A 60948-nucleotide genomic window follows, 5' to 3' on the forward strand; every position below is an offset into this window, starting at 1 on the left:
GCCACCATACCTGGCTAATTTTTGTATTTTTGGTGGAGACGGGGTTTTGCCATGTTGCCCAGGATGGTTTGGAACTCTTGGGCTCAAGCGATCCACCTGCCTCAGCCTCCCAAAGTGTTGGGATTACAGGTGTGAGCCACTGCATCTAGCCTGAAATATATATATTTTTAATCCTAAATTTTCCAGCTTTGCTTGCAGCTAGTGATGGCTACGTAACAAAGTTCTGGCCTATGACATATAAGCAGAAGTCATCAGGTGGGAATCTGGCAGAACTCTTTAAAGAGGCCCCTAGCATGCTACTGTGATGGCTGGCGCTACAACCACCATCTTGGTCCATGAGGTGACCTTAAGGATGGCTGCAAGTCCTGAAGAGGGTAGGGGAGGAAAAGAGAAGCCTGAACTCCTAACAACCATGAAATGTTGAATTGCTGCTCTATTTTATGTCAAAGATAAGAAAAAAAAAAGTTCTATCTTGTTTAAGATACTCTTTTTGGGAGTTTTCTATTACATGAAACCAAAATTAAGCCAAAATGATTTTTTTGGCATGTAGCTATCTATGATTTTGGTTTCTGCAGGCCACTGTGCCTGGATGACTGGGAGAGAACCACAGGCCTGTGTGGACCCACATCTGAGTTCTGGTGTCTCGTGGGTCTCTCAGGGGCCTAGATGCTGTGAGTTTCCAGAGTCAGGGAGCTCGGTTTATCTCCCCCTGTTAGTGCCCAGTGTCTCAGCAAGGTTGGGTCACCTTCTCCTACCCTCTCTAGACTAGTGACCCTGTTTGCGCAGGGGTAGGGGAGCAGGGTGGAGTCCTTGACAGGGGCTATACTCACAAGGAGCTGCAACAGCTGAAGTCGGCATCATAGGCGTACGTTCCATCTGTGCGGCAGCTCTCACCTAGGACCAGCAGACAGAGGGAGTGTGAGAGGCAGCAAAGCAGGGATCAGCATCCCCTGCTCCCTGAGGCCCCGCCCTCAGTCTCAGCCTGAAGTCTAGTCCTGCCCCTGACACCAACACACAGCAGACCCTGGGGAACTCCCCTCCCCTCTCCTGATCCTCAACTTCCCCGACATGGGGACAATACCACCCCCTGCCTACCTCACAGGGGGCCTTGGGAACAGCAGATGAGGAAACATGTGAGGGAATATTTTATAAACTGTGTGTTTCAGGCAAGACAAAAAAAAGAAAAAAGAAAAAAAAATTTGTGGCTCACGCCTGTAATCCCAGCACTTTGGGAGGCCAAAGCAGGAGGACTGCTTGAGCCCAAGAATTCAAGACCAGCCTGGACAACATAGAGAGACCCCATTTCTACAACAACAAAAAATTTAGCTGGGTGTGGTAGTGCACGCCTGTGGTCCCAGTTACTTGAGAGGCTGACATAGGATTGCTTGGGCCTGGGAGGTCAAGGCTGCAGAGAGCCATGATTGTACCACTACAGTCCAGGCTGGGTGACAGAGCAAGACCTGGAAAAGGAAGAAAGAAAGGAAGAAAGAGAAAAGAAGGAAAGAAAGGAAAGGAAAGGAGAAGAAAGGAAAGGAAATGAAAGGAAAAGAAGGAGAGAGGGAGAGGGAGAGGGAGGAGAGAGAGAGAGAGAGAGAGAGAGAGAGAGAGAGAAAAGAAAGAAAGAGAGAGAGAGAGAGAGAGAGAGAGAAAAGAAAGAAAGAAAGAAAGAAAGAAAGAAAGAAAGAAAGAAAGAAAGAAAGAAAGAAAGAAAGAAAGAAAGAAAGAAAGAAAGAGAAAGAAAGAGCGAGCGAGAGAGAGAGGGAGGGAGGGAGGGAGGGAGGGAGAGGGCAGGGCAGGGGAGCAGGGAAGGAAGGAAGGAAGGAAGGAAGGAAAAGAAATTTGTGAAGGGGAAGAATCTGAAAACCTTCAGAGCAAAGAAACACCAAGTATGGAGAGCTTGCGCTCTTCCTAGTCCTGTTCTCATTTAGCTGGTTATTAGCCCTACCCTTTCTGATCTCTGATCACTCAGTGTCGCTTCCTTACCCTCCAGGTGGGGTCAGTTCTTCATTATATGTTCTCCCGGCACAGTCTGTGGTTATTTATTTATTTATTTTGAGACAGAGTTCCACTCTTGTCGCCCAGGCTGGAGTGCAGTGGCGCGATCTCTGCTCACGACAACCTCCACCTCCCAGGTTCAGTTGACTCTCCTGCCTCAGCTTCCTGAGTAGCTGGGATTACAGGCACCTGCCACCATGCCCAGCTAATTTTTGTATTTTTAGTAGAGACGGGTTTTCACCATGTTGGCCAGGTTAGTCTCGAACTCCTGACTTCAGGTGATTCACCTGCCTTGGCCTCCCAAAGTGCTGGGATTACAGGCGTGAGCCACCTGCCCGGCCTGTGGTCATATGTTTATTTGTGTACTTATTTAATTACTGTCAGCCTGCCTCCACTAAGTAAACTTCATGAAGACACGGCCACCTCTGGTTTTGCTCACCAGGATAATCTACGGATTAGCACTGGATCTGACCTACTAGGTGTTCAATAAATATTTGCTAAATGAATGAATTTGTTGAAATATTTGTTGAATTATCTAATGTATTTGCCCATCATCCTTGTGAGAGTTGAACTAACCCAGCTTCCCAACAAGCACAGCTCCCACAGGTGCAAGGGTCTTCGGAAGAAAAGAACCAGCACTCTGTTGCTGGTACCATGCTGCGGGAGACAGTGGCTGGGGGAATTCACCCACGGGCCTGAAGGCAGCATGGGGACTGAGGTTGTTGCTGATAGAAGCTTCAGAATCAGACAGACCTGGGTTTGAATCCTCACTCTGCCACTTACCAGCTGTGTGACCTTGAGTAATTTATTAACTAATCTGAGCCTTAATGTCCTCATCTGTAAAACTGGAATCCTGACTGGGCACAGTGGCTCACGCCTGTAATCCCAGAACTTTGGGAGGCTGAGGCAGGCAGATCACGAAGTCAAGAGATCAAGACCATACTGGCCAACTAACATGGTGAAACCCCGTCTCTACTAAAAATACAAAAATTAGCTGGGCATAGTGGCACACGCCTGTAATCCTGGCTACTCAGGAGGCTGTGGCAGGAGAACCGCCTGAACCTGGGAGGTGGAGGTTGCAGTGAGCCAAGATTGCGCAACTGCACTCCAGTCCGGGTAACAGAGTGAGACTCCATCTCAAAACAAACAAACAAACAAACAAACTGTAATCCTAAGGCCTCACAGAGTTCTTTCATGCCTTCAAAAAAATACTTTGTGAGTATCTGATGTACCCAGTCTCAGGACAGGCAAGGTTGCTATGAGGACATGGCACATTGGTATGGTGCTTGGCACACAACTGGTGCTCAACACATGCCTCTGTTGATCTCATTCTCCTTCTAGTCCTTGAGTGTATCAAGGACCCATCTGGAAATCTTTGTTTGGCCTTAGGGTCTTAGTGGGATCAATAGCTCAGTAAACAGATGATACATGTGCTTAGGTTTCTGCAATACAGGGACACAAAAACAAAAGGGGGAGAGAAGAGTTCAACTCTAGGGGGCTTGTTCTGAATTTGGCAATCCAAACATCTTTGAAGAAGCTAAGTTTGAGATCATGATGAAAACTGATGGCTGGGTGCAGTGGCTCACGCCTATAATTCCAGTACTTTGGGAGGCTGAGGCGGGTGGATCATGAGATCAGGGGTTTCAAGACCAACCTGGTCAAGATGGTGAAACCCTGTCTCTAAAAAAAAAAAAAAAAAAGCCAAGCGTGGTGGCACACGCCTGTAATCCCAGCTACTCGGGAGGCTGAGGCAGAGAATTGCTTGAACCGGGGAGGTGGAGGTTGCAGTGAGCTGAGATTGCATTACTATACTCCAGCCTGGGCAACAGAGAGTGACTCCACCTCAAAAAAAAAAAAGAAAAGAAAAGAAAAAAAAATTGACATTTCACCTACAATTACATTTCACCTGTAATTATGGCAGAGATCAGGAACCCTAAAGACCTTCATCAACCCCAAGTCCTGGGACATCTTCCCTCCCCTGGCCTTTTTGGGATGTTTCACAGGAGGGGAGGCCAGGAGTTCTGGTACTCACTGCGGCTGCAGAGCCACGGCCGTTCGGGCGTGGATGTGTAGTGGTAGCCAGCCCGGTCCACACACTCAATACTCTGGTCCCCATAGATGATCTGGAAGACCTGACAGATGAGTGCGCAGGACTCCTCTGCAGCGTCCTGGCCCAGGGAGGAGGATAGAGAGCTCAGGTCCTCACCAACGACCAAGATGTTACCCCTGCTTCCTAAAACACAGTGTGAAGATGTGCACAAAGATACACATCTATAGAGCCCTTTAAATTGGCTTTTGAGACTTTTTCCATCAAAATTCTATGGCTACTCTCTGGATCTTAGAACCCCTTTATAGAATTCAGTGACAACTCTAACTCTTGTGCCATGAAAAATGTACCCCAGATTTCTGGAGGATTCATCAGCCTTCCTGATGCCCTTCTAAGTCCTAATTTAGTTTAATGTATAGGTATGGAAACTGAGGCCCAGTGAGGGGAAGTGATTAGTCAGGATTAGAATCCAGTTCTCCTAATAGCTAGTAGGAGAAGGGATGATTAAATGTATCAAAATTTTAGGCTCAATATAGTTACTAACACTGGAAGCCATATTTAGATATGAGCTTCCTAGCATTCAGTGTGAAAATTGAAGCAGGGTAAATAAAATTCAGTCTCTGATAGAAGGAAAGAGTTTCAGTTATTGGGTAAAACTTTTTTTGAGACTGCAAATTTGAATAGGAATTTACCTCTTTATGCCTTAAGCAAGACACATAGAAAGCCAGTAATTGATGAAGAGACTGTCTTCATGAAGTTTTTCTCTAGGTTGTCTCTCTAAAAAGGCCCAAGCTAATGGATGGTTGGATACAAAAAATAAAAATGAAAAAGTCCAAAGAATAAATTAAAATGTAACTCAGGATAGGCATTTTGGGATAGTGGGTGTGTCCTAATAATTAAACCAGGACTGATCCTTACCATAAACCTACAAAATGGACAGGGCAAAGAGGATCCTTATTTTATAATCAAAGATGCTGAGACTTAGAGTGGTTAAGTGACTTGCCTAGGCTCACACAGCAGGTTCATGGCATTAGTACCAGCACCCAAGTTTTGTTTCACTCTAACTCCTATATCCTCCTTGGAACCAGGATGACTCAGATAAGAAGCCAGATGCTCAGACAACCCTGGAAAGCAACTTTTTTTTTTTTTGAGATAGAGTCACACTCCGGTCACCCAGTGGCACAATGATGGCTCACTGCAGCCTCAACTTCCTGAACTCAGGTGATCCTCCCACCTTAGCCTCCTGAGTAGCTGCGTGACAGGCACACACCATCACACCCAGATAATTTTTTGTATTTTTAGTAGAGATGGGGTTTTGCCATGTTGCCCAGGCTGGTCCGGAACTCCTGGACTCTAGTGATCTGCCTGCCTTGGCCTCCCAAAGTGCTGGGATTACACTTATTTACTCACCTCACAAATTCCAACTTAGTCCTATTGTGTGGCCGGCACTGGGCCAGCTTCAGTACCCAAAAGCCCTCACAGTCCAGTGGGATGAACAGGGCACACTGTTGGCTTTGTCTGGAATCCTATTTCCAGCCACAGAGGAAGTGGGCATGGTGGCTGGAGTACAAATGGCCTTGTAAGCAATTGTAAGGATGTTAGCTTTTACTTGGAGTGAAATGGGAAGCCACTGGAAGATGTGGAGTTAGGGACATGATGTGACTTACATGTTAATGGGACCACTTTGTGTGGGGGAAGAGACTGTCATCGAGGGCTGAACCAGTCAGAGGGTGACCACAAGATTCAGGTGAGAGAAAACAGGGCATGAACCTGGGTGGGTACAGGGGCAGGGTGGGGAGAAGTAAATGGATTTTGATGTTTTTTTTGTTTTGTTTTGTGATGGAGTCTTGCTCTACTGCTCAGGCTGGAGTGCAGTGGTGTGATCTTGGCTCACTGCAACATCTACCTCCCAGGTTCAAGCGATTCTCATGCCTCAGCTTTCTGAGTAGCTGAGATTAAAGGCACCGGCCACTAAGCCTGGCTAATTTTTGTATTTTTAGTAGAGATGGGATTTCGCCATGTTGGCCAGGCTGGCCTTATTAACTCCTGAACTCAGGTGATCCACCCACCTTGGCCTCCCAAAGTGCTGGGATTACAGGCTTGGTCATGTTTGAAAAATAGAGCTAACAGGATTTATCGACAGAGTGGATATCGGGTGTGTGTGAGAAAGATAGAGAGCACTAGAGGCAGCCAAGGCCCACTGCAAGGTTTTGGCCTGACCAATGTAAGGACACAGCTGCTATCAATTGTGACAGGGAAATCAAGGGAGTAGCGGGTTTGGGGGAGGAGTTTGGAGCTCAGCTTTGGATGTGTTGGGTTTGAAACAGTCATTAGATCTTCAGATGCAGATCACCTAGAAATGGGTAGATGACGGATAGATGGAGGAGGGAAGAGGATCAAGAACATAATCTGAGGCACTCCAACTTCTGGAGAAGAGGAGGAACCAGCTAGGTAGGAGAAAAGCCTGGAGAAAGTGGAGAGCTGGAAGCCAAGTGAGGAAGTGTTTCAAGGGGAGAGAGACAGCTGTGGCGTCTGAGTTTACTGGTTATTATCTACCTCACCATCTAGATAGGAACTATGTCTGTTTCATTCACCACTGTTTTTATACAGAGGGATCTGGTGGTCCAAGATCAGAGGAAAAGCTTATAATGCTCAGAAATTGAAGGTGTCTGCTCGACTGTGAGCTCCCTAAGGATGGACACCAGATGTCTTTTTCACGTCTGTATCCATAGCACCTAGCCCATTGCCTCGCCCAGAGCTGGCACTCAATAAACATGTTCGGATGAATAAAAGCAAGGGTGAATGAAGAGGATGGGGGAGGAAGAGGGGAAGATGGAAGGAGAAGGAAGAATGGCAGGAAGGCTTCTGCCTTGGGTGACTGTCTTAGTTACCAAGAGTACTGGCTCTGAATTTCCTGGATTTGAACCTTAAAACCACCACATGCTTCCTGTGTGACCTTGCCACCTACGGATCTCAGTTTCCTTCTCCATAGAATGGGGATACAGTAGTTGTAATATTTGCCTCCAGAGGTTGCTGTGAGAATTAAATGAGTTGATGCAGCCCTGTGTCTGGCAGGAGCTGGCCCTCGATTCAAGCTGGTGATTAGTGTCCTCGTGAATGTTACTGTGGTGAGGCCAACACTGACAACGCTGGAGAACGAACGACTGGAGGTTAGATCTAGTTTGTTTTGGCCATTTTGAGAGTTCGTCCCATTGAAGGAGTCAAGGGGAGATGCCCTGGAGGTGTCCAGGTCCGGAGTTTAGGAGCCATTAGGTGAGGTAGGTGCAGGGAAAAGGCAGGGGCAGACCCCAGGAACCTGGTGGGTGGGGCGGGGGCAAGGTGGGGAGAAAGCAGCGTTCCCGAGCCGGGCATTGGGAGCGGGCTGTCCTCGGGCTCACCCTGTTGGCTACAGCCAGGATGACCAGGTTGCAGTAGGCGTCGGGGCTGGGGTCCTGCGGGTCGAGCGGGTTGGGACCGGGATGGCGCCTCTCCCAGCTGCCACCGCCACTGCCCGCCTGCCTCCGCTCCCAGCTGCCGCCCGGCTTGCCTGCACCGCCGCCGCCGCCGCTTCCGTGCCGCCGCTCCCAGCTGCCGCTGAACGTCTGCCGCCGCTCCCAGCTGCCCGACGCCCGCGCCCCGACGCGCTGGCGCTCCAGGCTGCCGCCACCGCTTCCCCCGGCCCGGGCCTCCGCGGTGCCCCCACCCCACCCCATCCGCCAGTCCAGGCTGCAGATGGTGTGGCGCCGCTCCGCGGTGCCCACCCGCCGCTTCTCGGGCGCCGCGCCCGGCGGGCCGGGGTCGCGTCCTGCGCCGCCTGGGCTGGCGTCCACGCCGGCTGGCACCGGGTCCACGCCCAGACCTAGGAGAGTCCGGGGAACCGTCAGCCGCGGGGATCCGGGCTCAGAGACCCCCACCCCCCCCTCTGAGGCCGGCTGGTAGACCTGACCTCGCAGCTCTGGCGTTCCACCGCCGCCTCGCCCCCGGCTTTAAAGTAGCGCGGCGGTTCCCCGCCCATTCCGCTTCCACACTTTCGGGCCCGCCCCCGGTCTCAGTCTCCACCCCTGGCCTCTGGGTGGTGTGGCCGGGTGGCTTCCACGCTCCCCACGCCGCCCGCGCCCCTGGGCTCAGAGCTGCCCTCTGAGCAGAGGGTGGTGGTCAGGCTGTCCCCTCCAGAGGGGGCCTTAACTGGAGACCCAGTCCTGGGTTTCAGGGACCGCCCCCTTGGATTCTGACTTTCCGCCTCTCCTCAGCCCCGCCCCCGGACTCAGGCCCCGCCCCCAGCCCGAGGGTCCACTCTAGCCTCAGAGCCGGCACTGTCTGCTTGCCTAGAGCCTCTTCGGCCTGCCCCTGGTCTCAGGGTAGAATGGTCAGGCCTTTTCCATCTCCTCCGCCCCCGCCGCAGGTCCCTCTCCTCTACACGCACACTTCCTGTCCCTGCCCCGCCCCCGCCCCCGCCTGCCGCACCAGTCTTGAGCACTAGCAGGTGCAGCGCATCGTCCTGCAGGTAGGAGGCCGCGGCGATCTCGTGCGTAGGAATTCGCAGGATGAGCTCTTCGTTGTCGCGCCAGGTGAGCAGCAGGCAGCGGGCAGACAGGCTCAGGATGCTGTCCTGCTCCGCCGTGGTCTTCAGCGGCAGCTCCTTCAGCTGCTGCAGGGAGGGGCAGATTTCGAGTTCCCGGGGTCCGCAGGTAGAAGAGGGAGAAGGGGACGAGATCCTGCCCTCCTTCCTCCCCAGAGTCTCACCCTGGCGGTGTCTAGCAGCTGCAGGAGCTCGTCCCGACTGGAGGGGTTCAGTGAGGAAGTCACCCAGGTAAGGTGGCCCAGGAACTGTATGGAAATCGTGGTGAGAGAGGGACACAGAGAGGTCACCCTGAAACCTTGAAGAACCCTGGCCTTCTCATTGATGCAGTGCGGATAGATTGAGATAGAAATACATGAATTAATATAACCTGATAATAACTTTTACTGAGCCCATAATAGAAGCCAGGCACAGTTCTGAGCGCTGTCTATATATTCACTCCTTCACCCTTGCTTTAAGGATGACAAAAACCAAGGCAGGGTGTGGCTAACTAAACAACTTGCCCAGGATTAGGTAGCTAGAGAGGATCAAACTGGGATCCACATGCCGGAACCCACACTCTCAACTGCTGGCTTATATTGCCTTAACACATAGTCATCTAGCTATCAGATTCCATAGGGAAGCAAAAGTTGTTATAATAGCTTGAAAGAACTGACCATCTGTAAATTTCCTCTGGCCTGAGTGGCTCTCTCTACCCCAAGCATCACTGTCAAATGAATTATGAATCACTTGCCTTCCTTATGATCTTGTTGCAGAAGTCAAATGGAAAGCAAAGAATGTTGGATCGAATTAGTATATCATTTTGTCAGGAAAAAATAAATCAATAAATTTTTCCTTTACTCTTATATCCTGTTAGCACTTAGATGTTATTCAATATAATAAACTTTTTTTTTTTTTTTTTTTTTTTTTGAGACGGAGTCTGGTTCTGTGGCCCAGGCTGGAGTGCAGTGGCGTGAGCTTACTGCAAGCTCCGCCTCCCGGGTTCACGCCCTTCTCCTGACTCAGCCTCCCCAGTAGCTGGGACTACAGGCGCCCGCCATCACGCCCGGCTAATTTTTCTATTTTTAGTAGAGTCAGGGTTTCACCGTGTTAGCCAGGATGATCTCGATCTCCTGACCTTGTGATCCGCCCACCTCGGCCTCCCAAAGTGCTGGAATTACAGGCATGAGCCACTGCGCCCAGCCAATCATTAACTTTTTTTTTTTTTTTTGAGACAGAGTTTCACTGTCACTCAGCTGGGGTGCAGTGGCAAGATATCAGTTCACTGCAAGCTGCCTCCCGGGTTCAAGCGAGTCTCCTGCCTCAGCCTCCTGAGTAGCTGGGATTACAGGCGCACACCACCATATCCAGATAATTTTTGTATTTTTAGTAGAGACAGGGTTTCACCATGTTAGCCAGGCTGGCCTCAAAACTCCTGACCTCAAGTAATCCGCCTGCCTCGGCCTCCCAAAGTGCTGGGATTACAGGTGTGAGCCACCACGCCCGGCCAACTGTTAAAAAATTATTTTTAGTTGTGTTCGTCTAGGTGAATGCACCAATCAAACCTTTTCTCTTCTTTTTATTCTGTATCAAATTTCAGTCCTCAATTTTTAAGCAGATTTATTTGTTAGCTTTTCCCTCCACATAGGTTTACCAGATAAAATATAGGATGCCAGTTTAAATCTGAACTTGAAATCAACAATTTTTTTTTTTTTTTTTGAGGTGGAGTCTCGCACTGTCACCTGGGCTGGAGTGCAGTGGTGCGATCTCGGCTCACTGCAACCTCTGCCTCCCAGATTCAAGCGATTCTCCTGCCTCAGCCTCCCGAGTAGCTGGGATTACAGGTGCCCACTACCACACCCAGCTAATTTTTTGTATTTTTAGTAGAGACGGGTTTCACCATCTCTACTAAAAGATGGCCAGGCTGGTCTTGAACTTCTGACCTCATGATTCACCCGCCTCGGCCTCCTAAAGTGCTGAGATTACAGGCATGAGCCACCGCACCCAACTGTTGATCAACAATAATTTTTAAGTTGTTTAGTATTTTTAGTCCCTTGCAATATTTGGGACATAATTATGCTAAGAAAGTATTCATTGCTTATCTGAAATTCAGATTTTACTAGGTGGCTTGTTGTTCGCCAGTTCGGACAACCCTACCCCCATATCAATCCTCTTAGGCTAAATGAAGACCCATCATTGCCTCTTCATGGTGTTCATGCCAGGTGCGGTGGCTCACACCCGTAATCCCAGCACTTTGGGAGGCCGGGGGGGGGGGGGGGCGGGCAGATCACCTGAGGTCAGGAGTTTGAGACCAGCCTGACCAACATGGCGAAACCCCAGCTCCATTAAAAATACAAAAAAATTAGCCAGGTGTGGTGGTGAGTGCCTGTAGTCACAGCTACTCGGGAGGCTGAGGCAGGAGAATCGTTTGAGCCCGGGAGGCAGAGGTTACAATGAGCCAAGATCGTGCCACTGCACTCCAGCCTGGGTGACAGAATGAGATTCTGTCTCAAAAAAAAAAAAAAAAAAAAAAAAAGAAGAAGAAGTAGTACAGCTCCTAAGTGGTGGAAGTCCTTTGTGCCTGGCTGTTCATCTGGACACTGTCCGAGTAACAGCAAGGTCATCGCAGTAAAACCTCATGGGAAATGTGAAAGTTGTCAATCAGAATGGAGTCACTTGTGTTAAAAGCCCTGACAAATAGAAGGGAGGATTCTCGTGCATGAACACCTGATAACAAGATCTATGAAAAAGACTGTAAAAACTACCACTTTGCACAAAGACCATCACAACCTTACACACACACACACATATTCCTGCAAGGACAGCAACTGCTTGTCCAACTTGGAAATGGTGCCATCCTTGTTATTGATCCTTGCAGCCAGGGATAATTATCTCAAAACAATTATGTAATCCTCCTCACTTTTCCTTTAAAAACCTTTGCCTTCCTTTACCTTCTGTATACACAGAGTTTACTATGACACGCATATTCCCATTGCAATGCCTATTCCTGAGTAAACATCGTTTTCTTTTAGTGAGTCTCCCTTTCTGTTATGTGGGTTGACAAAAGATAGGACTTTTCCGTGCACAGAACACTCTCCCATCCACTCTACCCTGGGATAGGTTTTGAGTCCTATGTTGAGATGGGAACACTAAGGAGGCTCAGCGGATGGAGGTCACTTGCTGAGGGTAGGGGCAAGGCTGACATGAACCCAAGCCTCTTTCCCATGAGCCACAACTTCCCCTGTGTGAGACAGGGCTGCTTAGAACTCGGTGTCAAGGAGAAGTGAAGGTCTCCTCACCCCAAGGTTTTCCCACCCCTTCTCATCCTGCACGCACCTTGACCTCTTTCTCCAGGTAGTCACACAGCAGAATCTGGGGGTCGATGAGGTAGTCAGGGGGATAAAGGGGCATCGAGTGTAGGGGCCGGCGGCTCACGCTGCTCCTACAGGCTGCACGGCGCCCGGCCTTGGGGAACACCAGCCTTCGGATGGGGGATACAAAGCCCTGGGGAGGAGAGGAGGAATGAGAGTAATAACAGTGGTTGCTTTTATTGAGCACTTACCATGCTCACTTTTACTTACATTACCTAATTTAATTCTCACCAAAACTCTGCAGAAGGGGTACCTCTGTAAGTCCCATTTTACAGATGGAAAAACTAAACCCTAGAGAGAAACTAACTGATAAAGTCACCAGCTAGTAGTGGTGGAACCAATAGTTCACTGTGGGCATTCTGGATCCAACGACCTTCTTTCTAAACACCGAGGTGAGAGTGTAGCTCCTGCCAAACAGGTTTGAGGAATGAGTCTAGGCTGGGGCAAATACAGAAAAATATTAGGATTCAAGACTGGGCATGGTGGCTCACACCAGTAATCCCAGTACTTTGGACGCTGAGGCAGGCGGATCACTTGAGGTCAGGAGTTGGAGACCAGCCTGGCCAACATGGTGAAACCCTGTCTCTACTAAAAATACAAAAATTAGTTGGGCATTGTGCCAGGAGCCTGTAATCCCAGCTACTCAGGAGGCTGAGGCAGGAGAATCACTTGAACCCAGGAGGCAGAGGCAGAGGTTGCAGTGAGTCAAGATCGAGCCACTGCACTCCAGCCTGGGCAACAGAACAAGACTCCATCTCTCTCTATATATATATATGTATAATATATATAAAATATATAAATATATAACATATGTATAATATAGGTATATATATAAATATAATATATGTTAGGATTCAATGTGGTGGAGTGGTGGTGGGTGCATTGCTATTTCTGAGACTATTCTCTGTGCTTTCCTAAAAGTTAGAAATTACTAATAAGTACATTTAAGTAGAATCCAGGGGCACCTGCATAAAAATGGCCTGGATCAAGGTTAAAGGTGCAAATTCTGGGACTCAACCCAGACCAGCCGCCTGAATCTCAAAAGAAAACTTGAGTTCCATCTAGAACAGCATTTCTCAACATGAGATTCCTGGAACAGCAGCACCACCTAGGAATTGAGAGAAATGCAGATTATCGGGCCCCATCCCAGACCCACTAAATTAGAAACTCTGGGAGCAGGGCCCAGCAATTAGGGTTTAACAAGCCCGCCGGGTGATTCTGATGCATGCTCAAGTGTGAGACTGCACTTTAGAGCAGTCGCTCCCAGCCCTGGCTATCCTTTAGAACTACCTGGGGAAGGCCAGGTGCGGTGGCTCACACCTGTAATCCTAGCACTTTGGGAGGCTGAGGCGGGAGGATAGCTGGAGCCCAGGAGTTCGAGACCAGCCTTGGCAACATGGTGAAACTGTTTCTGCAAAAAATATACCAAAAAAATTAGCCGGGTGTGGTGGTATGCACCTGTAATCCCAGCTACTTGGGAGGCTAAGGTGGGAGGATCACCTGAGCCTGGGAGGTCAAGGCTGCTGTGAGCTGCAATTGCAACACCGCACTCCAGCTTGGGTGACAGAGTAAGACCTTGTCAAAAAAAAACAAAACAAATAACCTCCCCCCGCCCCCAACACACACACAAACTACCCGGGGACCTTCTAAAACTTCAGATGTCCAGGTTACACTCCCGACCAACTGAATCAGAAATTCTGGGACTGAGACGCAGGCATAAAATTTTTAATTTTTTAATTTTTTTGAGATAGGGTGTTGCTCTGTTGCCCAGGTTGGAGTGCAGTGGCAGAATCATAGCTCACCGCATCCTTGATCTCTTAGGTTCAAGAGATCCGTCTGCCTCAGCCTTCCAAGTAGTTGGGACTACAGGTGTGTGCTACCATGCCCTGATAATTTTTTAAATTTTTAGTAGAGATGAGGTCTCACTGTGTTGCCTAGGCTGGTCTTGAACTCCTGAGCTCAAACGATTCTTCTGCCTTGGCCTCCCAGAGGCCAAGGGATTACAGGTGTGAGCCATTGGGGTTAATGAGCTCAGTCCATTAAGATTTTTAAAGCTTTCTTAGGTAATTTCAAAATGCAGCTCAGCTGAAAACCACCGAGTGAATGTATGCTGTGATTACTTAACTCTTGTAATGAGGCAAATATGAGTAAGACAACCACCCTGCCCTCAAAGAGCTCACATTCTTTTCAGGTAAACAGAACACAAGTCCACAAATACATCTGTTCATTTACTCATTCATTCAGTAAACATGTATTCACACCTGTATGGCTGGACTCTGTGCTGGGTGCTGAGGATTCAGTGGAGACCTGGTCCCTATCCGTACCTCCAGGGCTTGTGATAAATGACCTAGACTAGTGAGTTTCCAACTTTATGTACCCTGGAGTTTTGATTCAGTAGGGTTGGGTTGGAGCCTGAGACTGCATTTCTACCAAGCTCCCATCTGGTGCTGATACTACTGGTCTGTGCACCACGCTTTGAGTAGCCAGGATCTAAACCAGTGGTTCTCAAAGTGTGGCCCCACAACCGTAAGCATAACCTGTAGGTTATTAGAATTGCAAATTCTTTCTGACTCAGCGATCCTCCCACCTCTGCCTCACAGTAGCTGGGACCACAGACATGCACCACCACCACACCTAGCTAATATATATATATATTTTTAAAGAGATGGGATCTTACTATGTTGCCCAGTCTGGTCTTGAACTCCTAGGCTCATGCAATCCTCCTGCCTCAGCCTCCCAAAGTGTTGCCATTACAGGCATGAGTCACTGTGCCTGGCCAGAAATGCAATTTCTTGAACCCCATCCCAGGCCTATTGGCCCAGAAACTGGGGGTAAGACCAGTGATCTGTGTTTTAATGAGTCCTCAGGTGATTCTTATGGGTACTCAGCTTATGTTAGAACCAATATCATGCAGCCAGGATGGGGTATGTAGAAACTTTGAGGAATGAGAGGAAACTATCTGGGAGAACGCATGCCAAGCAGAGGGCACAGCATGTGCAAAATTCTGGATGCCTCAAAGGCTGGATGAGGGTGAGCCTGGAGAAGCTGTGTACAGTCAGTCTGCCCTGGCTAGATTATGAGATGAACATATCTTGAATGCCAGCTATGGAGCTGGGACTTTGTCTTGCGTGTGTGTGTGTGTGTCAGGGGTGGGGAGGTGGTATTTTTGTTGGTGGCCCTGAATGGTTCAGCTCTGCCCACCTGTCCAGCCCCATCTGCCTCACTCTTGTCCCCTGGCCCCCCACTACACAGTCCTCTTTCAGTCCTTCTGGCTTGCTACATTCCTTCCCACTGTGAGGCTTTTGCACATGCTGTTCCTCTGCCTCAAACGTTCTTCCCTACCCCCTTTCCTTCCACCCGTCAGCTCTCGACTCAAACTGATCATTCTAGGGCTTGGTACCCTAATATTCTGTCCTCCAGCACTGAGCATGGGACCTTCTATGAATTTTTTTTTTTTTTTTTAGACAGAGTCTTACTCTGTCACCGAGGCTGGAGTGCGGTGGCATGATCTTGGCTCACTGCAACCTTTGCCTCCTGGGTTCAAGCCTCAGCTTCCTGAGTAGCTGGGATTACAGGCATGCACCACCACGCCCAGCTAGTTTTTGTATTTTTAGTAGAGACGGGGTTTCGCCATTGGCCTGGCTGGTCTCAAACCCCTGACCTCAGGTGATCTCCCGCCTCGGCCTCCCAAAGTGCTAGAATTACAGGCATGAGCCACTGCACCCGGCCCTTCTATGCAATTTTGCATTAATTTATTCATTGCTTTAACAAAAGAAATGAAATGCCTGGTGCATAATAGGCATTCAATAAATACCTATTAAAAGAACAAACTAAGAGAAAACATGCATGTATGTCTTGGCTCCCTTCTGAGCCCTGTGTGATTCATGTGGGCACCTTTTAGAACAGCCTGGACCCATGTTTCTGGTGGGGGTAGGGTAGAGGGGAGGATGGAAATGGGGGTAAGATGGAAGTTAAAATCAGAGTAGCTCCCTGAACTCCAAAGACAACCAGGTGAGACACCCAGAGAAGCATACCAGAAAACTTCAGAGTCAGAAGCGGTGAGGGTCTGGGGGTGGGGGAATGGCTTCTGGCTGACGCCTTACACATAGGCCCTTGTAGAAAGGTGGGGAGGGGCAGGGGAGCAGGTGGGAGACTCAAGCCTGGGTAGGCAACCTCCTATGAGAATTGTCCTGACTGGGTCCTTCTGTCTGGGGCAGTGGCGAGCGGGAGAATGGATCTGCTGGGTGTCTGTCTGTCCCTCTGTCTGAGAGGCTGCAGGAGAGAGCCACCAGGAACAGCAGGGAAGCAGGTGTGGAGAATCTCCCAAACTAAGTCTGTCTGGCCAGGTTTCCTGGGAAGATCCCTGTCTGTCCGTGTTAGGGATGCCAGAGGCCACTGAGAGTGGAGAAACAGGGAGTTGAGAGCCTGGATGTCTGGCTGCCCAAGAGTGGGAAGGAAGTTACTTCCAAATGAGAAGAAAGACCCCACTTATGCCCCTTGCTACTGACCCCCCACCCTGCCCCAGGTTGCCCCCTTCCCCAGCTTTGGGGACATTCCCTGCCTCCCTCCCAACCTCCTACCTACCTTCTTCCCTTTCTTGACTTCATATTCCATGGTGAAATGTCCCGTCTACTTCTGCCACCCTCCTGGCCATCCCCTCCACCCCCCCAACCCAGTTCCTTTGTTCTTTTTCCTGCCTGGTCGGAAACTCCACCAGCCCTGGAGTTCCTGCCCCTCCCATCTGACGGGGAGGGCAGGGGGTGTGGAGGACACAGCCTTGGGACCCTGCAGCTGAAGGGTGGAAGCCCAGGCAGAGCTGACCTGAGGAGGGAGGCTCAAGGCCTCTAGCCAGAAGACATGTTATTGGGGGAGCTTGGGAACTGGCCAAGGCTGGGGAAGGGCCCCCTACATTTGAAGTCCTAGTTTGGAAAATTCCAAGTTCCAGCCCTACTTCTGCCACTGACCTTGTTGTGTGACCTTGGCAAGGCAAGTCGGTTCCCCCTTTCACAGCCTGTTTCCCCTGCCCTCCATAGTTGGAAGTAAACACTGCCTCCCTCCCTAGGCTGCTGTGGTGAGAAATGAAAGAGTCGGTGGAAAGTGTCTTAGAGAGTATTGTAGCCAAGCGAGTTATGATTTTTAAAAATTAATCGTTACTCTGAAGGGAGGCAGTATGCGTGGGCTTTGAAGATAGGCTGCTTGAGTTTGAATCCTGGCTTTGGCACTTACTAGGGTTATGACCTTTGGGAAGTCTCTTAACCACCAGTGCCTCAGTTTTCCCATCTTTAAAATGAGCATAATACTAGTTTAACCTCATAGTGACCTTGTGGGGATTAAATGCACCTAGAAGAACTTCTGGCACATATTAAGTACTCAGTAAGGCCGGGCGCTGTGGCTCACGCCTGTAATCCCAGCACTTTGGGAGGCTGAGGTGGGCGGATCACCTGAGGTCAGGAGTTCGAGACCAGCCTGGCCAACATGGTGAAACCCCGTCTCTACTAAAAATACAAAAATTAGCCAGGCATGGTGGCACACACCTGTAATCCCAGCTGCTCGGGAGGCTGAGGCAGGAGAATCGCTTGAACCTGGGAGGTGGAGGTTGCAGTGAGCTGAGATCGCGGCACTGTACTCCAGCCTTGGTGACTGGCTGAGACTCCATCTCAAAAAGAGCAAGACTCCATCTCAAAAAAAATTTTTTTTAAAAAAGTGCTCAGTAAATATTAACTGTTTACCTGCCTAGCAGTTGTCAACTTAAAGAACAAACAGAGACTGTCTAAAAGAAATTTCACTTAGGGGCCGGGCGCGGTGGCTCAATCCTGTAATCCCAGCACTTTGGGAGGCCGAGACGGGCGGATCACGAGGTCAGGAGATCGAGACCATCCTGGCTAACACGGTGAAACCCCGTCTCTACTAAAAAAAAATACAAAAAACTAGCCGGGCGAGGTGGCGGGCACCTCTAGTCCCAGCTACTTGGGAGGCTGAGGCAGGAGAATGGCGTAAACCTGGGAGGCGGAGCTTGCAGTGAGCTGAGATCTGGTCACTGCACTCCAGCCTGGGCGACAGAGCGAGATTCTGTCTCAAAAAAAAAAAAAAAAAAGAAATTTCATTTAGGAATTAAGCATTGCAGTGGGAATTACCTATATGCCATAGTAAGTGATGTGCACTTTCAGGGAGGTGGGGGAAGACAAAAATTTTTAAAAGAAAAAAATAAGGATTATGTTATTGTTTTTGAACTAATTATCCTTGACTACCAAGATCAAGAGCAAGCATGACGCCAGTCTAAAGTTGGACAGGCAGTTGCTGGGCAGATGTCCTTGTGGAAGTATTTTTTGTGCAAGGTTTCGATGGCCTTTGTGCAAGGTTGTGATTTTTGTAGTCTTTTGTGTAATCAGTCTTTGTTATTATCTGTTTTGTCATCAGTCTTATTTGTTTTGCAAGCATGAAAATCCTCTATGGCCTTCCCCAGCTCTATTTGTCAAGGTTTTCTTAACATTAGTGACTCCATTTTTATTCTGACCATATTCATAGGGTCTTGAGCTGTTTTACTCTGTTGGAAGTATATTAGAGAGGCAAGGTCCCCTTTGTGGCTCTGTGCTGAACACTTTACATATTTTATCTTACTCCTCGCAGTGTTGAGTACCATGATAGTACCTATTACACAAATTTTTAAAACTGAGGCTGAAGTGCAGAGCCTGGTTCAAGGAGGTCACACGGTGAATGAGAGGAGGAGCTGCGATTTCTGGCTGGTGTAGATCTGAGCCTAGCGTTCCTTACCTCTAGGACCTATGCATTCTGCATGCCCCACCCAGGACAGATGGAAAGGTTCTGAGTGGCCCATTCACACCTTGCAGCGACACCTGGGTTCTGGAGACCTAAGCTCTGGAACTGATTTGCTATATATGACCTGGTCCAGGTTGCTTATTGTAACTTCTCTTGTCCTCAGCTTTCTTATCTTTCCAATGGGAACAATAATTTCCCAAAGCCCTGCTCTGCTCGTCAGAGCTGTGGCCAGAAAGACACAGGCCATGGATGGAAGAGCAGTTGGAAACCGTAAAGTACCAATGCATTGGATTCTACTGAAAGACTTTTTCTGAAAGCCTGGTGTTCAGGGTCAGTGCCTTGGAGGGAGGATCAGAGCTCCCCACTGCTTCTGGGTGTGAGAGCTACAGGAGATCCTAGCCACTAGCCCTTCCTTTTCCTTCCCCTCCCTTGGAGGGGAAATGGCCCAGGCTGCTTAGTGCTGGCTCTCACAGCCACTCCCTCCTGCTCCCCTGCATCCTGCCGGTCACCTCCCAGTACAGGAAGTGAGATCTCCACTCAGCCTGCCAGGCGAACAGGAAGAGGCCAGGGTGTGCTAGCCAATTCCTGACTCTGCTCTGGACATGAAAGCTCCAACTTAACCCCTTGAGCCAGCCCAGAATTCCCACCCTTGGAGCAGCAGCAGGGCATGAGAGATGTGGTCTCTTGCTCTGGCATCTCTATGACTGGCTTTTGTAAGCCTTTTCCTCTCTCTGGGCCTCAATTTCCCTGTCTATAAAATGGAAGCTTGTATTATTCCTGGACTAGCTCCAAACATCGCTGAACTGCTGGGAATCTCAGATAGGGCGATAAGTGTTTTGCATGCTACTAAAATTAGAAAACTATCTCTGTATTCCCTGCAGTGCTCCCTGCAGAGCCATAACAGATGAAGTGCTTAGTAAATGTCAGCGGAAGTGGTTGGAGATGGTGGATGTAGGCTCAAATGTATATGACCTTGAACACATTACCTCATCTCTTAGCACCTCAGAGCCCTCACGTGTCAAAAGCAGGAAAATGGCAGTACCTGCCTTGGAAGGCTGCTGCAGGGATTGAATGAGAACAGAAGTGCACAATGATAAAGTATTATTAAAATTAGCTTGTGAATCAAAGAAGAGATGAGCAAAACAAAGTCCCTGCTCTCAAAGACAACAGTTGTGGCAGATAGGATTCATCTCTTTTGAGCCACCTCCAGTTGATTGGCAGGGGCTGCCTGAGGGCTGCGTAGAGGATTATAAAAACTGGATCTACTCCCAGCAGGAAGAAGGGATTGATTATCAATGCCTGCCACAGGCAGGAGTGGGGAAAGTAGCAGCAGGTGGTCAGTGCACATGTTGACCGGGATCTGGTTAGAGACAAAGACACACAAGCCAAGAACTCTGGTATCAGGCCAGCAACTTGTTTGGGGGAAGGCAGAATCAGGAGCCATTCCCCAGGCCGGTGGCATTTAAGCCAAACCTTGAAAGGTGAATGGAAGGAAGGTTACTCTGGGCAGAGGGAACAGCTTGAGCAAACACAGTGCCAGAGTTCTGCCTGCAAGGAACAGACAACCCTGCCAAAGGTGGCTTAGACAAGAAGGAACATTTATTCTCTCTTAAAACAAGTCCAATAATGAGTGCTTTCAGGTTATTTGAGCAGCTCAACACTAGTATCAAATTCCTTTATATTTTTTACTTTGCTGGTGTTATTGTGTCCCTCCAATTTATTTGTTGAAGCCGTAACCCCCAGGACCTCAGAATGTAACAGTATTTAAAGACAGGGTCTTTAAAGAGGTGATGAAATTAAAATGAGGCAGTTAGGGTGGATGTTACTCCAATCTCCCTGGTGTCCTTATATGAAGAGGAAGTTTGCATCTGTAATCCCAGCACTTTGGGAGACCAAGGCAGGCGGATCACCTGAGGTCGGGAGTTCAAGATCAGCCTGGCGGCCGGGCGCGGTGGCTCAAGCCTGTAATCCCAGCACTTTGGGAGGCCGAGACGGGCGGATCACGAGGTCAGGAGATCGAGACCATCCTGGCTAACACGGTGAAACCCCGTCTCTACTAAAAAATACAAAAAACTAGCCGGGCGAGGTGGCGGGCGCCTGTAGTCCCAGCTACTCGGGAGGCTGAGGCAGGAGAATGGTCTAAACCCGGGAGGCGGAGCTTGCAGTGAGCTGAGATCCGGCCACTGCACCCCAGCCTGGGCGACAGAGCAAGACTCTGTCTCAAAAAAAAAAAAAAAAAAAAAAAAAAAAGATCAGCCTGGCTAACATGGTGAAACCCCATCTCTACTAAATATACAAAATTAGCTGGGTGTGGTGGCACACGCCTGTAATCCCAGCTACTCGGGAGGCTGAGGCAGGAGAATCGCTTGAACCTGGGAGGTGGAGGTTGCAGTGAGCTGCGATCGCGCCACTGCACCCCAGTCTGGGTGACAGAATGAGACTCCATCTCCAATGAAAAAAAAAAAAAGGAAATTTGGACACACCAAGACAGCACGGTCACTTGTGCACAGGGAAAGACCGTGTGAGAACACAGTGGGAAGACAGACAGCTGTCTGCAAGCCATGGAGAGAGGCCTCAGGAGAAATTGTCAGAGGTGTTTGAACCGGAGCAACTCCATCTTGAATAGAAGCTAGGTAGAGTGAGGCTGAGACCTACTGGGCTGCATTTCCAGACAGTTAAGGCATTCTAAGTCGCAGGATGAGATAGGAGGTCAGCTCAAGATACAGGTCGTAAAGACCTTGCTGATAAAACAGTTGCAGTAAACAAGTCGGCTAAATCCCACCAAAACCAAGATGGCCACAAGACTGACCTCTGGTCGTCCTCACTGCTACACTCCCACCAGCAACATGACAGTTTACAAATGCCATGGCAACATCAGGAAGTTACCCTATATGGTCTAAAAAGGGGAGACATGAATAATCCACCCCTTGTTTAGCATATCATCAAGAAATAACCATAAAAATGGGCAACCAGCAGCCTTTGGGCTGTTCTGCATATGGAGTAGCTGTTCTTTTATTCCTCTACTTTCTTAATAAACTTGCTTTCACTGTACTGTATGGACTCACCCTGAATTCCTTCTCGTGTGAGATACAAGAATCATCTCTTGGGGTCTGGATGGGGACCCCTTTCCTGTAACAAAACCAACTCTGCCAATGCCTTGATCTTGGACTTCCAGCCTCCAGAACTGTCAGGAAATAAATTTCTGTTGTTTAAGCTGCCTGGTCTGTGGTATTTTGTTATGGCAGCCCGAGCAGACTCACGCACCTGGCAAGGTGGCTGCAGTGGCCTTGGGAGTGGCACATGATGCCATCCCGAGATAAGGCCAAGGGTTTCCCCTTCTTGTGTGTCTTTTTTTCATGGAGCAAAACCTTTCCCAGGAATCTTCCGAAGACTTCCCTTAAGAACCCAGGGGCCAGATGCATTTGCCAGGACTTTTTTCGGCTGAGTCAAAGACCGAATAACGGACCTAAACAGGAGAGTTTCTCTCTTCTTCAGGCAATAGTCAAGGGTGGGTGTGGCAGCCCCCTGGGTCCCAGACCTTGATGTCTCCTATTTTGTTGCTCCACCAAGCAGTGGTTCTGCTATCAACTGCAAGATGGCTCTCTCCACCCAGCTGCAGTCCAGCCAGTAGGGTCAACAAAGCAGAAAACATGATCTGTCTCTTTAAAGTGATGTAAGTAGCACAAATTTCTCCTTGGCCAGAACTTGGTTCATAGCGGAGCCTAGCTGCAAAGGAGGCTGGGAAATGTAGTCTTTTATTCTGAGTGGCTATGTGCCTAGCTAAAAACTCTTTAGAGAAAAGGAGGAACATGGATACTGGGGGACACTTAGCAGTCCCTACCTCACCAGAATTGGGTCACATGCCCCTGCCCCCATCAATCCCTGGTCAAGGGAATTATCTTAGACCAATGGTCCTCAAATGTAGGCATACATGAGAATCACCCAGAAGGCCTGTCAAATAGATTGCTGTGCCCCGTCCACACGGTGGCTGATTTAGTAGGTCTGAGACCTGAGAAACTGCGTTTATAACAAGTTCCCTGGTGCTACTAGTCTGGAGACCACAGTTTGGAAACCACTGTCTTTGGTCAATCATGATTTGCCTCCTGGGGCCAGGTCAGGGTTACATTCCCTGGGCACTTTGGAGGGGGATCCTGGAAGAACTGGGGCTCCACCTGCATGAAAGCATGGTGAGAAAGCCTGTTGGATGGCAATCAGGAGAGTCTTACGGAAACAGGAAGATGGGTGGTTTGGAGAGGCTATGGGAGCCAGGTGGGGTATGTCAGAGATGAGACTCGAGGTGGTTTTAGGCCCAGTTTCTAAAAAGTCAGAATCTGACAGAAGAGTTTGACCTTTATCCTGAAGGCACTGGGGAGCCATGGGAGGTTCTGAAGCAAGGAAATGCCATGATCAGATTTATGGAGGGTACATTGAAGTAGTGGTCCTTGGCTGGGTGCAGTGGCTCACGTCTGTAATCCCACCACTTTGGGAGGCCAAGGCTGGAGGATTGCTTGAGGCTACGAGTTCGAGACCAGCCTGGACAACATAGGGAGACCCTCATTTCTATAATAATGTTTTAAAAATTAGCTGGGCATGGTAGCATGTGCCTGCAGTCCTAGCTACTCAGGAGGCTAAGGCAAAAGGATTGCTTGAGCCCAGGAGTACAAGGCTGCAGTGAGCTATGATTGCATCACTGCACTCCAGCCTAGGTGACAAGAGTGAGACTCTGTTTCTGGAAAAAAAAAAAAAAAAGATCTGCAAGGTCAGGTCCTCAGATCTGCTTGCACCAGAATGCAGGATTCCCAGCCATGTTCTTTAAACACACCTGAAGAACTTAAAAATGCAGATTTCCAGGCATGTTCTACCTACTCCCTGATTATGGAGGCGGAAATATGCATTTGAAACATATCCCCTCTTCTCCAAGTGATTTTCATGCACTTTGAAGTTTGAGAACCACTGGATTAGGATGGAAGGCCTGGAGACAGAGGCCCTCTAAGAGGCAACACCCCCTAGGATAGGATGTAAGCTCCTTGAGGGCAGGGACCTTGCCTGTTTTATATCTTTCTTGTTCACTATGCCTAGAACTGCCTGGCACCTGGTAGGTTCTCAATAAGTATTGGTTGTAGTGGAGTTAGGAACTTCAGTCTGGGTCCTGATTTTGTCATAGACTCATTCTGTGATCTCTGACAAGTATCCCCACCTTTATCTCCCCCCACCCACTTTATCTGTAAAATGAACTTGGAGATAATCTGTAGAACTTTTGTCCTTAGGATTCTAGTTGATCGATTGAGACGCTGTCAATAAACAGGAGACGTTGTGTAATGTCCCACCCTCTCCCAGCCCCTTTCTCTCTTAAGCCACAGAGATTGTGGCAGGTGGTACCCTACCCATCCCTCTTTCCTCATCTCCTTCCCCTGGCCCAGAACAGCCAAAACAATAGGACACAAGCAGCACGTACTGAAATGACTTTTAATATCTCATGTTGCAGCAAAATTAAAAATATACAAAAAGTTCGTGGTGTACAAAAGAGTCTCAGTAAAGAGGCCCCAGCTTGGGGCCCCCTCCCCCTCCTGGGGGAAGCACGGAGGGTGAATGGGGGTCAAGGGATGGAGGATGGCACAGATGTAGTAAATACCAGGAGGTGGGACCAGGGAAAGGAAACAGAAGAGGACAGGGGTGAGGGCCCGTTAGGGAGGAAGAGACGACAGGTAGGGGAAGAATCACTCAGAATTGTGCTGACAGAGGGAGATTAGCCCCTCAGGCATGGCTAGTGATTCCTACAGTTCCAGGGGCATGGAGGGGAGGATCAGGGCTGGGGGTATTCTGGTGGGACCCTCAAAAGAACTGGGTTCTGGTCTCACCCTGCCACCAACTTACTGTATGACCTTGGGCTGGCCATCTCCCATCACTGGGCTTGCCCCTTCAGTAAAATAGGATGCTGGATGTCTAAACCATTGATTCCTAACATGGGGTCCCAGACCCTCAGGGCCTGTGAAAGCAGGAATGGGTACCCACGAGTGCTTTTAGGAATTTTGTATTAAGCAACTCAATAAAATACAAATATTCCCCCACCTTCAAGCCCTAGAAGTTGACTTGAGGCCTTGGAAGCATTTATCTGCAATCAGAAGCTCAGTTTGAGTTAATTTAATGTGGGAAAATGAATTCTTCTTCAAGAAATGAGGCTGGTTTGGGAGAAAAATCTTCCAAACCACAGGATCCTCAGGGAAGAAAATAATGAGGGAGCTATGGGAACGGTTCAGATCCCTTCCAGCTATTTCATGATGGGTTTGGAAAGCAGGGGGGCTGGGGGCTGTGTTTATATGAGGCCCCTACAAGTTCAGTGGTTTAGCTTAATGGAGACCAGGCAGAAAAGGGTCGGATTCGATCTGGGGGAGTTTGGGTGAGAGAGAGATGGAGGAATCGTCTTTTACCCCCTGGTGCCTCTGTACCCCTTCTTTGTCCTAGGGTACCCTCCATTCTGAGATTATTGCAGGTGCCCTGGGACCCCCACCCCTTCAGCCTGGCCCGGGGGTGCTCTTGCTGTGGTTATGCATAGAATAAAGGCCAGGGTTGCTGAGGAGAGGGCAGCCTCCTCCTCCAGAGAAGGGAAGGGTGGCAGAAGCCCAGCACAAGGGGTAACCTCTCTGTCCCCTGGGGAGTTTTCTGTCTCCAGAAACCAGGCCAGGCTTGAACGGGGCCTTCCTTTTCCACTCCCACATCTCCCGCTCCAGAGTCCTTCCTCCCCATACCTCTATCAGGAGCAGCCAAGGACCCAGAAATGTCCTATCCTCTCCCCAACCAGAACGGCACATTGCAGACCCTTTCCTCCCCAGCCCTGGGTCTCAGAAGCCTCTGTGGTTGGGAAGGGGGACTCAGACCCCAGCCCCACTACTGCCCATGTGGCTTGGCACCCACTCAGTCCCTTCCATTGAGACACTGCAAAGCACTTTAAAACATAAACTGACAGCTCCCCCTACCAACCTCTACTGCAGGCCCCACCACAGCTTGAACTGGGAGGGAGACAGGTGCCAAAGGTGGCAGGGGCCAGCACAGAATGGGACAGTTGGGTCCTGGCTTTCAGTCCATATCCTGCACCTGGACTCCCCTGCAACCCAATGTCAATTCCTCCTAACCAGTGGCCCCCAAGCTGGAAAAGACTCCAGCAGCCCCTAACCTGAGGCACTGGAGGGCCTGTAGCCCTTATCAAATGATGATTCCCAAACCAGGGACCCTGTGGACCCCCAGACTCCCTTTTCAGCTGAGAGGGCAGTGGGCTCAGTTCTCAGATAGCCAGGTGATGGGGATTTAGGGTTGGACTAGCAAAGTCTCAGAGGGAGCCACAGCCTCTGTCCCTGACTTCCCCTGAGGGGTTTCGAGACTCTGCAGGACACTCTAGAACCTTCTCAACATTTTGAACCGTAAGTCTCAAACTGGTGGCACGTGGGCTAAATATGAGCGGCCTGCAGTTTCCCAAACATTTGAATTTTAGTTCCTACAGGCAGGGCACACAGTCACTCTCCTGTTTGCCAGAGTCCCCACCACTCCCTATTGTCTCCATTACTCTTATTTTCATTATGTCGAGGCATTTGAGTTTGCATCGCATGAAGCCCTTGTCCCAGAAAACCTTCTCCCTACTGTCCGAGGCTTCTGTGGACTCCAGGCCCAGATGAATTCCAAGGGAAGAACCTGCAGAACTTGAGTACTTAGGAGGGTGTTGGCTGCAAGCAAGACCTTCCCTGAATATTCCCAGCCCCTCAGCCCTTATCCAGAGACCTGGACTTTCCCCAGGTCTCACCTTTCCTGCCCTCTGCCTGCCCCGACTCTCATGGGTGACATGCCTCTGTGGGACACAGGTGTAGCAGGGAGCTGACTGAGGGTAAGGCAGATTTTGGGGAGACACAAGAATGAGGCAGATGACAGGAGGGGATCAAATAAGGCCCCCTTGTTGGGGAGCCCTCTGGGGGAGTGGGGAGGTCTGTGCTGTTCAGCTGGGGTGACAGTTACAAGACACACGTCACATCAGTGCCAGGAGGTGCCGTGATGGGGGCGTGGTGCCTGCAGAGGTTTGGGGAACACAGTCAACAGCCTGGGGGTCGTTCTAAGAAAACAGGGAGACAGAAGTCTGCCCTGGAAATGGGGACACTGGTCTCCTGGGGTCAGAGGTAACTGAGGGCAGGGTCTGCCATATTTGGTACCCAAAGTATCCTGTTCTCTTCTGTTCCTGGCAAAATCAAGATGCACCCAACTACCTCTCATCCCCAGGGAAATCCTAACTGCCACTGACTTCCTGTGTGGCCTTTGGTGAGTCCTTGGTCCTCTCTGGGTCTCACTTTCTCCTGTCTAATGTATGTGGAGGGCAGGTGGCTTAAGGGACCCTCAGGGACCCTCTGGGCTGCAAGGACCCTGGGAGGGTGGGAAGGACTGAGCATCTAGACTGGGGTGGGGGTCAGGGGACAGGGGGCAGAGGACCAGGGGGGTCAGTTCTGCCAGGGGACAGACCGGCTGAGGTAGATTGTGTCACAGAAAGAAAAACAAAACAACAGCTCTAAGGGGATGGACCCCTCCCTCATCTGACTCCTCTATCCCAATGAAATGAAGGGAAGAGCCAGTGGAGCAGGGGGCCTCAGGCCTGGTCCCGAGCTCCTGGGTGGAGAGTCCTTAAAGGGCTGAGACTCTTCTGAGGGTAAGAAGCAGGAGAAGGTGCCTGTAGCCCTCTCCCCGGGCCCTTTGACTGTGGCCATTTCTGTGCCCAGATGTCCCTGCAGGCAGAGGCCCTGAGGGAAGGGTGTGTGGGGTTGATAAGAGGTGGGGAGTAGGGGTGGAGTAAAATCCAAAAATGTGGCCATGGCTTCCCTGTGAGCCTCAGACCATGCCAAGCCCTGCCAGCACATCCCTGCACCTTGGGAATCTCCTGGAGTGTAAAGGACCCCAGCTAGGACTTTTCCTCTAGAAGGCAGCAGCCAGATGGGCCATTCTGGGATACTGGGGAGGAGAACAACTTGCCAAGGGTGGCCCTCATGCTACCTCTCTGGGCCTCAGTTTCCTCATCTGTAAGATGGGTTGATAATGCCTCTCTTGCAGGGATGTCATGACCAGAGGAGAGTGTGAGTGAAACGACATGGGGTGAAAATTCCTGGCACAAAGTCGGCCCTGGAGAAATAGTCTGTTTCTGGTTCTGGGTCTGCATCCTCAAAGCTCCCATCTCACAAAGGCTTTGTGTGTGAATTCAGTCTCCGAAGATGGATTTGGGCAGAGAACAAGCAGGATGGATGAGTCCAACAGAGCGGGCCTGGGTCAGCCTTGGGCTTCTTCCAGCTCCCATCACCCTTGAGGCCTGGTTCCTGAGGGTGCTTAGCAGCAGAAAGAAGGAAAAGCACTCTTGCTGTGTTGGCAGGAGGGATGATGCACACACCATCTTGGCCTGTGTGCTGGTGGGGAGGGTGACTTGTATCATGGTTGTGATTGTGCTTGTGTGTATGTGGGCAGTCTGGCCCTCTCTGCCTTTGGGGTCACCCTGCATCCCCAGCAATTCATCATTACCCATCACCTTTTGATGGGCAGCCCAGAGTCTGGGACCTTGAGAGAGTAGCTGCCACTCTGGGCCTCAGTTTCCCATCTGTAACCCAAGAAAGGCTGAACCAGGGAGGTCTAAGCACCCTTCTAATTTGCATAGTCTAGGATTCTCATGGCCCACCTCACTCCAGGATCAGGTTTGCATCTGTCCTTAACATCCCCTGCTGTCCTCTCCCACTGATCACACCTAAGTTGCTGTGGGAGTGTGTGTGTGTCTGTGTGTATGTGTGTGTGGAGGGGGGCAGGGTTCCCAGCTCTGCTAGAGGCTCTGTCTCCTCACCCCATGGAACTGCCTACTTCTCCTCTCCCATACACCCCCTCAGTCCAGCACTGGCTGTCCTAGGTGGGAGGAGGGGCCTTGAGTGAGTCCCCTGGGCACACCAGGATGTTCAGGCCATGGGAATAGACCACAGGTCCTGGGGAGTCATCAGATCTAAGGCAAAACAAGTCAGTTTCCCAGATGTCGCCCCAGGGAGCCCCATTTGCAGGGTGGCTGAGAGCCAGGATTCATGTCACGTCCCCAAAGCTATTTTTTTTCCAGCTGGGAACCAGTTGGCAGCTGAAATGTCTCAGGGGTTCTGAGGACAATTTCCTTTTAGAAAGATGGCTATGGACCAAGGTAACAGGGGCCTAGAGCTCCCATAAGCCCCAGAAGTCTAGAATCAGAGCACCCATTCCTAGAAAATTCCATTCACACTGGGCTCTAGAACCCCTTCTCCCCCACCACCATGACAGGTGCTAGAATCCCCCACAGCAGAGCAGCGGGGCTCCAGTGTCCTCCCCCATCACAGTAGAATACACAGATCAGAGTGGCTCCCTGGGACATTTGATCAGCCTAGCACTCTAGAACTCAATCTAGAACTAAGCGTGCTTCTGGATCAGTTCCTCTGATAAATGTGCTAAAACCTCAGCTGCACTTGAGCCCAGAGATCTTTCCAGACATCTTATCTGCTCTGCTGAAGACCTGTATCTAGAAGCCACATTCCAGGTACTCATCTAGAATAAAGAATGGCTCCTTCAAATATTTCACCCGAGGCATGTGGAACTTCATCCTTCACAGAGCCCACAACAAGACATCTCCTGAGGAGTTCATTCTTGTTCGCTATGCTCTGGATTGCAGGTTCCCCTCCCCCAAGTCTTCCACCCCTCCATGCTTCTGCCAGCCTAGACCCCCACAGTTCTTTCTCCTGTCCATCTCCAGCACTGCCAGCTCCCCACCCCAACACCCTGCCCCACCCTAACTCCCTTCTTCAACTCCCTCTTGCCCTGGCTCCAGGCCCCAGATGCTACAGGAGCCATGCCATCCCTGTCCACACGATGCTCCAACCTCACCCCATCCCTTCCACGGCCTCCTCCATCCTTCTCAGAGGTCTTTTGCCACCACAGAGGCAGCCCACTCTCCACAACCCCGGAGGGGCACAGGGTCTAGGTCATGGACCCCAGACAGTGCCCTTTCTCTGGCAAGTCCAGCAGGGGCAACATGTGGGCAACACCAGGCAGGGGAGAGGTGTGGAGGCCCCATGAAAGCAGGGCAGCTCGAAAAGTGTAGCACCAGATGATTCCCCAGGCCCTGGGTCAGGGGAATTTAGGGAATGGGCCACAAGGCTGAAAACGGGGCCCAGGGCTGGGGCCTCTGCAAGGCTGCCCCGTCCCCTGAAAGAACCCAAAAGTGGGGCTGCTCTACTCTTGAACCAACAGATCCACTCCCCCTTAGCCTGGTGGCCCTGAAATTCCGGGCTCAACACTGTGGCCGATGTGGGATCAGCCAAGCCTGTCCCTTTTGTGCGGGGACACTGCAGCCTACACTGTGGTCTCATACTCCAGCAGCTCCTGGGTGGTCCCCACACTCCGGTACTGCAACCGGGGCGTGGCAGGTGAGGAGTACTCCAGTGCCAGGATGGTCTTCCGGAGCCGGCGGTCAATAAAATGAGCATCCCACGCAGGGTACTTCTTGCGAGGCAAGTCAATCCGGATGACAGGCCCCTCTGTCCGCGAGGTGCGGGCCACTGGTGTGGGAGGCAAGCCAGGCCGCACCTGGAAGACAGGTGGGGTGGGGGTTCCTGCACGCTCTCCTGCCGAGGCCCCATCCCGCTCAGCACCTGTAGTCCTTGGCAGGGACCTGGGGGGACTCGTGATGGCGTCAGCGGGTGGGCCACAGGGCTCTGAGGCCTCACGAAAGATGCAACCAGGTGCCTGGGAACCCAGCATGGGCCCGTTGGGGTGCAGGAGACAGTAGTAGACACACATGAAGAATATGCCCAGCGCAAAGCTGGAGGCCACCACACAGACCATGATGAGGGAGTAGAAGTCGGTTGAGAAGTTACGGTTGGAGTACCAGAAGCCGGTGAGTGCAGCGTTCTCCAGCAGGACGATGCAGTGGTAGAGGGTCATGCGGTGTCGGCTACGGCCCTCCTTGACGTTGAACCAGCAGAAGATGTAGATGATACCCACCACCATGTTGTAGATGATCTCCTCCCACTTGGACATGCAGAAGTCCGTCTCCCCTTGGATGACCCAGAAGGTCATGACGCACCAGTGGGCCACGATGAAGATGCCAAAGTAGAGCTTGTAGACGCTGGCGAAGAGCGCGAAGGCCAGGCTGCGGGCGGCAATGGTGAACAGGTGCCACAGCACCTGGGCCACGGCGCCCTTGTAGGACAGCGGCCGCTTGTCGTCCCGCGAGTCCCGCAGCACCTTCTGGTAGGAGGCCAGTGTCCAGGCCAGAGACACGAGGGAGGCAGAGGTGGAGAGGGCTGTGGAGACAGGGCAGGGGCGGGGTGGGCTGGGTTAGGGGCAGGCTCGGGTTGGGGTCTGGGGAGAGGCGGAGGGTTCTGGGACAGGAGCCGGGTTTTGAAAAGGTGTGAGGAAAGGGGCTATGGACCAGCAGGGGTGTGGGGAAGGTCTGGGAGGTGGGGAGCTTCAAGAGCCATGATGAGGCGTGGTGAGGGTGCATGGGACTGGGTACTTCTGCAGGGTGGGAGCATAAAGGGAGACGAAGATGGGGCTTTGGCCTCCATCTAGGACTGTGGTATGGGGCTGTTAGGGTTCAGGGGTCTTGGTGGGAGGGTGGAAAATGAGGGTCCAGGACGCTGGGAGTGGAAGAGGAGGTGAAGAGGAGGTCATGATTAGGGTGTGGAGCAGCCAGGAGGGGACCATTAGAAGTCGCGGGCCACCAGTAGGAGGCCGGGCATGGAGAGGAATATCTAGAGCTGAGCTGAGCAGAGCTGAGGGGCAGGGGCGGGGAGACCCAAGGTGGGAAGCGTTGTGATTGGGATCCAGTATCTGGGCAAGGGATCCCCAGGGCCCTGAGGGGTGGTGATAGTCTTTTGGGACACTGAGGATGGATTGGGCAGGGACTGGGTGGGGAGAGCATGGAGTGCTTCAGGGAGACAGGGGGATGCGATTTTTCTCTGATATTGAGGGGCTTGGCCTGGTCTGTCATTATGGAAGGGGCAAGGTGGGAAATTAACAGGGCCTTAGGGAGGATGAGGGGATGAGTGCCAGGACTAGGGCTGGGAGGACCCTCCCGGGGCCCCCCAGTGAAGTAGGCTCTCTGGAAACTGATGGTCATTGGCCAGGTCTATGAGGCAGGGGGTCCCCAGGAGATGCAGGCCGAGATCAGGTTAGGGAACGAAGTGGGCAGGGGATTCCCCAGAGGGTCTAGGTGTTTGGATGGGAGATGGGGTTTGGTTGGCTCTGGCAACGGGGAAGGGAGGAGAGCGGGAGAGCCCAGGGGGCTTGATGGGTGTCGGCCAGGTCCCTCCTCACTCTGAGTGTAAGTGGGCCATCGAAGGGGATGCGGCGGTCTCGAGAGACCTGGAGGGTGGTGAGGTAGAAGGGGCAGGCCTCCGAAAACCCTGACTGAGTGAGCCCTGGGCTGGGGTGGGGAAGCGCACAGGGCATCCCCAGGGAGCCTGAAGCAGGGAGAAAGGCCCGGTGGGGCGGTCCCAGGCGCGGAGGGTGAAGGGGCGGGCTCACCCGGCAGCAGGTCCGGCGCGCCACCGCGGTGCACCAGCAGGCTGAGCTGCAGCACTAGCTGCGGCGCGCTGCGCAGGAAGGTCTCCAGCAGGCGCAGCATGCTCACGTCGGCGCTCTCGAACAGCATCCGCCAGTAGAAGTGGCGCCGCAGCTGCTCCCCGCGCCAGCGGCTCTGCAGCCCCAGGTACAGGGCGCGCAGGTACCTGCGGGAAGGACGCGGTGCTCAGGCTCCCGCGCGCTCGTTCCTCTCGCTCTGTCCCACCCGCCCCGACCCGCCCACAGGCGACGGGGGGCAAGTCACTCCCTACGCTGAGCCTGTTTCCTCAGCTGTGAAATGGGCATTTCGAAAGGATCACTTTATGAGGCTGCCGTTGAAGAGTACTGAATGGACTCATGAGCTTAGAGAAAGGACTGGTACTAAGTAAAGCCTTAAATACAACAGCAGCATCGCCATTGTTCCTATAACGGGTTGGGGCGTGCTTTCTTTACAGGGTTACTGACACCTTGGAGTGCGCTGAGCTTACAATAGCCCTGTTACCCGTCCCTTATTTTGTTTTATTTTTAGAGATGGAGTCTCATTCTGTCACCCAGGCTGGAGTGCAGTGGTGCCATCTTAGCTCACAGCAACTTCAAACTCCTGGGCTCAAGGAACCTTCCCGACTCAGCCTCCTAAGTAGCTGGGACTGCAGCCATGTACCACTACACCAGGCTAATTTTTAAATGTTTTTTTCTGGCTATGTTGCCCAGGCGGGTCTTGAACTCCTGGCCTCGCCTCAAGCGATCATCCTGCTTTGGCCTCCCAGGGTGCTGGGATTACAGGCATGAGCCACCGCACACGGCCCAATCCCCATTTTGTAGGTGAGCAAACTGAGACCCAGAGAGGTATGTCATTAATCCAAGGTCACACAGCTAGGACACAGTAAAACCAGGACTCAAACCCAGTCATTCTGGCCTCAGGGCCGGCACTCTAACCATGAGGCAACACTGCCTCTGACTGTAAACCATAAAAAGTTTTGCTCACATAGGTTCCTTCCAGGAATAGTCCCTACTGCCTGGTGCCAGCCCCAGTTCTGTTGCCACCAGCAGATCCCTGGCCTGTTCCCTTCTCAGTGCCCAGCTGAAGTGAGATCCTCACCGCTCAGTGCCCAGCTCTCACCCCAGGGTGCAAGGAAGGTGCTCACAGCCACTTCGGCTTGGCATCTGAAACCGTTGCTTCCTTTCATGCCACTTCTCCCAACAAACTCTACGGCTGTTCATGGCCGCTTTGCACAGGTCACAGAGCCAGAGCTCACAATGTTCTCCCTTCTTGCTGAGGAATTTTACCTATTGTTTCCTCTCCCTAAAACACCCTGCCCTATCCCCTAACCCCATCCCGGCCCCAACCCAGGATGACTCTTGTTTTTTTCCCCAGGCTCAGCTTTTGAACACAATTTTGTCCATAAAGCTTCGGCTGACTACCTTTCATCTAGGGTAAAGGTCTCTCCCAGGCTTCCGTCTAATCTGCCAGCACTTGTCACAGTGCGTTGTAACTGCCTGGTTATGTGCGCATCACCCCCATGCTGTGAGTACCTGGAGAATGACTAGGCTGGCTTGCTAACTGCTGCATCCTCAATTCTTAGCACACAGTAGGTGCTTAATCTATGTGGGCTGAATGAATGAAAGTGTGCACAGCTGCAAGCTTGTTGAACTGAATGGAACTCTAGTAACCCTATAAGGGTATAGAAGGGACTCTGAAGTCCTGAGATCAATCCCTGACTTGGCTTCTAATTTACGTGTGATCTTGAGCAAGACCCTCTCTGAGCCCTAGTTAATCCCTCCCAAAGTGGCGGTGAGGATTAAATGAATGAAAAGAAACTTTGCACATTATGAAGTGCACAGTGCCTATGTAAGGTGAGAGGGGACCTATCCACACAGATCTCTGGGTCTGATTTCCCCTCTGCCCTGGTTCCTTGCCCAGAAGCTCCACTCCTGCAGCTACAGACCCTGCCACCTTCCCAGCAACCCCCACCCCTGCCAGCTCCCCAAACTCTCTGATTCACGGGACAGGCACACCCTTTGGTGCAAACCAGAGGACTCTTCCAAAAGTGGCTTTCCCAGGAAACTGGGGGTGGTGTGTGCATGTGTGTATGTGTGGAGGGGTAACCCTTACACAGATTCTGTGACCCGCTGCCTGGATCTGAAACTGGGGAGCCAGGGATTTGGAATCTATTCCCAGGGTGAAGTGCTGGCACTTCCAGGATGTTGTTTGGGAACCAGGGGACTCACTCTATTCACAGCCCAATGGAGGAAGTCACAGTGCTCCCTGGATGTGGGGCCAGCTGATACCAAGTTTCCTCAAATGAGTATACTGGTCTTACCAGCTGTGTGGCCCTCTCTAGGCCTCAGTTTCTCCATCTGCCAATGAAAGGGATGAGTTTGATGACTCTGGAGATCCTTTCAGAGTGAATATTCTGGGACTCTGCAAAATGTGGCCAGGAACATCCCATTTAGGACCCTCCTCCCCATCCCTGGGTCATCCTGGCATCAGTCTATGACATAAACACACTGTCAACATAACAAATGACAGGATTGGCAGCCAGGATGGGGAAGGGGGCTGTTCCCTCAGAAGCTGACTCTGGAAATGCAAAGCCCCCTCTGACCAACTCTCCTGTGCCTTGCTGGGATTCCTTCAGCCATTTCCAGCCTGGTGCATCTATACCCACTGCTGACACTCTCCCCAGGACAAGGACCTCAGCCTGGTGCATCTATACCCACTGCTGACACGCTCCCCAGGACAGGGACCTCAGCATGGTGCATCTATACCCACTGCTGACACGCTCCCCAGGACAAGGACCTCAGCTTCTGAGCAGCTCCAGGACTGGATTGTGTTTCTTCTGATAAGCAGAAATTTGTCTCCCTGTATCTTCCATTTTCTGGACTCCTGCTTACCCCACACATAAGGATCCCTGCAGCCAGAATGATTCATTCATGTAGCAGGTGGATTTTGACCACCTGCTCTGTGCCAGGCTGTGTGCCCTTATGTATCTCCCAGTCCCATGGAAGAGAGACAAGATAGGAGGTGAAATAATGCTACAAGATGCCTTGAAGGGAAGAAACATTTGATCTCAGTTTTTTTGTTTGTTTTTGTTTTGTTTTGTTTTGTTTTCAGACAGTTTCGCTCTTGTTGCCCAGGCTGCAGTGCAGTGGCACAATCTCGGCCCACCACAATCTCTGCTTCTGGGGTTCAAGTGATTCTCCTGCCTCAGCCTCCCGAGTAGCTGGGATTACAGGCATGCGCCACCATGCCTGGCTAATGTTGTATTTTTAGTAGAGACAGGGTTTCTCCATTTTGGTCAGGCTTGTCTCAAACTCCCGACCTTAGGTGATCCGCCCGCCTTGGCCTCCCAAAGTGCTGGGATTACAGGCGTGAGCCACCACGCCCGGCCTGGTCTCAGTTTTAAAGCATGGGTTGGCATTTGAAGGCACACAAGAGATGGAAGGTCATTCCAGGCGGAAGAATCAGCTGAAGCAAAGGCTCAGAGGCCTGAAAGAATTTGGCCTTTTAGGGGAATAGCCAGAGGTTTGCTGGGCCTGGACAGGGGGTTTTAATGGGCAGGGGCATAAGGAGACTAGAATTGTGAGGGGCATCAAATTCTGGGCTAAAGAGTTCAGATTTTATTCTCTATCTGAATGCCATCCCAGAATCAGGGGTGATGAGATTGGCTCGGTGGCTTAGAAAGCTTGCTGTGGAGGCTGGCTTGGAGGAAAGCCAGGAGAGGATGGGTTTTGGTCCAGGTCTGAAATTACAGGGCTGAGCTAAGGCAGGGGATAGAGGAGGGGCAGAGAGAGATCTGGAGATGACCAGAGGTGGGGGCTGGGGGAGAAACCAAGATGGCCCCTAGAACTTCTGAGGGCCTGTGCTGTCTTTTCTAGCCTCCATCCCCCCTGCCACCACATTCCCTTCCCCTTCCTGTGGCTCTGGCTTTGACTAGGAAGGATAGACCAGCTGGTCCAATGTGAAGGGGCCTGGGGAGTTGGGGGAAGGTGACACCCTGGAAGTTTCTCTCAGGCTGGAAGACCATCTGTTTCCGGGCCCGGGTCAGCATGAGAGAGGCCCTGGCCCCCAGCCAGCATCCATCACTACCTGATGGGCCGCCTGCCCACCTCCCTGCCCACTCCTGCCCCTTCCTCTGCCAGCTCCCAGCTAACCACAGACAAAGGGCTCACACAGCCCAGGGCCACCGTGGGCAGGAGCAGCGATGGAGGAAGAGAAGAGAGGAGGCCTCTGAGTCCCAGGAATGTGGGGTCAATGGGGAGTGTGGAAAGGCCACACTGTGGTCTGGGGATAAAAGGCCTGGGTTCTGCCTTGCTGTGCCCCTTTTGGCAACAGGACCAAAACCGTGGCTGTTCCCTCCAGCCAGCACAAAAAGCTTTCTGCCAAGGGCCTGTGAGATTTTCATGGGCCTAGGAAAATGTTTGAAGCCTGAAAAAAATTGGCTCCAAAACACAGGGAAAAACTACAGAATCAAAATTAATAAATGTTTAATTAAACGTCTGCAAAACAGAACATGATGTCAGCCAGTCAACTACAGTTTGGCTTTTATCTGGTCATATATAATTTACATGGGTTGTTTGATGTAGCTGCATTTTAATATGCTTGATAGATGTGGTGCCCACAAAGGTCTTAAAACAGTCCTGCCCAGGACATGCAACCTCATTTCCCCGGCCCTCAGTTTCCCTTCTCTAAAATGGGAATGGCACTTGCCATTCTGCCTATACATAGCCACTGGGGTAAGGATGAGGGAGGAAAGGTAGCAATGGCTGGCATGTGGGTTTGATTCCCATCTCTGTCTCAGACCCGCTGTGTGACCTTGGGTAGTCTCTCCACTTCTCTGAGCTTTATTTTCCTCCTTGTTGTGAGCATTAAATGAGTGAGGGGGCAGGGTGCAGTGGCTCATGCCTGTAATCCCAGCACTTTGGGAGGCTGAAGTGGGTGGATCTCTTGAACCAGGGAGTTCGAGACCAGTCTGGGCAACACAGTGAGTCCTTGTCTACACACACACACACGCACACACACACGCACACGCACACACACACGCACGCACACACGCACACACACACACGCGCACACACACACGCGCGCACACACACACGCGCGCGCACACACACACACACGCGCACACACACATGCAGTGAATTTCAAAATAGTTTATAAACTGTAAAGGGTATCCATAGAGGGAGTAGCATACACTGGGCAGGGGCCTCTGGAAGCAACCTCTCTTGAAACCTCCTCCAGGAAGTCCACCCTATCCCACATCCCGCTCTATTTGAAATGAAGTTGAAAGAAGCTGATCTTCACCCAAGAGAAGAACACCCCACCTCAGGGAAGGGAATCCAGATTGGGGGTGGTGCACATCTGATCTTCTCCAAAATTATCCCCAAGCCAGGTATGGTGGCTCATGCCTGGAATCCCAACATTTTGGGAGGCCGAGGCGGGAGGACCACTTGAGCCCAGGAGTTCAAGACCAGCCTGGGCATCACAGAGAAACCCCATCTCTACAAAAAATTTAAAAATTGGTCAGTGTGGTGGCGTGTGCCTGTAGTCCCAGCTACTCGGGAGGCTAAGGCAGGAGGATTGTTTGAGTCCAGGAGTTCGAGGCTGCAGTCAGCCATGACTGCACCATTGCACTCCAGCCTGAGTGACAGAGCAAGACCCTGTCGCTAAAAAACAACAAAATCCCCAGTCTGTCCATGTCTCCTCTGCTACCACCTGTGCAGGCCACAGTCATCTTCCCTGGGTGACCACGTCAGCCTTCCATGTGGGCTGCCCGAATCCACTCCTGCCTCCCTACAGTCCATTCTCCACATGGCAACCAGCGGGATATTTTTAAAACCTGTCAGATCATGTCATTCCCCTTCGCAAAGCCTTCCAAGGGCCTCCCATCACACTTGGAATCAAACCCACGCTTCTCCCCTCGGCGTGCAGGCCCTAAACCATCTGGCCCTGCCTGTTTCTCTCACCTCATCTCAAACCACTGTCCCACTTGTTCCTGACACTCCAGATGCGCTGGGGGGATCCTAAAACTCAGCCAGACTCATCCCTGGCTCAGGACGTCTGCACTTGCTCTGCCTGGAACACCCCTTTCCCAGATCCTCCCGTGGCTGGCTCCTCATCAGTTCACACCTTCTCAGAGAGGCCTCCCAGGCCACCCTTGCCAACTCACTCTAGTCTACCACACCCCCCTGTATTATTTTCTCCTTAACCTACACTATGAAATCACCATTTATTTATTTATTTTCCATTCTCCCACTGTGAATCCATGAGGGCAGGGACCTCCCTCCTGACCTTACAGGGCTCTGGGGTTTCTCTCCTTGAAGTTGCCAAGAGCCAGGACACCTCACAGGCTCCTCCTGCCCTCGCTGACTCATTCCTGTCCTTCTTCCAACAGGATGCACTCCCTGATGCCCCTCTAGCCCGGTTAGGCCTTGCTTTCTCTAACATTTCTCAGGCTTGAACTGCGTGAGGCCTGAAGTGAGCCAGACACTGCGGTTCGTGCTGTTAACCTAACAGGCAACTTCTGCTGTCCCCATTTTATAGATGAGGAAACAGAGGCCCTCTGTCTGTTTGGAATCTAATTTACTGACCCCCAGTCTTGTGCTCAGAGAAGAAGCTTGTCCGGGAAGAAACTGGAAGAGCAGAGTGTATACTGCTTGGGGTGGGGGTGAGAGCAAAAAGGCCATGCCTGGTGAGGAGAGTAGAAGCTAGAGTATGAAATCCCTCCTGTCAGGGATCTAAAAACCTGTCTCTTCTGAACCTCACTGCCTCTGTGAACAGATTGCAGCATCGATAAATGAATAGGAGCTCATTCCCTTCTCCCCAGGCCCATCCTACCCTCCCCACAGCAACTTTCCAGTGTCCGCCAGTCCCCCAGAGTTTGGGGGCTGCTCTCTAATGGGCAGGAGGGGAAAAAGATAAGGGGATCCTATGTTCTTGAGAAGCCAGGAAGCTTCTGGCAGTGTCTGCATCACCCCATCTCTCTCCTGTTCTTTGTTCCTGAGTCACCCCAAGTCTCTGGTTCTAGGTCAGGGTTTCTGGCCTGCAACTCAGTCCATTCAGACAGTCAAACCTGGGCCCAAACCTGTACCCATCCCTTTGACCTCAGATCCCGAGTCATTGTCTCTGTCTGTCTGTGGATCAGATCAGCCTGTCCATTGTGTCTGTCCCTTGAACGCAGGGCCAGCCTATTTATCATTCCTGCATTTCTGTCAGGAGTCTGTTAGTCAGTCAGTCTTACCCTGGAATCCTGGCTCAGTCCCTGGCTTAGTTCCAGAATCCTGGAATCCTGTCCCTTAGACTGTGGGTCACATAGTCTCTCAGACACTATGTCCTATTGGCCTGACCCTGTGATCCTGGGTAAGCCTGTCTGCCTGCCCTTAGAGGCCAGGAGCTTCAGTCTGCGTCCCCCGGATGCCAGACAGCTTTCTATCCTGTGAATACGAGGTCTGCTTTTCTTTCTGTGTCTTGATACTGGGTCTGCTTGGTGGTCTGTCTGTCTGTGTCTTGGATGCTGGGTCTGTTTGGTGGTCTGTCTGTCTGTGTCTTGGATGCTGGGTCCACTTGGTGGTCTGTCTGTATCTTTTAGTCCCTCGACTGCTTGGTTCATCTGCTGATTTGTTGCTCAGCTCGTGGCTTGGCGTGACTGCCCGTTTTCCGGCCGTCCTCCCCTGCCTGCTCCTCCTCTCCCTGACTCTGGGTCTCTCTCTGTCTGTGTGTGTCTCTCACATCCTCAGCTCCTCCATCTGTCGGTCTCAGCGTTTCCGAGTGTGTGTTCTCGCCCCTCCCCACTCCCCCTCACAACTCTGGGCCAAACACACAGCAGCTTCCAGCGGCTCCCCCGCTGCCTCTCCATCCAGGAACCACCCTCATGCTGGCTAGCTCCCTGGTCTCCATGCGGGCCAGGGTCTGCAGACCCCTACAGAGGGAACAGGGTGGGCCTGGGAGGCAGATGGGAGAGCCAGGGCTGATGGGCAGGGGCAGGACATCCCCCCAGCTGAGCCCATAGCTAGTCTGTAGGTCTGCAGGGGCACAGTGTGCAGCAGTTACTAATCAGGATAACAGCTCACATTTACTGAGTCCCAACTGGATGACAGGCTGTGCTGAGACTTTTTATACATATGAACGTGTCCATCCCTCTTAACAAATATTTGAAGTGGGGACTACCATTATCCTTATTTCACAGATGAAAAACAGACCTAGAAAGGGACCAGGACTTGTCCCAAGTCACACAGCAAATTAGTGCCAGATCTAGAACTCAGCCCTGGCTCTTCATGGCCTCCTGAGCCAGAGCAGGAAAGAGGAAGGACAAGCCTCGTCCCATGGGATTCCCCTGTTGCCTCAGCTGCCTATGTGGCAGGTTCCCTTGCGTGGAGGGTGTGCAGTACGGCTGCCCAGCAGGACCCTGATAGGACTCCGGTAAGACACGATGGACTTCAGGTTTCACTTGGGATTATATGGGTTTAGAGAAAACTGGGAGAGGGGCAACAATAGTAAGTGGAGAGTCAGGAGACCCAGGTGATTCTGGGAAAGCCCAGCTCCTCGATGGGCCTCAATCTTCCTCCATAAAATGGAAGTAACTGATTCTTGTCTACACCAAGGGGTGTTCATCAAGCCCCTCCCCACCCACCCAACTCTGATAACATTAATGCTCCACAGCTATGTCCTGAACCCAAGTTCTTCTCTCTACCCTGGTGTCACCACCCTGGGCCAAGCCACCCCATTCCAGCAGCTTCCCTGGGGTTCTCACTTCCATCCTTGCCCTCTTCAAGCCTGGTCTTCACACAACAGCAGGGGGATCTTGTAAACTCCTAGGTCAGGGCAGGCCACTCCCCACTACTTTTTTTTTTTTTTTTTTTTAATGGAGTCTCACTCTTGTCACCCAGGCTGGAATGCAGTGGTATGATCTCAGCTCACCGCAACCTCCGAGTCTGGGGTTCAGGTGATTTTCGTGCCTCAGCCTCCCGAGTAGATGGGATTGCAGGCATGTGCCACCACGCCTGGCTAATTTTTGTATTTTTAGTAGAGACAAGGTTTCATCATATTGGCCAGGCTGGTCTCAAACTCTTGACCTCAAGTGATCCACTTGCCTCGGCCTCCCAAAGTGCTGGGAGTGAGCCACTGCGCCTGTCCACTCCCCACTACTTATTTATTTGTTTATTTTGATTTTTAATTTTTTTTGAGACAGAGTCTTGCCCTGTCACCCAGGCGGAGTGCAATGGCACGATCTTGGCTCACTGCAACCTCTGCCTCCTGGGTTCAAGCAATTCTCCCTGCCTCAGCCTCCTGAGTAGCTGAGATTACAGGTGCCTGCCACCATGCCTGGCTAATTTTTGTATTTTTAGTAGAGACGGGGTTTTGCCCTGTTGGCCAGGATGGTCTTGAACTCCTGACCTCAGGTGATTCACCTGCCTCGGCCTCCCAAACTGCTAGGATTACAGGCGTGAGCCACTGTGCCCGGCCCCCACTACTTTTAAAATTAACTCTTCACCATGACCTTTGAGGCCCAGGAGGACACAACCTTTGTCCCTCTCGGGGACCCTCTCCTGCCGCCTCCCTCTCTCCCATGCTCCAGCTCCTACTTCCTGAACACACCAAGCTCACTCCAACCCCAGGGCTTCTGCCTAGAAAGGTCCTCCCTAACGCCTGTCAAACTCTCATTCTCCCATCTCAGCTCAGTGTCACCTCTTCAGAGATCTTTCCCAGCCATCCCCCTCACCACTGCCTGTAACCCCACAGAGCACTTCTGCAGCTCCTCTGGTCACTTTCTGTCATGTTACCCTGTTTTTTTAAGTTACACATATCACAACCTGAAACCGTCTCATTTACTTGTTTACATATTTATTGCCTGTCTTTCCCCCAGTCCTGCAGGTCATGAGAATGGGGACCGTGTTTATGGTGTCCTCTGCTACAAGCCCAGTGCCTGACACATCGTTAATGCACAGTCATTTGTTGAGTGAGTGAATGAATGAAGAGAGTGAATATACTTTATAAACTCTGCTTTGTAAACTCCTTAAGTAAAAGTGGCCAAAAACAGAGGGAAAGAACCCAGGTGAGAGAGTCAGGTAGGCCTGGGCTCAGATCCTAGCTCCATCTCTTACTATGTAGCCCCAGGCAAGTTGCCTCCCCTCTCTGGACCCATCAGCCCAATACCCATGTACAGGGTAACTGTGAAATCAGAAAGTAGTAATGTGTGTAAAAGGCCCAGCTCAGTGTTGGGCACTTGATCAATGGAAGGTTTCAAGGAACTTTTTGAATCAGAGGCCCCATCGGTAAGAAGGAAGTTTGGTTTCTGGCACAGCTGAGACCCACTCCTAGGCTGGCTTTCCCCTGGTGCTCGTTGAATCTGTCCCCAAGGGACACTGGGTAAGAAAAGCACCTTTGGGACAGGTTCACAGGGCAAGTATTCTTTGGGGTCTCTGCCTGCCCCCCAGAAAATAACTCCCACTCATCAAATGCCTTTTATATGTACTTTGCTAAAATCCTCACTGCAGTCCTGTGAGGTTCATGGATATAATCCCCATTTTCCAGATGAGAAAACTTAGTGCCAGAAAAGGGAAGGTTCATTTGACATTTATTCACCAAGCACTTTTTTTTTTTTTTCCTTTTGAGACAGAGTCTCTCTGTCACCTGGACTGAAGTGTAGTGACTCGATCTTAGCTCACTGCAACCTCCGCCTCCTGGATTCAAGCGATTCTCTTGCCTCAGCCTCCTGGGTAGCTGGGATTACAGGTGTGCGCCACCACACCCAGCTAATTTTTATAGTTTTAGTAGAGACAGGGTTTCGCCATATCAGTCAAGCTGGTCTCGAACTCCTGACCTCAGGTGATCCGCCCACCTCAGCCTCCCGAAGTGCTGGGATTACAGGCATGAGCCACCGTGCCCAGCCCACCAAGCACTTTTGAGTACCTACTATGTACCCAAAAATCTGTGCTAAAATGGCTCGTGGACACAATGGTGTGCAAGACAGACCCAACCCACTGATGGAACTCAGTCTAATGGGGACCTGAAGATTAACTAAATCATCAGGTAAACATGTAATAACAAGCATGTTCCACGGGCTCCAGACATACTCCAAACAGGGGTCCCTGCTTCAGCACTGAGGATGGCAGTGCTACTGGAGAAGGGCCAGGCCCAGCTTGGGAAGGGTGTGGTGGTCAGGGAAGGCTTCCTAGAGGAGGTGACTACTGAGCCATGATCTGGGGTTACAGGCATGAGCCACTGCACCCGGCTGGTCTTTATCTTTTTTGTTGTTGTTGTTTTTGAGACAGGGTCTTGCTCTGTTACTCAAGCTGGAGTGCAGTGGCACCATCTCAGCTGAGGGGTTCACCATCACTTGAACCCCTGCCCCCTGGGTTCAAGTGATTCTTCTGCCTCAGGGGCATCCCAAGTAGCTGGGACTTCAGGTGTGGGCAACTACACCCAGCTGATTTTTGTATTTTTTTCGTAGAGACAGGGTTTCACCATGTTGACGGGACTGTTCTCAAACTCCTGACCTCAGGTGATCACCTGCCTCTGCCTCCCAAAGTGCTAGGATTACAGGCATGAGCCACAGCACCTGGTCTTTTTTATTTTTTTTTTTGAGACAGGGTCTCACTCTGTTGCCCAGGCTGGAGTGCAGTGATGAGAGCACAGCTCACTGTGGCCTCGACCTCCTGGGCTCAAGCAATCCTCCCACCTCAACCCCCTGAGTAGCTGGGACCATAGGCATATGCCACCATACCAGGATATTTTTTTAAATTTTTAGTAGAGATGAGGTCTCTCTATGCTGCCTAGGCTGGTCTCGAACTCCTGAGCTCAGGCAATTCTCCTGCCTCAGCCTCCCAAAGTGCTGGGATTACAGGTGTAAACCACCATGCCCAGTCTGGTCTTTATCTTAAGAGTGATGGAGAGCCACAGGAAGGTTTTAAACAGAGAAGTGACAAGATTAGATACCACTTCCTCATGTTAGAGGAAGCATCCTGGCTGTGGGGAACAGATCGCAGGAGGACAAGGCTGAAAGACAGGAGACCAGTTGCCAGGTGAGAGGTAAGGATGGCCCAGACACAAGGCAATAGAGTCTAGAGCCATTAGAGAAATGACTTGCCCAAGGTCACATAGCCAGAAAGCATCAGAGTTGCATCCCAAACCAGGACTGGCTGACTCCCCCATTTCACCATGGGGCATGGATCAAGCTGAGCCAGGCCCTGGGAACCCAAATCTGGTCTATGGGTTCTCCAGGAAACACTCGGTTCCCAGCTATACAGCCTCCTCACCTGCAATGAAGCCCCAGAAGCTTTTGCCGGGGGGGTTAGGGGGATGGCCCTGAGGCCCCCTCCCCATCTGCCTACCCTTTAATGTTGAGTGCGCCTGCAAGAATACAAAATAGGACCTTCCTGGGGTTGTCAGCCAAATGAGTCATAAATGTCAGTAAAGAATGTGATTTTACACGTTTGGCTCCCATTTCATGTGGTGCTGGGAGCTGGAGCTGGGCTGTCTCCCTCCTCCTTAGCAGCCCCCTACAGAGTCACAGCACCTCTTTTTTTTTTTTTTTTTTCTTCTGGGCTAAAGCCAAACATTTCCCAACCACTAATTTTAGGCCCTAACTGAGAAGCTGAGACCCTCTCCCATCCCACTCACCTTCATCAGCTTCCAGCCAGTGTCCCTCTTTTGCACAGCAGAGGAATGGGCAACCCCTCTCCAGCAAAGCATTTGGGGACTAGGTTATGGCCTCTCACATCCCTCACTGTATGAGTGCAGCCAGCTCTCCTCCCCTCTCTGGACCTCAGTTTCCCCATCTGTGAAATGGGTGCAGAGCAGAGACTAAAACCCAGGACCCCATACTCTAGCCCAAGGCCCTTTGTTCCCCCTTTCTTTCTTTGCTTGATATCCTCATGTGGAGTTGGGATGTCATAAGCCAGTGGGGGAGGGGGTTAGATTCCAGCCTCCTGATGGCATCTGAAGGTATCATGGGACCAAGGCAGGGAGAAAACATCACTTCTATTTGTCCCTAGTCTCGGTGTGAGATTCTACGTGGTAGCCAGGGTCTCAAACACCAATGCTCAAAGGGGCTCAGCTGCTATCATTATGAAGGACTGGGGAACTATGTGGCCTGTCTACAGAGGCAGCCACCTGTCAGTTTCGGCCAACTGATGCCCTGGGAGAATATGAGCCCAGCATGACTGGAGTTTCAATTTTTCAAGAATAGGCGGATATTAGGATATTTATGCAAAAAGAAAAACAAGGGAAACATCTCATTTTGGAAATGTTCACAACAAATTAAAGAAATACTATATGAATTTTTAAGAAATTAGGCTGGTGTAGTGGCTCATGCCTGTGATCTCAGCACTTTGGGAGGCTGAGGTGAGAGGATCTCTTGAGCCCAAGAGTTCGAGGCTTCAGTGAGCCACGACTGTGGTACTGCACTCTTGCCTGGGTGGCAGAGTGAAACCCTGTCTTAAAAAAGAAAAAAGAAAGAAGGAAGGAAAGAAAGAAAGAAGGAAGGAAAGAAAGAAAGAAAGAGGAAAGAAAGAGAAAAAGAAAGAGAAAGAAAGAGAAAAGAAAAAAAGAAATTATAATTCCATTTTGTAGGTGTGTGACAGCAGTATTACATATTTTAACAATTTTTTTTTTTTTTTTCAGACAGTCTCACTCTCTCGCCCAGGCTGGAGTGCAGTGGTGTGAACTCAGCTCGCTGCAACCTCCGCCTCCCGGATTCAAGCAATTCTCCTGCCTCAGCCTCCTGAGTAGCTGGGACTACAGGCATGCACCATCATGACCAGCTAATTTTTGTATTTTTAATAGAGACGGGGTTTCACCATGTTGGCCAGGCTGGTCTTGAACTCCTGACCTCAAGTGATCTGTCCACCTTAGCCTCCCAAAGTGCTTGGATTACAGGCATGAGCCATCATGCCCAGTCATTTACTGATGTTTTTGAAGTCTGTCTTTTTAGAGATGTTTGAGATTTGCTTGAAAATAATATGGAAGGGAAGGAAATGGGGTGGGACCTGCAACTATGCTCTCCAACACCTACATGTTCAACACTTGCCATGTATGATTATTTAGACTTTGATTAATTAAAAGTAAATAGTTTAAAATTTAGTTCCTCAGTCATACTGGCCACATGCCAATTGCTCTGTAGCCATGTGTGGCCAGTGGCTACTATATTGGATAGTGCAGATATAGGACATTTTCATGACTGCAGAAAGTTCTGTTGGATGGTGCTGCCCTAGATAAAACAAGGTTGGTCAGGAACCAATAATTGTTGAAGAGAGGTGATGGGGGATCATTATCCTATTCCCTCAACTTTTGCATGTGTTTAAATTTTTATGTAATGAAAGGTTTTAATAAAAAGTAGGAGAAGAACTGGCACAGTGGCTCACGCCTGCAATCCCAGCACTTTGGGAGGCCAACGCAGGAGGATCACTTGAGCCCAGGAGTTCAAGACTAGCCTGGACAATATAGTGAAATCCTGCCTCTACAAAAATTTTGTTTTAAAATTAGCTGGGCATGATGATGTGCACCTGTAGTCCTAGCTACTCAGGAGGTTGAGGCAGGAGAATCACTTGAGCCTAGGAGGCAGAGGCTACAGTGAGCTGAGATCGTGCCACTGCACTTCAGCCTGGGCAACATAGCGTGACCATCTCAAAAAGAAAAGAAAAGTAGGAGAAAAAAATCCTTTGCAGACCAAACCAACACTCTTGAGGCTGGATTTGCCCATAGGCCACTGCTTTGCAACCTGTGGTCTGGTGGTTAAACATCATGGAAACGAGTATCATAAAGTCCCAAGGTTACAGCTACAGACACTTAGAACTAAGGGGCTTTAGAGATGATCTAGTTTACCCTCCAAACTGAAGCAGGAGTCCCTGCTACAGCATCCCTGCCAAAGTTAGCCACTTCCATCTGGACACCTCTGCTGATGCGGAGTTCACACCCTTGGGAACAGCCTGATTGACAGTGTGTTCTTGCTTCTATTCCAAAGACTGTATCTCCCTTTACTTTGAGTTCGCATCTGCCCTCACACTATCTCTGGAGCCACAGAACAACTCTCCTTCCTCGATAGGGTGTCAGTGGGTGAGAGTTAGGACCCGTTATGCCCCTGTCCTAACCCCATCTTGTTACTAAGCAAGTAGGATGGGCTGCGACTTGGGCCAGTAATAGTAGTCATTGTAGTAGATGTTTTCCAGGCATATACTACATGACAAGCCCTGTGCATTTACATTATCTCAAGATATCCTTATAAGAACCTTAAGATGTGGATGCTACCACTATCCCCATTTCACAGGTGAGACAGGAGCTGTGGCTGGTGGAGCAACTTCCCCAGGGTCACGCAACTAGGATGTCATGGCACCTTGATCTGCACTGGTGCCCCAAGCTCTCAGCTACTCTGCTTTCTTGTCCAAGTCCCAGGAAAACTCACCAGAATTCTGAAGTTACTTTACAGATGGAGTAACTGAACCCTAGGTGGTGAAGTGACTTGTCCAAGATTCTGATCTCAAAGGTTCAATCCAGTTCACACCAACATTTATTGAGTACCTACTGCATAAAAGGAACTTGACTTCCTCCATCTCCTAAGTCAGCCACATCTGTATCATTCTGGGAACCCAACCCAGGGTTGTTCCTATTACCTCCTCTTTCCTTAGCCTTAGGCCATTGACAGTTTTAAAGGCTGCAGATGTAGGCCTAACAGACCTCAGTGCTGTGTCCACAACTGCAGAAAGCTCCCACATTCAGCACCTTGCACTTCATCCACAGACCCAATGCCCACTTCAACTGGCTTCATGTTGCAAGAACCCACCACGGACCTCACCAGAGCTGGCTGGGTGCAAGACCACCAGAAGGAACAGAGGATCCACTCTGGGCTAGTCACCATGGGAGAGAGAGAGAAAAAGGGACAAGGCCTCAACTCCCCAGGGGTTTGTGATCCAGTGGGAAAGCCAGCCAGGTGGGCAGATGATCACAACAAAATGTGATCAGTGGTGTGGGGTAAAGAGGAATGAGTAATTGTGCCTGCAGAGGAAGTCTGAGAGGAAGAACCCAGAATGTTAACAGTGCGGACTTTACATTAAAATACAAATTTAAAAATACTTTTCTGGCCAGGTGCGGTGGCTCACGCCTGTAATCCCAGCACTTTGGGAGGCCAAGGCAGGTGGATCACCTGAGGTCAGGAGTTCAAGACCAGTCTGGCCAATATGGTGAAACCTCGTTTCTACTAAAAATACAAAAATCAGCCGGGCATGGGGGTGGGCATCTGTAATTCCAGCTACTTGGGAGGCTGAGGCAGGAGAATCGTTTGAATCCGGGAGTGCAGTGAGCCGAGATCGAGCCACTGCACTCCAGCCTGGGTGACAGAGCGAGACTCCGTCTCAAAAAAATAAAAATAAAAATAAAAATACTTTTCTGATATTTTTTCTTCTGCTTCTCTAAACAATACGTGATTGACTGTTTGTAAGAATACACTTAACTAGCAGAAGACAGTATAGCTTGGTGGTTCCCCCTGTGGGTTTGGGAGCCTGACCTCATGGCTTCAAACCCTGGCTTTGCTCCTTATGAACTGGAAGGCCACTCTTCCCTGTGCCTCAATTTCCACATCTGTAAAATAGGGCCAATAATGCTAGCAAATACTGAGTACCACTATGTGCTGAGTACTGTGCAGAGCACATATATGTTAATTGAATCAGCCTTCACAATGGAGACCTGGGTAGGGATTGCTATGATGCCCATTTCACAGATGAGAAAGCTGAGGTCCAGAAAGGTTAAGTGACTTGCTCAAAGCCACACAGCTCATATGTGGCAAAGCCAGGGTTTTGGGTCTACAGTTCTTCTTCTTCATCCTCGCACTCCCTACCTGGCAGGATTGTCAAGAGAAATGATAGAATCTAAGTCTTAATAAACAGTAAGTATAATAATTTTAAGTAACACCTGATTTTTAAAAAACAGGCAGATGCATACATGCATTTTTTTTAGCTAATTAAACACCAGAGGTAAAATCTTCAAGCAATGCAAGAAATATCTACTTAGTAAGTGGAAACCTGCCCTGACCCCAACCCTCCAGCCCCAAGAGATAATGAGCAGAGGGGAACTTCTTCATGCCTTGTCTATATTGCCTGAGGTTTCAACAAGAATGTATAGCTTTTTCATCAACAGACAAAACAGCCAAACATTTTCCACTTTAGAACAATGACTTTTGCCTGGTTGAGGGAGTGGGAGGTGGTTTCTGGGGGGCAGAGGATAGCATGTGTGGGATTTGTTCAGAGAAAGTTTCTTAGAAGAGGTGGCATTTGAGCTCAGCCTGGAAGGACGTGCAGAATTTCACTGGGAGGAGACTGGAAACGTGTTGGGTGTTGCTGGAGGAAGAACTGCAGGCAGTGGAGAGCAAGGGGGTGGGGAGCAGGTTGTTATGTGGGTAGAGCAGGGAGGAAAGACAAAAGGTCAGGGGGCAAAGGGCCTTAAAGCCAGGCTAAAGCACAGGGACTTGCTCTAGGGACAGAGGAGAGCCATCGCTCTGCCTGCAGGTGGAAGTGGGATTGGGGGTTGGGGTGATTACCAGAGGCTGATAGGATTTCCCAGGGGAGGAATTTGGATGCCCTAACAAAGGGTGGTGAACAGAGAGGCCAAAGAAGATCCCAACCATCCTCCCTCCTCTCCCCAGGGACCTGCGCCCCAGCTGCTGGGTTCAAAGCCATTTCCTGGCAGCCCTCCGCCCTCCCACTCCCCAGAGCTTCTCCTGTGTGGTCTTTATAGATCAAACAGGGGACGCTGGGCCCAACTGCCGCAGCCACTGTGTCTGTTAGGAGCAGCTCTAATGGCCCGTGACAGCTGGATGGGCAAGGGGAGGAGGCAGGGTGGGAGTGGAGAGCCTCCTGGAGAGGGATCTCCCAGGAGGTGGGTGGTGAGGCCCAAAGTGGAACAACCCTACAAAGGCAGAGCAGGGAGGAACCTCATGGATGATCACCGAGTTCAGGGGGTTGTAAACAAGCATCAGCTGTAGGACAGATTATTCAAAACAAAATATTAGACATGTAGCCAACATGTCATAAAAGAGACATTCAGAGATACTTGGGTTAAAATGATGGAGACAGGGCTGTAAAACACAGTTTGAAAACTATGGAATCCAACCCCTGACCTGTTTTACAAATAACAATGACTAATGATCACCGTTGAGCACTTCCTATGTTCCAGGCACTGTGCTGAACACTGAACATTATTTAATTTTCTACTACCTCAAGCCCCATGTGATAGGTTCTATTATTAGAGGGTCCATTTAGCAGATGAGAAAATCAAGGCACAGACAAGTCATGTCACTTGTCCTAAATCACAGAAAGTGGCAGATGCAGGATATGGCTGATTCCAGAGAGTGGATTCTGAACCATTAACTCTGGTCCCAATGGAGAGACTAAGGACCAAAGAAGGAAAGAGGTCACATTAGCTCAGCCTGAAGCAGACCCCCACCCCTGTTGCTACAGCTTGATCCAGTCTCCATTGTCTCTCTCCTGCATCTTTGTAGCAAACTCCTCATGCATCTCTAGGCTTACTCTGCCTCCTTCTAGTCTACTCACTCTCTTTTTTATGCTTTTTCTCTTGGGATGGAGTCTTGGTCTGTCATCCAGGCTGGAGTGCAGTGGCACGCTCTCAGCTCATTGCGACCTCCGCCTCCTGGGTTCAAGCGATTCTCCTGACTCAGCCTCCTGAGTAGCTAGGATTACAGGCGCACGCCACCACACTCAGCTAATTTTTGTATTTTTAGTAGGGATGGGGTTTCACCATGTTGGCCAGGATGGTCTCGATCTCTTGACCTCGTGATCCTCCTGCCTTGGCCTCCCAAAGTGCTGGGATTACAAGCGTGAGCCACTGTGCCCTGCCCTTCCAGTCTATTCTCCACCCAGCAGCCAGAGTGGACATTGTAAAACACAAGCCAAGATCATATTCCTTCTCTGTCCTGGGCTCCCCATGTCATGAAGAGTAAAAGCCCTAGTCCTCGCCATGGCCTCTGAGGCCCTGCATGACCTCGCCCCTGCCAGTCTGTCCACCAGCATCTCCAAATATGCTCCCCTCACTCTATTTCTGCCCCACAGGCCTTCTCCTTGCCCTTCCCTTTTCCTTTGCCTGCAAAACCCTTACCAAGACCTCTACACAGCTTGTCCTCACCTCCTGCAGCCCTCTGCCCACATGCCACCTCCTTGAAGAGGTCCACCCTGACCACCCTATCTCAAAGAGCCACACCTCTCCCCAGCACTCCAGTAGCGCCCTGCCGTTTCATTTTTTTCCCATAGCACTTATCACAATCTGACCCAGGTATTATATATCACATATAACATATATCATAGTTTATTTTTTTATTGGTCCCTTCATTAGGCTATAGAGCTCCAAGAGGGCAAGGACTTTGTCTTGTTCACCACTCTATTCCCAGCACTTAGAACAGTACCTGGTATATAGCAGGTGCTTCATAAATGTCCGCTGAATGAATAACTGCAGATTAAATGAATGACTGCCATGTCATTATGGCTTCAAGGGACTTCAGGACCCCCTTGCTGTCTGGCCATGTGCTCCATGAACAAACCTTTGTTCCACAGGGAGCAAAGACCAGGCTAATGCACTAATCATTGCCAGCAGTTTCTGAGCATTTAACGATGGAACAAGCCCTTTGCTGAACCCTTACACATTACCTCATTAAACCTTGAAACAACCCAAGAGGCGGGTGGGTACAATTATGGTCCCTAGTTTACAACGGATGAGGGATTATTTGCCTTATCAAGGTCACATATAAGAAGTAGTAGAGTCGGATTTAAACTGAGGTCATTTGAATCTAGAGTCCGTGCTCTTAACCATTATGCCAAGAATATAGTTTCCCAGAGGGGAAATCCAGGGCCTGATGTTCACTTCCAGTAGGTCACTAACTCATTCCAGAACTTCTCTGTCATGCAGGGCTTCTTAGGTGACATAGAGTGCAGTGTCCAGGCCCAGGCATAGAGAAGGCATCAGAGGGAGGGCCCCCAAATCCCAACTGCCTAATTTTCTCCCCATTTTGGGGTTCCCAGATCCTGAGAGCCTGGCAGGAATCCCATGTCAGATCGTCTGCCACTAATTGGCTTAGCAAACCATGCTTATCTGGGTGAAGCTGGGGCCCAGTGAGTTTAAGATTAGGAAAAGCAGGATTCATGGCTTACTGCTCTGCTGCCTACAGGGCCAGGGGGACAGGGTTAGGACTTTAATTGGCTTGAGAACCCTGGGCGGTTTAACAGCTCAGGAATTTTAAAGGGAAGGGAGGGATGAAGATGCAGGTTGGTGTCCAGGACACAGCTAGCTTCGTGCCCCGCCAGAGGATCTGTTTGCTGTTCTCTCAGAGGGTCAATCTCTTTGTGCACAAAGACATTGTTTGACATCTTCCAAAGTAGCCAGTGTGTGGTGTAAAAGATAGAGCTAGGTTTGGGACTGATCACCTTTCCTCACTTCCTCAGTGGGTGACTTTTGGACAAAGTTACTTGACTTCTCTCAGTCTCACTTCCTTATCCGATAAATTGGTATAACAATAGTCACCAGGGGGAGGGTTTCAGAGTAACATGAGATCACATGCCTGAAACACTCCCATGCGGCCTGTGGGGACATGGTAGGTGTGCAGTGTCTGTGTATGCTTTTTCCTCTTCTCTCTCTTCAGAGTCTCATTTTATGTTTAAATTAGTAATAAAATATTCTGTGTGAAAAGACCTTATCAATTTGAAGAGCTAAACCAGAGGTTACAAAGAAGACAGGCTAATAAATATGTTTCCTTTGGTTGATACTATTTTTAAACATCTTAATTAGTAGTCAAATTTTGGACAGTTCACGGAAAAATCTCAATTTCCCATTTCTCTTGAGAAATCAAGACTGGGTCCACGATTTCTCATGGCATGATCAGCTGGAGCTTCCCTTTGCCTCAGACACTACTTGCCCCCGAATGTCCTCTTGTCTGACACCCCTTGTATCTTATGGTCTGTTACCTGCCTGAGTCTTCAAAGCATTTGAATTTTTAATCCAGCATTTTACAAGTCTAAGAAGTTGAAAAATATCTTCATGATTATAATTATTTTATTCAGAATTGAGGAAATGGGATCAGGAGGTGAGTGGCTGCCTAGCCTCCTAGGTATGATTCTGGAGGACTCAATCACACATCTCCTTCCTCATTACCCCAGGCCCCACCACTCAGAACATCTGTGGGAACATCTCAAGTGGTAAGCAAATGTGCTGGGCCAACATTGCTTAATTTCTAGGAATGCCAGCCCCTGCAGCTTCTCTATACCTTCTCTGGATTTTCCCTCCATTTGTCCAGGCCCTTAGCCATTTTAGAATCCAAAGATTTTGGGGGAAAGGGCCCAGAGGCTTTTGCTTTGGCAATAAACCCAGAGTCAGAATTTCAGGAATGGGAAACTCTTAAGGTCATCATATCGAATCTCATTTCACACACAGGGTAACTGAAATTACCCAAAGATGGAAAGAGCCTTGCCCAAGGTCACCCAGGAAACTATAGTCACAAACTAGGATAAAGGTGTCAGCCTCCTGACCAGATCACTCCCCAATCCAGCCTTTTCCCCATAATACACACTGTTTCCATCTTCACCCACATAGTTCAACTCCCTGCCCCTCTTTTCACATTCTTATCTCAGTGCAACAGAAGCCCTGACTTTCTATCATACTGGAATCTTGGAAACTCAGATTCATACTTCTTTAAGATTGAGGGACACTTTAGTGGCATAATTACAAGGTGGATACATTGAACTCAGGCTTTAAAGGCAGAGAGCCTGGAGTATCAGCTCTTCAAGTTCCTAGCTGTGTGACCTTGGACAAGGATGCTCCCTCTCTGAGCCTCCATTCCCTCATCTGTCAAGTAGAAACTATAACGCTAACCACATGACAAGATGATTAGAAGGGGTACAGGAGATATAGCAGGTAAAAAGGCAGCCAGTAGGCTTGGCACAAAGTCAGTGTTTAATAAAATAATTGTTATAGAACTGTAAATTAGGGCTTTTAGGTCTAAGTGAAATAGTACAGATATGATCAAAGGGAAGGATGGACAAATTAGAGCACATAGACTCTTTCTAAATTGTTACAGGATTGATACTGCTAGATCCAATTTTTTCAAAGGGAAGCTATGACTCTGGGTTTTTAAAATACCATACAAGCCACACAAAACACTTCCACAAGCCACATTCAACCTAAGCGCTATTAGATTGTTATCCCTACAAACTTATCTCATCCCAGCTCCCTCATTTTGCAAATGGGAGATAGTAGAAATAGCTAGTCCTTTTAGCCATATCCAAGAAACCGTAGAGATGAAGGGATCCTTAGCAATTCTAGCTACTCCCCTGAGACCCCACACCCATGGCCATTTTTGCCCCGTTTGAGGGAAACTCAGTTTACGCTTAACAAAGAAGAGAAGTATTAGTTTCTTGTAAGTGGATTCTGAATGGGGGGATAGCCAGTGAGTCAAAGGGCATCTGGCCCACTTAAGGCTGAAGGAAAAGGGGGATGAAGCTTGGCTACCAAGAATAGGAAGTTACCATTTCAGAATCTAAAAATATCTTTCACCATCTGTCCACTCGGGCACAGAATGATAAATGCAGATTAGTTCCTGGATGTACACATGAGTATTTTTATGTGTCACGCTAATAATAATAACACCACCTTGTGTGGATAGAGCTCCACCCCCCTTTTCCCCTAGGGTAAGCTAAGTGGAATATACACATCATCTTGGCAGGAATAGATAGGGAAACAAAGGCACAGAGATTCGACAACATAACAAGAGTGACACAGCAAGTGAGCAGCAGGGACAAACCCTAGGAGTCCTGTTTTCAACCCTCAGCCCCAAACTGAATCTTCTGAGTTAGGCAGAATGTGTTAACAAGTAGAAGAATAAATATAACAACAGCAGTAATCACTTTTTATATCTCTAGAGTGACTTTTTCCATGCTTTCCCCATGCTCTTAAAATGTTGTAGTCTACAGGGCCCACATGCAGACCTCTCACCTGACCATCCCAACAGGTAAGAATAATGCAATTATAAGACAATGAGATAAGAGGAGTAGGGATTCTCCCTCATTTCATAGGAGAGGAAACTGAGGCTTGGAAGGAGGAGGGCAGCTTGCCTAAGATCATACAGTAAGCAAGTTCATTCGTCAGAGCACGGAAGAGCCTAAGCTACTAAATAGAAATTCAGATTCAAGAGGAGCCCTAGGTTATAATTACCCCTCTCTCCAGTTAACTTAGTGCAGCAGGCACCCTCAGTCCTGGCAGAGGAAGAAGACTGGAAGTGGGCAGCTTGAACAAAGCCTCAGTTTTGCATTACCAGTTTGGGATTAAAGGGCAGCCAGTGGCCATCTAATCTCAGATTCAAGATTCCAAATCCCCTTGGCCCTGTTGGAAGGGGAGGACACTTAGTTGGGAGAAAGGGGGTCATAGGAAGTAGAAGGAACCTGAGGTTTCCCCAGTTGGGTCCAGCATATCTTTCTCCAAAAAGCCCAAGAAGTTTAGGCGGGATATTCATTTAGCTGTCTCAAATTCTGTGGCTCTCCTTGCAGATTGTGAATGAGCTGCAATTCTGAACTGAGCATCTTTGAGAGCAGGAAAGGACTTCTGAGATCTTTCCTGAGCCCAGGCTTGGCACTCAGGCAGAGAGGAGTGGGTTATGGCAGAATGGGGCCCTGTGGTCCTGTTTCAAGCTTCACATTTATCCTCATGAGCCCCGGATCCTCCCCACTCATGCACACCCCTGAGGATCTCTTTCTCTCCTTTCTTACCCCATCTCCTCCCCTCTCAAATGCCAGGTCAGACCAGATGGCACTGGGGTTGGTCAGGGCTTGGGGGCAGAGGTTAGGGAACAGCCGACTGAGAAGAAATTGGAGCTGCAATGGGGTGGGGCGGGGCGGAGGTCAGGACAGGAGGGTAGCCCGGAAAGGTCAGATCAGGGCTGGGACGGCAGGTAGCCCTTCGCCACCCCCCGTCCTCGGGCTCAGCTCTCTCCACCTGCGCTTCTCCTACCTCCAGACCTGGCCCAGCTGCAGGAGGTGGACGAGGGTCTGCAGCAGCCAGATGCAGAGGCGGCAGCAGCGGCGGCGGTAGGCGCTGGCCGAGGAGGGCGCAGGCTGGGGACCCGGCTCGGGGCTGCCTTCTTTGGTCCGGAAGGCGCCGGCGCTGTCCTTGGTGCTGATGGCGGCTTCGCCGGCTACGCTGTCCTTGGTGCTGACGGCGGGTCCCGGGGACCCTGCAGGCTCCGAGTAGTCGTAGACGAACCAGCGGAAGCTCAGCAGCTGCACGACCAGTGAGGGCAGGAGCACAAACAGCAACGTGAGGCTGAAGCAGGTGTGTTGACCCTGCAGGTAGTAGGAGGCCGCCAGCCACAGGTCCGTGGCGCCGTCGGAGAAGAACACGAGCAGCGCGCACAGCACCCAGCAGCAGTCCCGCAGCTCGTAGCGCGGCCCCGGGCCGCCCGCCCCGACGCTCCCCGGGGGCCCGGCCGCCGCCGCCGCCTCCCCGCACCCGCCGGCACTGCCCCGGGCTCCACCGGCCACCCCCTCCGGGCCCGGGCCGGCCGAGGCCGCCGCTCCATCCGACTTCGCGGCCATGTTGGCGGAGCGGGAGGCGGGGAGCGACTTCCGGGCGGCGGAGGGGGGTGCGGCGTGGGGAGGACCTTGCGCGGGCGGCTCCTCTTCCTTCTTCTCTTCTTCCTCCTCCCCTCCACTTCAATTATTCATTCTCCTCGGCGCCGCCCCGCCCCGCCCCCACCCTCCTGAGCTGCGGCCGGAGGGGGGCAGCCCCCGGGAATGGGGAAGCAGGGGAGGGGGGGCGCATCCCAGGTCACCCTCTCCCTCCTTCCTCGGAGGCGCGGGGCTCCAACCCCATGCTTTCTGTCTCTCATCTCCCCCCGGACTGCACTTCCTTTTTTCTTTATCACTGCCGCCTTCCCATTCTCTCCACTTCGTTTTTCTCCTGTGTTCACCTCCAGGGGTCTGGGTCTGATGGGGGGTGGGTATGGGTGGGTGGGGGACTTGGAAGAAAGGAGCTGGGGGACTTGGGCGGGCCCCCCAGTAACCCTTTAGCAGTCACTCCATGCTAACGCTCATTTCCAGTTTCCTGAGTGTTCACGTATTGTTCCGTCCCCTCCTTTGATCTTGAGAGGTCCCCTTTTCTTATTGTCTTCGTTTTGAAGCTGAGAAAGCTGCAGCTCTGAGTTGCTGTCTCTTCCTTACTCTCCCCTTTCCCTCCCTCAGGGACTGCCTTCATCTGGCTACAGCCCTAGTAGAGTAGGGGGAGGGAAGGGGACAACATCCAACATCAAGAGGAAAGGGATGGGAGGAAACACCAGGTGGAGGAAAGAGCAAGTGCAAAGGCCTGGAGGCCTGAGATTGGAGGGCATATCTTCAAGCAAGTCGATCTCAGATCCAGGGGAGTAGAAAGATGGGGAAGATGGGGCTGGAGAATTCTGAAGATGAGATCCTAAGGGGCCAGAAGGTGGCCTTTATCCAGCGGGCAATGGGAAACCACTGCAGAATTTGAGCAGAGGAGTTATGTGGTCACATCAGGATTTAGAAAGAAGACCCAGCAGCCAGAGTAGAGAAGCGATCACAAGGAAGCAGCCTGGGGCTGGTGAGACCAGAAGGAGATTATAGCAGTAATCTATGAGAGGGGGTGGGGTTTCCACACATCCTGGATACCCCAAGCTCATCTCCCATCTCCGCCTTTGATCAGATTGGATGTACCCAGGCATTTATTATACAAACACTCATGTAGTAGTGTCTCTTTGCCTGGTACTGTCCAAAACACTACAACTACTAACTCATTTTACCCTCACAATTTGTGAGCTAGCTCCTTTTTTCCTCCCATTTTACAGACGCAGAAACTAAGTAACAGAGAAATTAATTTGTTTAGGGCTGCACAATTAGTAGGAGCTAGAGCCAAATTCATGCCCATCATCTGGCTCCAGAATAGGCTTTGCTACCCTTCAAGGGGAGGGACAGAGGAGGGGCAAAGGGTAGGGGGTGAAGAAAGAGGAGCTGAGGAAGGGAAGCAGGAGAACCAACCTGCCTCAGAGTGGCACGGAAGAGAGGATGAAGGGAGACAGCTGCCCTGGGTCAGGAAGGAGAAGCCATCTGCAGTCCTGCAGCCTGGCATCCTTTTCATGCCCAGGGACTGTTTTGGTCTCAGCAATGCTTAGGAGGTTGGGGTACCAGCTGTTGCCCAAGGCTGAAAACAGAGCAGAAAGAGTTAGGGATTAAGGGAGTTTTCCAGCATGGATTCAAGGCTGACAGTCCCCTATTGACAGGCATGTTTAGTGAGCAAGAGTGTTTATGGGTCGGGCTGGAAGGTCTAAATCCCAGTGTAATTTAGAAAGGAATATCTCTGCTTTTTCTTTCTCTCCCACAACCCTAGGCAGGAAGACTAATGAAGTGCAGAGAGCCCTGGATGGTAGCGGGCAGGGGAGAAACTCTGGCCGCAGCCACCCTGAGGGTCCTCGGTCATTTCTTGTATGTGTCTTGATCTCTTCCTTTTCACTGGTGTCTGGATAGGATATGGCAAAGTTAGAGTCCCACTTTTGGGCCCCATCCAAGTGAAGGCAGCCTCTCTACTTCCCATGATGCTCTATATCCCAGGATTTGCCTATTCAAACAGGCAGCAGAAGACAGGTTTTTTAGGTCTGAGACTCCACAGCCAGGGAATCTGGGTTTAAAACCCATTCAGCAGCTGGGTGCAGTGGCTCACACCTGTAATCTCAGCGCTTTGGGAGGCCGAGGTGGGCAGATCACGAGGTTAGGAGTTAGAGACCAGTCTGGCCAACACAATGAAACTCCGTCTCTACTAAAAATACAAAAATTAGCCGGGTATGGTGTAGTCCCAGCTACTTGGGAGGCTGAGGCAGGAGAATTGCTTGAACTTGGGAGGCGGAAGTTGCAGTGAGCCGAGATCAGGCCACTGCACTCCAGCCTGGGCAACAGAGCAAGACTCTGTCTCAAAAACCAACCAACCAACCAAACAAACAAACAAAAACCATTCATCCCTTCCTGGCTCCATCACCTTGGGCAAGTCACTTAATTTATCTTCAGGGAAAAGTAAAATGAGAGATAACCAGTGCCTTCCTTCTAGGACTGTGGTGAGGATAATTAAAGCTAATTATTAGACTAGGGTGATGTCTCCTGCAGGAAACCCTCCTGACTCTCCCACCCAGCCGTGCCCTGCTCCTTGTCTCACAGAGAAGTCTCCCTGACACAATCCTGTTATGAGCTTCCATAATATCTTTGTTTTTTCCTTCTTAATATCAGCACATTGGCAATCTATGCTTGCCTGTTCGGAATTGCCTGGGAGCTCCATGAGGATTGGAACAATTCATCTATTTTCTTCACCACCAAATCTCCTAGTGCCCGGTGCTATGCCGGGCACTCAATAGGTATTCTACAAAAATCATTAAGTCAATGAATGAATGAATAAGTGAGTGAGTGATCACCCCTACAAATATGTTCTGAGGCTGGGCATGGTGGCTCACACCTGTAGCCCAGCACTTTAGGAAGCGGAGGCAGATGGATTGCTCAAGCCCAGGAGTTTGAGACCAGCCTGGGCAATATGGCCCCATCTTTACAAAATAGACAAAAATTAGCCAAGTGTGGTGGCATGCACCTGTAGTCCCAGCTACCGGGGAGGCTGAGATGGGAGGATCACTGGAACCCAGGAATTTGAGGCTGTAGTGAGCCATGATCATGTCTCTGCACTCCAGCGTGAGTGACAGAGTAAGAAATCATTGTGCAAAAAAAAAAAAAAAAAAAAAAAAAAAAAGGATAGGTTCTATAGGTTCTTCCCATTTTATAAACAAGGTAACTTATTCAGACAAGGGCAGTGACTTATGGAATTATTAAGCCTTTCTGTGTGTCACGAGCTGTACTAAGAACTTTACTAGTACCATCACATGTTATCCTCAAACCAGCCATTTCTCAGGTAGAAATTGAAATTCAGGGAGGTACTGTCACAAATGCCATTTGTTAGGAAGTAGCAGAGTTGGCATTCAAGAACTCTATGCTAAAAGTTCAGGTGACTAGGGGGAGTGACCAGGAGAAGGATTTGAAGCGTGGATGAGGTATGGAGGTGACCCACCTCTCCGGGGTATTGTACAGGGGACTCTACCCTGAAGGGGTTTGGGCTGGTGTGTTCCGAGTGGCCCGCCAGTTCAGAGATTCAGACAAAAACCAATAGGAGTGCACAGAGGTGATGTTCCAGTGGTGGGGGCTGGGGTGGGATCAGCTTGGGCAAGCACTCTGCAATAGGCAAGTTCAAGGACTGAGAAGAGGCTGAGTCTGTCTTGTGTGGAGGGAGAAGGTGGCCGCAGCCGGTCAGAACTGGAAAAGTCCTTTGGGATTTCATCCAGCTCTCCAAGCCCCTCTCTCATTTTACAGGCAGGGACTCTGAGACTCAGAAAGAAGTCCCATGTTTTGCAAGTGGCAGGAGCCAATCTGGGAGCCTTTCCCTAGTCCCCCACATCTCTGACCTTTGTTGGGAATCACTCTTTATTGTTGCTTAGGCTGGAGTGCAGTGGTGCAATCATAGCTCACTGCAGCCTCAAACTCTTGGACTCCAGCGATCCTCCCACCTCAGCCACCTGAGTAACTGGGACTATAGGCACATACCA

At 50.5% G+C, this 60948-nt stretch overlaps 2 protein-coding genes across 5 annotated transcripts in view; both read right to left on the reverse strand.

Annotated features, from left to right (window-relative positions):
* The window catches only part of LOC105496175 (CCM2 like scaffold protein), a 22141-nt gene extending 5497 nt beyond the window's left edge, over nucleotides 1-16644 (reverse strand). For 2 of the 4 annotated variants that reach the window (XM_024797410.2, XM_024797414.2), the window contains exons 1-7: nucleotides 16556-16644; nucleotides 11937-12104; nucleotides 8786-8869; nucleotides 8507-8690; nucleotides 7441-7901; nucleotides 4028-4163; nucleotides 831-894 (exon numbers count right to left, since the gene is read on the reverse strand). In XM_024797410.2, coding sequence (XP_024653178.1) covers nucleotides 831-894; nucleotides 4028-4163; nucleotides 7441-7901; nucleotides 8507-8690; nucleotides 8786-8869; nucleotides 11937-12104; nucleotides 16556-16585 — 1127 coding nt within the window. In that variant the 5' untranslated portion in view covers nucleotides 16586-16644. Of the gene's footprint in view, nucleotides 1-830; nucleotides 895-4027; nucleotides 4164-7440; nucleotides 7902-8506; nucleotides 8691-8785; nucleotides 8870-11936; nucleotides 12105-12936; nucleotides 13080-16555 lie in introns of all 4 variants that reach the window. The other 2 variants (XM_024797413.2, XM_024797411.2) reach the window with 2 other exon arrangements.
* Nucleotides 16645-24196: 7552 nt separating this feature from the next.
* Nucleotides 24197-56927, reverse strand: LOC105496174 (XK related 7). Its single transcript, XM_011766325.2, has 3 exons — nucleotides 56319-56927; nucleotides 32297-32499; nucleotides 24197-31071 (listed from the first exon to the last, which is right to left on the reverse strand). Exons 1-3 carry the CDS (start codon nucleotides 56900-56902, stop codon nucleotides 30119-30121), a joined length of 1740 nt encoding a protein of 579 aa, XP_011764627.1. The 5' UTR covers nucleotides 56903-56927; the 3' UTR covers nucleotides 24197-30118.
* Nucleotides 56928-60948: the final 4021 nt, after the last annotated feature.

The sequence above is a fragment of the Macaca nemestrina genome, chromosome 15 (genome assembly GCF_043159975.1).
Source record: "Macaca nemestrina isolate mMacNem1 chromosome 15, mMacNem.hap1, whole genome shotgun sequence".
Classification (NCBI taxonomy): domain Eukaryota; kingdom Metazoa; phylum Chordata; class Mammalia; order Primates; family Cercopithecidae; genus Macaca; species Macaca nemestrina.

Excerpts from the sequence above, each read along its gene's own strand:
- LOC105496174 (XM_011766325.2), bottom strand. The coding sequence starts at position 56,902 with ATGGCCGCGAAGTCGGATGGAGCGGCGGCCTCGGCCGGCCCGGGCCCG. Across the intron at positions 32,500-56,318 it reads CAGCTGGGCCAGGTCTGGAG|GTACCTGCGCGCCCTGTACC; the intron begins GTAGGAGAAGCG and ends TCCTTCCCGCAG. Across the intron at positions 31,072-32,296 it reads CGCGCCGGACCTGCTGCCGG|CCCTCTCCACCTCTGCCTCC; the intron begins GTGAGCCCGCCC and ends CTGTCTCCACAG.